Source organism: Lactuca serriola, chromosome 2, assembly GCF_051521515.1.
Source record: "Lactuca serriola cultivar US96UC23 chromosome 2, Lser_US96UC23_V15, whole genome shotgun sequence".
In the NCBI taxonomy this organism is placed as follows: domain Eukaryota; kingdom Viridiplantae; phylum Streptophyta; class Magnoliopsida; order Asterales; family Asteraceae; genus Lactuca; species Lactuca serriola.
Window position 1 is genome coordinate 176193708 of NC_136409.1, and position 72089 is coordinate 176265796.

General features: G+C 33.5%; 3 protein-coding genes and 1 long non-coding RNA gene across 8 annotated transcripts; 1 reads left to right on the forward strand and 3 right to left on the reverse strand.

Annotated features, from left to right (window-relative positions):
- Positions 1-6171: 6171 nt before the first annotated feature.
- On the reverse strand, positions 6172-10079 carry LOC145087480 (casein kinase II subunit alpha-like). 3 transcript variants are annotated; one of them, XM_079025434.1, is made up of 11 exons: positions 9605-10079; positions 9389-9518; positions 8784-8978; positions 7417-7574; positions 7246-7336; positions 7122-7187; positions 6971-7053; positions 6779-6842; positions 6630-6698; positions 6470-6553; positions 6172-6269 (listed from the first exon to the last, which is right to left on the reverse strand). In XM_079025434.1, the coding sequence occupies exons 1-10, from the start codon at positions 10000-10002 to the stop codon at positions 6497-6499; spliced, it is 1311 nt and encodes a 436-aa protein (XP_078881560.1). In that variant the 5' UTR covers positions 10003-10079; the 3' UTR covers positions 6172-6269; positions 6470-6496. The 3 variants fall into 3 exon arrangements, with proteins under 3 accessions (XP_078881560.1, XP_078881559.1, XP_078881558.1); XM_079025433.1 differs by lacking the exon at positions 6172-6269 and adding an exon at positions 6302-6362; XM_079025432.1 differs by lacking the exon at positions 6172-6269 and having other exon boundaries at positions 6302-6553.
- A 1161-nt stretch (positions 10080-11240) lies between these two features.
- Positions 11241-14462, reverse strand: LOC145087481 (uncharacterized). Of its 2 annotated transcripts, XR_013700819.1 has the most exons (5): positions 14204-14462; positions 12720-12823; positions 12547-12634; positions 11699-11767; positions 11241-11576 (listed from the first exon to the last, which is right to left on the reverse strand). It is a non-coding gene; the product is annotated as an uncharacterized LOC145087481 (long non-coding RNA). The 2 variants fall into 2 exon arrangements; XR_013700818.1 differs by having other exon boundaries at positions 12720-14462.
- A 23544-nt stretch (positions 14463-38006) lies between these two features.
- On the reverse strand, positions 38007-40516 carry LOC145087482 (uncharacterized). Of its 2 annotated transcripts, none has more exons than XM_079025436.1 (6): positions 40128-40516; positions 39133-39561; positions 38823-39058; positions 38508-38751; positions 38328-38435; positions 38007-38235 (listed from the first exon to the last, which is right to left on the reverse strand). In XM_079025436.1, exons 1-6 carry the CDS (start codon positions 40344-40346, stop codon positions 38113-38115), a joined length of 1359 nt encoding a protein of 452 aa, XP_078881562.1. In that variant the 5' UTR covers positions 40347-40516; the 3' UTR covers positions 38007-38112. The 2 variants fall into 2 exon arrangements, with proteins under 2 accessions (XP_078881562.1, XP_078881563.1); XM_079025437.1 differs by lacking the exon at positions 40128-40516 and adding an exon at positions 39696-40060.
- Positions 40517-70805: 30289 nt separating this feature from the next.
- LOC145087483 (LOB domain-containing protein 37-like) lies at positions 70806-72075 on the forward strand. Its single transcript, XM_079025438.1, has 2 exons — positions 70806-71136; positions 71319-72075. Exons 1-2 carry the CDS (start codon positions 70953-70955, stop codon positions 71825-71827), a joined length of 693 nt encoding a protein of 230 aa, XP_078881564.1. The 5' UTR covers positions 70806-70952; the 3' UTR covers positions 71828-72075.
- The last annotated feature ends 14 nt before the right edge of the window (positions 72076-72089 follow it).

Here is a 72089-nt window from a genome sequence, read left to right on the forward strand (position 1 = left end):
TATTGGACCGTTTAAAGTTCTTCAGAGGATTGGGAACCAAGCTTACATGCTCGAACTACCAGAAGAACTGAATGGAATTCATAACACTTTTCATGTGTGTTATTTGAGAAAGTTCACGGGAGAAGTTCCCGACATAATTCCAATTTCTGAATTGAGAATCGATGAGAACAAAAGGTTGATTGAGGAACCAGAGGCAATTGTTGACCGAAAGACTAAGAAATTGCGACGCAAGAAGGTTGGGTTAGTGCTTGTCCGATGGAAACACACGAATGGGCCGAATCTCACCTGGGAGACGGAGAGTGACATGATGGGTCGCTATCCGCAGTTGTTTGTTGATGTGTGATTCCGGGGACGGAATCATTCTAAGGTGGAGAGAATTGTAACGCCTGTGTTTCTGGGCCTGTCATTAATGTTGATATAATAGTCTAGGTTAACCTTTGTAACCCGTTTTGAAATAATAGAAGTGTATTATTTGAGTATTATGTGTTTTGTGCTTAATAGCTTAATTATGTGGTTGGATTAATTAAGAATAAAAATAAGCGTCAAAATTTAAGTGTAAAATAAACTTGATATCTTTGGTTAATGTTGTAGTAGTTGAAATGAGGTTTCCGAATATATATATAGAACGCCCAAATCTGACTTCGTATGAGGAAGTTATGATTTATCGAAGTTTCGGCTTAGCGGTATGCAGCCTGAAATACTCGATCTGAGATCGAGCGGTTTTTAGCCGAAACAATCTAAACGAGAATCGAAGATCTCGTTGTTGGTATCGAAGCGATAAAAAGTTAGGCGAGAACGGACGTCAAACGAAGAAGTTATGAATTTATAACGAAGTTTTTCTGTCCCGACTTATTAAAAATAAATAATAAAAATAAAGTCAAAATTAGCCGACGGAGTCTAAGCGAAAGTTGTAGAGCGTAGTCTCACCTACGCATGGATATAAAGAACGTCGAAAACGGAGTTCGTATGAAGAAGATATGAATTTTCGAAGTTTATTAAATAATTAATAATTAAATTTAATTATTAAATCCGGCATTATCCGAAGAGGAGTCATCGGACTCATCCGAAGTACGCCCAGCGTACTAGCGTACGCCCCGTGTACAGCGAAGCATGACACGCCTCGCACTCGAGTTCTTCGGATACGTAAGCAATGACGATTCTGAGGCAGTACGCCCCGCGTACTCCGAGGCTCCAGCCTCCTATAAATTGGGTGCGAGGGCAGCCGACTCAATTGCTATTTTTCTCTCTTCTCTCTCCCGTTTTGCATCGATTTGCGTGCCAGAAATACCCCGAAGCCCCGGTAATATTCTCGAGCCCCGAAGCAAGTCCCGAGATCCCGAAGATCCCGAGAAGTGAGGTTCCCGAGCCGAAGCTCTGCCCGCGAGAAGTTCGATTTTTGTGAAGATCTTCCAGATCTACTGAGGAATACTACTTCTACAAGTCGTAGTGCTGTTCGATCATCTTCTGATCAAGTGAGTGTATACTACCTTTCATAAACACGATAATAATACAAGTATGGTTTGAGTGTATTAAGTATATTGTTGTTTATGTGTATAATTTTGTTGTTATAAGTGTGAATGTATATTCATTCTCTTCTATCTCATAGATCTGATTTACTTTCTATGAAATACGTGTTATGTGGGTGTGCCTCATCTGTTATGTGAAATATGTATTGAATGAAAATGATATACAGGTTTTAAACTATGTATGAAAATATATATTTTTATCTACTAATATGTTGGGTAGAACATGGGTAGATAGTTGGTGTGTAATAAACAGATGAGAGGCCTCGATGTTGTTGTTGTTGTTGATCTAGTTATTCAGCGGAGTATGGATAACGACCACAGACTCTTTCTAGACAGTCCTGTGGAACGCTAGCAGGTTCATAACCTGTAGGTGTTGTGAACGATGTGTTCACCGGTGTACTCTATCCCCCTCATGGTTGCCTTTAGGATATCTATTGTTGAGGAAACCCCTTAGCAGTAATGTCCGTCCCGATGAAAATCCTAGATTAGGTCCCTTGAGATAGATGTTATTTTAGGGACGTAAAGTGAGGATAACGGGAATGGGTAATCGGGATAGTGATTGGTTGGTGAAATTAAATATAATTTATTTATTGTGGGTTGAAAACCCTATATGCTCACCAGGCTCCCAAGCCTGACCCACTCAATTTTATTTGTATTACAGGAAGTAGCGTAAGGGCGTAAGATGGATGAATCATCGAGTTGTTTTGTTTACAAGTCTGTATATGTATATATTTGTTGAATGACTTGTAATGTTATCGTTTATGCTTTATGGTCTGTATCGGAACATGACATCTCGAGTTTTGATTATATAATGAAAATGCATCTCTTGATGAAATGCTTTGATAAATATTATTTTATCATGTTTTGTTTTGGGAACAAATTCTGCAACACTTTTAAATCAAAACGATTTACTCTGAAATTATTTTAAAAAGCATAAATGAAATCGGTCTTTTCTGGTCGTGATTTTGGGGATGTCACAATTCAAAATTATTGTGCTTTAATGGATAACATTAATATGTATTGTAAATGAATGAAAGCAGCCTTCTTTGGTCAATGAACACATGATTTTTTGTGACACGATTGTCTACAAATGTTGCATTTTGTAAAACCCATATCTTGTTAATAGTATGCATTCCTTCTTTTTCTGAAGCATCCTTCCTCCTATTGACAGTAAGTCTGCCTGGAAATCTTCTACATTTCAGGGGAAAGATAGTATGACAATCACTGGATGGATACATTTCACTTAGATTTAAGGGTTTGATTATATACTTGTAGCAATTTCTAAACATTTTGTGTGTGAACCAAATTGCCATATACTCCTCCATATTCTCATTCAAATAGCTAATAATAGATATTGCATGTAGACATGGTACTTTTTCCTAGCACCCATAACTACAACATTAAATGATTCTGGAATATCATTCTCAACGGCATCACAGCACCTGTCCAATAGAAAAAATCCCTAGACCAGGTTAGTGGTCATATGCTTGTGTATGAATCGTCCTAATCCCTTTCATTGTACATTCAAACCTTTGGGCAGTTATGGCCTTTGCAGCCCTCCAAAAAAGCTTCCTATATTCAACACCTGTAAAAAAAATCTTGAAATTAGCATGGATGTGCCTAGCACATTGCCTATGCTCAACATCTGGTACTCTTTCTTTAACAACCTTATTAAGACCCTAAACATAAAATAATAATATAAAAAGTTAAATTAAAATGTAAGATTAAAAAATAATACAACAATGTGACAATAGAAGATACCTTGTGTTGTTTAGAAATTAGGGTTAAGCCTGCTTTATTTCCCATGTTAATGTCATCAAGAAGTAATTCTAGAAACCATTTCCAAGTTTTTTTGTTCCCAGCTGCAACTACTGCCCAAGTAATGGGGTAGATATGGTTTTTAGCGTCTCTTCCAACTTCTGATAGAAGCTCACCTCTGCAAATACCTTTTAGAAAACACCCATATACACCTATAGCCCTCCTATATCCTTCAATCCAACCATCATTTACACCTTTGATACAAATATACATCTTTGAAAAATAAAGTATGGAATCAAGCATTATATTCGTGTCAATTTTCATTGTTGACCCTTGAATTGCTCTCAGTATCTTAGCACCATAACTCCATAGTTTTTCATAATATGAGTTCAAATTGCCTTAAATCTCATTAAGTGCAAACTTCTTATCATTTTTACACTATCTAACACCGACATTGGTATTAAAATTTTCCCCAACTTTAGTCCTCATTTCTCTATAACTTATTTTCGGATTTTCTAAAATATGATTAACAAAATTTTTCCCAATCCATGAGTATGTCACAACTGGCCTATACTTGAAGGTTCTAGTACAATTATGCTCATTACCTAAGGACTTAATTTGGAATATTTTTCACTGCTTATCCAAGTAGCTCATAGTCTAAAAGGACATTTTGTCTTTCCTTCATTAGTTTTACAACACCTAACTAGCAACCAATTTTTATCATTTTTTCCGTACCAGTGGTTATAGTCATTTGCTACTACATAGTTGGATACAAGTTGCTTAAGTTCTTGAGGGTTACAAAATCTCATACCTAGGATGGGTTGCATTGTATCCCATTTATGATTTAGGTCATAAAAAGGAAAAGTTAGGACTTGTTTGGTTCCATTATCTAAATCATCATCCTCATCAACATCATCTCTAGGGATAACACTAATATGGGTGGGAAAAGGATCACCAGACAGAGTCAACGGTATTACCTCTTCATCGGGTTCATGATCAACAAATAAGGCATCGGATATAACTGAGTCTATATCTTCATCAGAGCTTTCACTATCAACACCTTCTTCTGCTTTTTATTCCTCAATCCAGTCAAATACAAGTACATTATAGTTATCAAAATATACACTAATCTTTCCCTCATTACCATTTGCAGCATCAATAAACCTAGTGTAATCATCATCATTTGTCAGTGGTCTCAACTCATCTCTCAATGACTTATGCCAAAGATAGTAGTAGACATCAAAAAAGTTGCTTCATTTTTATTAGACATCCTCAATTTCTTAGAGTAAAAGCTACAACTGTGTATTGTGTTTGATAAACCCTAACTTCCACTGAGCATTGAGTTTGAGAGTATTTACTCTCATTCAATTGGGTAAAGTCATCTAATAGTGGGAGACGGGTATAATATCCACGTAATCTTACGTAATTAGGTGTAATAGCCATGTAATCATACATAATTTCCACATCACCCGTTTTATTTTTTTAATTATAAAAATTGTATCTGGTTACCTATGGTATGATATGTACAATGTTAAAAAAAATATTGGTAGAATTTTACTTGCAAAACATATTAATGGTATTTTTGTACAAAGAAAAATAATGGTATTTTTATACATGCACCAAATATGATTACCCTTACAAATCATTTTTCCAATTTATAACTAAAAGTGTTCGTAAAAAACGTTGCACTTTTATGAGATAGTGTATAGTGCTAGGAAGATATTTAGAGAAAATGAATGGTTCAATTTTAGATTTATATTTGATTTGTAAGACTAGAAAGAGTGGTAACACTCTTGACACGTAGGATTTTTTTCATCTTTTGAAACGACCTAAACTTGGCATGTCTGTCACAAAAAATGTATGGAGTGGTACGGTGTCAATTTAATAAGTTCAATTTTGGGAGAAATTTAAAAGAAAAAAAATCAACTAATCATATCGGTTTTTATAGTTATTTCCAAGGTTTTAAATAGCGTAAGGTGTGACTTGATGGCAATGTTAAGCCTCAAGCTTTTTTGAGTCGTAGCGAGTCACGTCGTTTGTAATGCGTAACTTAAGGCTGCAATTTTATATTTAATTAATAATTTTATATATTTTTCCTATTATTATTATTCATTTTTATATACATATTTTACTTAAAATGGCATTTTATCAAAATTTAACGGCAAATACAATCTTTAGAGTCATGACAAACTTTTTAGAACATTGATTACTTCTAAATAAAAATATATCAAATTGTTTACAATTATTTTTTATGTTTTTAATGTGTTGTTATTTACATTATATAAACAATATATAAAGGTGAAAACAACTTTTGTTTTTGGGAAAACCATTTTGGTTTTAAAAAAAGCATTATAGATTTTGAGAATACCAAATCAATATCAGTTTGAGATATATTTTTATTTTATTTTATTTCTTAATATAAAGTTTTTTATTATATTTTTATATTATTTAATTTTAATAAAAAAATTATTTTAAGTATGTCTATTATTTATATAATTCTCTTGCTGAAAACTTTTTTATAGTAAAAGCAAAATTCGTAAGAACTTATTTCTTTATCAATAATCTTTACAATGTATATTTTTAATCATTTAATATCATAACTTACATTTTATAATTGTGTAAACATAAGTTTTTACTAAATATCTTATAGTAGCGTATAATTTAAGATATCACAAAACACGTGAACATAGTCTAATCATCTCTTTTTGAATTCGTTTTGGTTACAATCGATCTAGGTATGTTTGGAGAAGACAAACAAAAGGGGTGATGCAAGGTGGATTTTTCATATTTTTTTAATAATAAATATTAATAATAGATTCTATGAATGCGTATTTAAATAGAAAAAGCCTCGTAGACACTATAATGAAATGTCAATTGAGTAAATGACTTACAAAATTACTTTTTTTTTATTTTACTAATGTCAGTTATCGTACAACGATCAAAGAACCATAAGAAAATGTGTCGAACCTAGACTGAAATGCCCCCCTACAACAAGTGTACAGTTTTCACATACTAGATTCAAAGTAAAACCGAACTTAAAAAATACACTTATGCAAACACACACAAACAATATTATCCCTTCAAAGTAAAAAAAAAAACAAAATAAACAACGGAAACATTCATTAAAAAAAAAAAATAGAAATATTAGTGAGTCATAACATTGAATGGAGGGAAGGTCAAAATACCAATTGCTTAGTTTTCATTCTTCCACACTATGCACGTGTCCTACTGGTTTCTGCATTCCTTATTGGGTAGAAATACGGATGTGCCTGTAAAATTTATATTAAAAATGTAATAAATCCATTTCCATTATTTTTAATAAATGACTAAAAAGTAAACACTTACCATTGCTTCTTTAGCAGTCGGCCTTTCTTGATGATCATACCGAAGCAACTTGTCAAGGAAGTCAACCGCCTACTCAAAAAATTAAAAAAAAAAATGAAGAATATTTAATTTGAAATAATATTAGAGTATATATATATATAGATAGTTACCTCGGGAAGAGCTAAATGTTGGTTATCAGAATTAATGAACTTTGTCCATGGTTTCCTACTATGCCTGCACCCATAGAAAAAAAAAAGGAAAAGAATTATTATTAGTAAAGTATAGATATAGATATAGATAGGTAGAATAAGTGAATAAGCAAAAGCATATGATAATATGATATGTTAAAAAACAAAACCTACCTTCCAACAAGGGCAGTAAGATGTGGATCTAGCTCTAAGCGATACCTCTGTAGATAAGTATTTAATTCATCTGTCCCCAACACCTATCCAACAAAATTTAAAATTTATACAAGTAATAAAATATGTTACGTACACATAAAATAAAGCATACCTTGGCAATTTTCACGAGTTGATCATAATTGTCGTGCCCATAGAAGAATGGTTCCTTGCGGAAAATCTGTAGGATAAAATATGAGGAATGAATTAAGAAAACGATTTAATATAATATTAATTACCATTCCAGCGAACATGCAGCCGAGGCTCCATAAGTCTAATGAGTAATCATAATCTTGCAAATCGACTAGGAGTTCAGGACCTTTGAAATATCTGCGGTTATGAGGAGATTATTTAATTAATTTTAAGGAATGGAGAGAGAGAGAGAGAGAGAGAGAGAGAGAGAGAGAGACCTAGATGCTACACGAACGTTGTATTCTTTTCCTGGATGATAAAACTCAGCAAGGCCCCAATCAATGAGACGAAGCTTGCGTTTTTCATGATCAATCATCACATTGTGGGGCTTCACGTCTCGATGCATGATTCCTTGAGAGTGGCAGTAATCTAATGCCTACACATAATCATCGCATATATATTTATTATAACATATTCTCAACATATACTCATATAGGATTTAATACTTATAAAAACAATAATAATAACCTATAATCAAAGCATAAAAAGGAAAAATAATCTAGTGTATTGTAACCTATAATACTCTTTTCCAAGTCTACTAATATTGTATTTGTATGCCAAATCTACTTTCTGCAATTCATAATATACATACATCAAGCTTCTAAGTACTAAAGTAGATTCCATTTGAGCTTCACTATCAACTTCATTCTTTTCTTTCTGAAAGAAGGCAAATTTATTAAAAAAAATAAATTGCACAACCTAAAGAAACAAAAATAATAGAAGATATAAAAAATAAAAAAATAAAATCCTCCCTATTTTGAATATGTCATTGAATGAGGTCAAATGTATTAGCTACTAAACCTCAATAAATACTCAAGTTCCACCAAATACAACATGAACCATACTAAAATATTCCCCAATGTGAGACAAAACAAATAAAAATCTAAATCAACAGCTCAGCCAAATAATTGAATAGAATGAGAGAATACTAAACTCTAAGCTTTTGACACTATCTTTTGAAATTCTAGCTTTTGAATTTTGACAATCCATTATCCATCTTCAGCTCAAAGCTTTTAACAGTATTTTTTTTACCTCAACTTGTTGCCTTAAACAATGTAAATACTCCCTATTTCAATATGCCATTGATTGAGGTCAAATGGCTCTAACCCCTCTTACAAACCTAAGTCATTCCCTAATGGCTTCCACTATCCAACCTGCAAAACCAAAAATCCAACTTTCTGAATCTTCAAATACAATTTCTCATGATCAGAAACCAAGACTGTCTTTCTAGTCTTACTAAACATGACAATAAGGTTTTAGTAGACTACTATAACATGGTCATTACTAAAAAGCTGATTAGAAAAACTTATGAAGTGTACTTGGTGCATTGGTTACACTAAAATGCAAAAGTAAGTAGTCATTATGGAAAGCCTTGTAAGAACTAAGAAGACCCACAACACCACTTTGAAATATTAAAAGCATGAAAATTGAAATAAATAAATAATAGACGTGTAACACAAATAACAAAAACATGGAATATTATGCATGTAATGTAAGAAATATCAAAAAAGTTGCAAAATGAGAGCTCACATGTATCCCACTTACCAAATCATTAACAAAAGAAGCAAATTCTTGAGATGATTACCTTCAAAAGTTCATATATATAATAGCGGATATCAACATCAGAAAGTGTTGGATAGAGTGCTTTGAAATCAGTGTTGTTCACATATTCAAATATTAGACTAGGTGTCTTTGATTGCTGATCTCTAACAATATCCAGCAATTTCACAATATTTGGCCCACCACAAAGGTTTTGTAGGATTTTGATCTCCCTCTTGATCTGCACTCACAAAAGTATGAATCATCAAGTTAAAGATAAAACAGAATGTATATTTGGTAGATACTGCATTATGGAAAGAGGAAAAGTGAAAGGAACATCACACGTAGAAGTAATGAATCACTTGATCTCATCTATGAAGATGTTCAGCAGAATTTCAAATTAGTATTATCAGCAAAAGAGACCTACTTGCAGTACACAGTCAAGTTCCTTAAATAAATGCTATGAAAACACTGTTCAACTTTATCAGGTGACATCGATCTTAGGTGAGCAAGAGTACAGGTTTCACAGTCTCCTTGTGGATAAAGTTTATCTATGTTCGGCGTTATTAATGTGTAAAAATTACGCATGCAGTAGTCGAAGAAGAATATATAAACTTGAATGACAAGCATACAATCAAGAAATTGTCTAACCTTCTTCTTCTTAACAGGTTTGAGTATTTTGATAATACACTTCTCGTCATTAGTACAATGAAATCCCTCAAAAACCTCACTGTATTTCCCCCTCCCAACCTTCCTCACCACCTCATAATTGTCCTGTTCCCTGTAAGATAATCAAAATCACACGAAATTATACAACAAAAAGAATAAAACATAGAAATGACAGGTGAAGCCATAGAGAGCACTAACCCCCACTGAACGGTCAACGACTCATAGTCCCAATACTCCTTAGGCCGGATAACATTAACATCGGTATAAACCCTAGCCTTGGAGGGGGCGCCGGGACGGCGGATAGCTTTTCCGATCTTTTGCGCCAGGGTTTCCTGCAGAGAAACCTTCGGCCGGAGGCTGTAAGATCGAGATGGAGGTAGAGGTGGAAGTGGAAGTGACGTAGGCAGCTGACGGAGGGGGTTTTGATGAGGATACTTGTGTTTGTGCTTTTGCTTTCGGTGGTGTTGTTGAGGTGGAGCCGCGGATGCGATGTGACGGAGGAGTAGTGTCGTTGACGATGGTGAAATGGAAGAAAGGGGGAATTTGGCGATGTTGATTGAGGAGGCGATGAAGTGCAGAGAAGGCCTTACGGCCATCAAACGGGTGTTATAATCAAGAACACGACCTCAGAATCAGATCGCAACCCTTTCTTTTGATTTTCCTGTATACACTTTTTTTTTCCTTTTCCTTTTCCTTTTATCTTCTTTTTGACTTCTTTGTTTATTTTTACTACATTTTTTTTTCTCAAAATATATTTAGGGAGAGAATTTGGCCCAAAATTTGAACCGAATTAAACCCGAATAAACAATTTGATTCAGGTGTCGGTTATCTATATTATGTTTACTAGGTTAAAACCCGTGGAAACCACGGGTCAAAAAGAAAAATAATATTATAAATCAAAATAGTTATGAAACATCAAACATTTATTAAATTTTATTAAATTAAAAAGATATAAATTTTGTTTTGAATATTATATTGATTATTTAAAATAAAATAACATAAAGACTATAAATTACAAACATTCATTTACATACAAAATAAAATCATATTTTATTTGTTTATGTATTTAAATTCAAATCGGTTAACATGAAAGTCCAACATTTAACAAAATATAAGTATAATTTGAAAGTAGCTCGTATACTTTCCAAAGTATCATTAGTCTTTTAACAATCAAATTGCCAACCACTTTTGACCAAAAGCAAACTAATATTAATTAATGATTTGACCATTTTACTGTAAAGATCATCCATTCAAATATCAAATTATGTTATGATATAATAACTAAGTTAACTAATTTATTTGTAAACCATCCACAATATATGACATTGATCCTAAATGAATATAATGATTTCAGTAAAAGAAAATTGTATTTTGAAAAAATGCATGTAGTATTAGCTAAACTATGTAAAATTTTCATAAGTATAACGGACTAATAAGAAATAAACTATATGGTAGAATGCTACGATTGGATATATTATCCAAAATACGATGCTATATATTGAAGAAAAAAATATTAAAGTACAATGTTAGATAAAGACATGGATGAAATCATATGAATAACTTCTAAAATTCCATTTGTTTTTAAATAATATATTATCTTCAATCACCAAATTTGTTACCTAAAATATTGTAGGATTATCCCAAAAGATAACTTAAGGAGTAACTCTACAGATGAACATGTTAACCATGATCCCTTTCTCTATTTTATGCTTGTTCAATCTTAACACGAAATCCAAGATTTATTTCTTAAAAAAAATAAAGTCATTTGTTAGTTTAGGTACTTTAAAGATGAAATTGATGATCAAAGAAATAAGATTCAAAGCATATTCCGCAAACCACCTTCAAATGATAAATAAATAGGAGGCAAATATTAGGCTTTACACTTCAAGTACACAAGTAATCATCATTCTTTCCATAATTCCACATATATACATAAATTAGCAAATACACCAACTCTTTTGTACCAAAATGAGTTTTAAAGAAAAATTTGGTACAGATGCACTTACACCATATTTAATCGCAATAATAGACTAAAATGCCCTTATGTTCCATAACCTATAAAGTATCTTGTAGGGCTGCAAATTTTTCCTTGTGTATATCTAGTGAGAATATGAAGAGCTCAAAAGTAATATCCCATGCTTGGAATCTAAGCGCTCCCGTTTGGAAGAATCTTAAAAAAATAAGATGCATTATTTAACTGTCATGAACATTATATATATATATATATATATATATATATATATATATATATATATATATATATATATATTAAAATGACTATTAAGTACTAACCTTTTATTCTTTCTTATTCTTGTTGCATCTGCTACTGTTTTCAACCAAACCAATAGGAATAGAAAAGCTCTATAAACGGCAATATTAAAAGTCAAAAACATTGTTTGATTTTTCTTTATACAAAAGCATGAGTAAACTGCAAAAATTGTCCTTGTGGTTTATAATGTTCTTTTGATTTGGGTTTAAAAATGAATTTGATTTCATTTTGGTCCTTATTTCAAGTTTTTGGTCCCTGACTTTAACTCTATGGATTAGAAACTGGTGAGTACAGATAAAGTGACCGATTTACCCTCTATTTTATATTTCTATTTGGAGTAAATGACACTTTGGTCCGTGAGTTATGAATATAGTTGATTTTTGTATTTTTTTGGTCCCAATAGGTTTTCTCTTGTAATGTTGATCTTTATTATTTGAGTTTTTGATCAATGTTCCAAGTAAAATGATTATTTGTGGTCCTTGAATATAGCTGACTTTTAAAATTTGGTCCCAAAAATATAGTCATATTATTTTATATTATTTTGAACAGGGACAAAATAAATAATTACAAAATGGTCATTTTACAAAAAATGCAAGAGAAACTTTTTGGGACAAAAATAGCAAAAATCGGCTAACCCCAGGACAAAAAAACATAATTTACTCTTTTATTTATGATTATTACCATTAACAATTGTTATTATTATTACTTTACAATATCATTAACCCAAATATATAAACGGGGTAAAATGGTCATTCTCCCGCCTATTATTATATCCAACATAAACATATTCAAATTAATCATTTTTTTTCTTTTACTTTTCAAAGCTGCTTTTTGCATTGCCAAATAAATAAATAAAATAAAGATAAATAACCTGATTGACATTAAGAGTCTGAAAAACAGACTTTATTTGTTCAATCATTTGTTCCATTTCTTTCTCTATGAATTCAGCCTGCTCATACCTGAAATTTAGCAAATGAAAACAATAAGAAGCGCCTTGTTTGTAATGTGCAAAAGACATAAATGCCCTCAACTCCAAAAACTTACATTGCATCTCTGGTTGAAGCTGCTTCATCATCAAGAAGTAAGCCATGTTCATCTTTGTATATTCACTCAGCTTCTTCTTCCACACATTGTAAAGACTTGTCAAACTAACAACAACAATTTAATTAATTATTATTATTATATACCAATTTACAACAACTACCACCCACTGAATCAGTATCATAATATTCAAAATAGCTCTTGCTGATGAGTCTCGATAAGTTCAAGCTGGCGCTCAAGGTTTGATTGGGTCTCAACAACTTTAGCAACTTCTGACTGTTTGTTTTGTTTATAAACAAAATTTAAAATCAAAAAATAAATAAAAAAAGATGGATGGCGAAACATAATTTGTGGTGTCACAGGTTTAAAGATGAACGCAGGTTGATTAATAAAAAAGTGTGGCAATACAAAACATAAAATATATAATTAATTCTTTTAGTGTATTTGTGGAATTTTTCTCATGTATTCCAAGTAGGACCCAAGAGTATCCGCTGGAAAAAGTGGAATTAATATGCAACTACAACTTTGTGGTCGTAGTTTGTTGACTTGAGTAGCTGCAAATTTGTCAAACACTGTTGGAAATTTAAAGTTTCCAAGAAATTGCAATTGAATTTTGTATATTTCTAACACATGCAAGCAAAATTACATACACACACAATCACACACACATATAGACCAATAAACAAATTTTGATACATAACTCAGCTGAAAATATAAAGATATCAGATATAGAAGGAAATTGCTACCCTTGACTAAATACACATTAAGATGATGAATCTCCATAAGATCTTTAAAAAATGGTACTTTAGGAACATCATAAACTTCATAATGTACAAATTTGAAATCAGATTCTATTTGTTGGCCAATTAAGAAAAACAGAGAAATGAATTTTTGATGGAATGAGGAGTACTCTGGGCATCCTACATCAGTTATGCTATATTTAGTTTAGTAATCAAACAAACTATTTTCAATTTTGAAATTGGTATTTACATATTATTTTTCAATTAAAAATCCTATAACTGCTTCAAAAGTTCCAATAAATATTATATATACAAAAAGAAAACAATATCAAAACCCTAAAATAATGAATATTAACTAAAATTGAAGTAATTCTAAGTTTGACATTGAAAGTTAGAGGAGGAAGTATTGTGTATCAACAGTTTTAGGTTATAAACAATCATACAGAATATCTCCTTGTATACGTTCTACATTCCCATGACACAAGGAAAAAATATGCTAAACTCAGCAAAAATCAGTGCCAATTTCAGCAAAAAAAAAACGATTACAATTTTAGCAATAAGAAGTTTTACAAGGTTGTTCTATTTCCGAAGGCCATTCAAAGCAATCTCATAATCCAAGTATTCAGATAGATTGAAGATGAAATTTGAAATTGTACTCAATAAACCTAATCAAGTTGGAATCGAAGATAAAGCTTGAAAAATCAAACATGCAAAGTCAAAAATCGAAGTTGAAATCAGAAATCAAACCCTGTAGCCGGAGGTAGAACGTCGTCGTCGGTGTGTCTGGCTGGATCAAGATGTGGGAGTAACAGCTTAACCTAGATGAGTAAAGTTGCGCAAAGAAGATCGATGTTTACCCGAACGGAAATTGTGGCGCCGGAGGGCATTTGGGCTTCCTCTTCACCATTGATGAGGGAGTAATCGCAATTCAACATAAGCCCTAGTATACATGAGAAGAAGAAACATCGGAGAAGTATCAGAGGTAAAATCGAGTATCAGAGGTAAAATCGAGTTTATCAACGTAAGGATAAGGGCTAAGGAGAAGGGCAGTGTTGGTATTTGACTTACAGAGTCAAGCGGGAAAAAACGATTAGGAGGGGCTTAGAAATTGCCACGTGGCAAGAATAGCTCTTATTTATTAGGATAGTAGATTCGGTTCTCAGGTTATTCGGTCTGAATTATCCAAATAAAAGTTTATTCGGTTCTAAATATTCGACCCAAATAAGCATTACTCGTCCCCTTTTTCTAATCGACAGAAATCAAAATCACAATTCACACTTCTGTCATCGTTGTTAATAACAAAAAAACACATACGCACACAAAAAGCATACACTCGTTCTTGTCATTTCAAAATCGGCTAATCTTCTCAACTATTTGCAAACTCAAAATCATTTTTGACGATCCTTCCTCATGTTTCATACTTTCAATGATCGGTCATTCCTATTGTCTCTAAGGATTCAGAAATTCTTACTTTGTCTAATAACGGGAAATTAGGCTCCAACTCAAGAAACTTAGGTATGAAATTAATTCTCATTATGTTAATCTACTATGTAAATGTTATTCTTGATGGGTTTTGAGCAAAAGAACATTCATATGTGCACATGCAAAACCCTAAAGCTTTGGATCTAGGTTTCTCTATTGTACATGCAAATTTATCCAAAGCTTGTAAACCTAAACTAGCATACAACAAAACAATTGAGTATCAAATAGACAAGTTAGATAAATACCTTGATTGTTGATTGTAGATCTTGAAGCTTTGAGAACCTTAGCACCCCAAATGTTGTGCCTCTAATGAATCACAATCACCAAAAGCAATTGGATGAAACAAGAGAGAGAGGGGAGAGGGAAAAATCGGCTCCAAGACTTCTAGGGTTAAGGTGTAGCTGAATTCTCATGCCCAATAGATCTTTATATAGGTGTGGAAATTAGGGTTTCAGTCATCATCCTTATCTGGTTACTTAGCCACTAAGCAGCCCATAAGATAATTCTAGAACCCCCTTTGGACGAATTCCTTAAGGCCTTATCCTTAGAATTCGTCCACCCTATACTCTAGGGTTTCCTTACCCAACTTTGCAGCTATCACATAATTACAAATTCAGTCCCCTTAATTCAATTAACCTCTTTTGACCACAAAATTAATTCTTAATTAATTCTTAATCGATGTTAATTAAATAAATATGATTTCTCTTTTAATATTATTATTCTTATAATATATTAATAAACCATAATTACCTCTTTCTCTATTATTCATCCAGTCAAGTTGCTTTGGTGAAGACAACCCAAAAGGACCATGCTAAAACCGGGTCAAGTACATACCAAATATAGTTATCGACTTAGATGTTTATCCAACAATTCTTTCAATGTGTTATTGTGTTATGTTAGTAGTTGAATGTTTTATGTTGATGTATAAAAGTACAATATTATTCTATTATTCGGGTTATTCATGTTATAAAATTCTAATACGGTTTATTCGAGTTTTTTTTCCAGTTATACTAGGTCCTTAAGCATCTTGCACATGTTATTCGGGTAATAACTGAACCGAACCGCATAATACCCGAACCGAACCAAACCCGTATTGGTTAATCAGTTCGGTTTTTTGTTCATGCAATTACCCTTAATCGGTTTTCGGGTTATTCGAGTTCAGATCGGTCCGGTCCGATTGCGACCCGAATAACATCCCTAAATACATTCATCATCTGTTTGGTATTGATTGAGAGTTAAGTATTTGAAATGTAATATATAAATTTAAAAATAGAATAGTTGATGTAAGTTGTTCTAAAAAAATGATATAAGTTAATGATTCAATCATCTCGTTTGCTATCTATAATTATATATTTAAATGAATCTAAACTGATATAATTTTTTTTTAAATCATATAAATATACTATTAGATAAATTAACTATAATTATATTTTAATGTTCATCAAAAATATATTGTATATGTTATAAGAAAATAAACTTTTAGTTTCAAAATTATTCGTTGAAATAAATTATTAAATTCATTAAAGTGCTATGAAATCTATAAATACAATTAAAATAAAATAAAATAATATCTTTAGTTTTTATTTAAAAAATGAGATGATAATAAATATATATTTATAATTATAATATATTAGTAATTAATAATCATAAATAAAACATAAAAATCTTATAGTGTTTGTCGTTCAAAAAAATAAAAATCATTTACAGAAAAGTATAATGATCCTTCTAAAATGTTTACAATCCATAGCACCCGTGAATATCGATGCAAACGAGCCAAGCCCGAAGCTCGGACTCGTTTAAAATCAGTTTTAAGTCGAGCTTTTAGAGAGCCGATCCCAAGTATCTTGACTCGTTTCCTACCCATTAAACATTTTTTCGAATTTTTCAAATCAAAATTCTTTTGAAAATTAGAAAAACTAATGGATTTTCTTTCAAAGATCATGTTAATTAATAAACTTTTGTTATTAATTTTTTTTTGAATAAGTAGATGAATCATTTATGTTTTCAACATAATCAACTGTAAACAAATAATTTATACAATTTATTGAATGGAAAAAACAAGATTATTTGATCTAATAAATAAACAAATTGAATAAGTTTTTTAATAATAAAAATAAAAATAAAAAGTTTTATTTAATTGTTTGGTTTTTTTTTTGTCATGAAAAATAAAAACTCCACACAAAAAAGTTGCTCCAAACGATAAACTTTTAATCTATCCTAATGCTTTATTTTATTCTGATGAATCTCCCTACCTAATAAAAGAGTAGAACATTTGTCACATGTCAATCAATTAGAGTTTCACATTAATTATTTGCCACTTGTCATTCTAAGGTTTTTCCTCATTAATTAAAATTTCTACTAATTCACTCCTCCATTTTACACATATCAAACATGTCAACAAAAAAATTATTTATAATATATATTGCCTAATTTATTAAATTTTTTTTTTTATCATAGCTCAATAATTACCTTATAATTTAATTAAAATTATTTTTACCTATCTAATCTGTGGTGCCCACGGGTTATAAACTAGTATTATAAATCAAACACAATATACAAACAAGTAGCATGAAATATCATTAAATACTTAGGCCCCGTTTGATATTCGTCTGACCGAGTCAAGTCAGACGTTTTTGGCTGACTCGGTCAGCAAAATGTTGTTTGATAATGAGAAAGAAAGCAAGACTTTACAATAATACCCTTAGCCTTGGATAAAAACAAAGGAAATTGGAGGTTACAAGAATTGAACTCAGGTCTCCTCTATACATAAAATGGCATTTACCAGCAAGCTAAAGGGTTTTTTGTGTTTTAATCTCTAAAATAGTATATTTAATGTCTATTATGCTGGAAGTTTTTGTATACATTATTATTATTATTATTATTATTATTATTATTATTATTATTACTATTATTACTAGTTTTATTATTATTATTATTATTATTATTATTATTATTATTATTATTATTATTACTTTTATTATTATTATTATTATTATTATTATTAGTATTATTATTACTATTATTATTAGTTTTATTATTATTATTATTATTATTATTATTACTTTTATTATTATTATTATTATTATTATTATTATTATTATTATTACTATTATTATTATTATTATTACTACTACTACTACTACTATTATTATTATTATTATTATTATTATTATTATTATTATTATTATTATTATTAAGAGCATCAGGGTAAAATGGTCATTTTGCATCAGTCAGCACATTCACTCAGATGTATAATCAAACAACATGGTTTCTTACTCAGTCAGAACTTATTACTCAGACAGACTTTTCTCAATCAGCACTTTCTCAGTCAGCAACTATCAAACGACCCCTTAATATCTATATTGGGAGGTTGAAGTGAGAGTGATCATATATTCATGCGTCCCACGAAAGGCAAACTCTAGTTTCTTCCATGTCAAAGAACCTATCCAAGGTCGCCAACCATGAAAATATTATACATCTCCTTTTGCATTTTAAATGTATTAGCTACACTATGATTTAATAAGATTATATATATCCGCCGCCTACTTCCACCTCCACCGCCACCACCACCTCTGCAACGAAACACCACCAATTACCGTCACCTTCGCCACCACCCACCGCCATTATATTCATATATGAATAACTAGTTCAGTTATACTTATTCATATATGAATATGACCTGTTTTGTCGGCCCAGTATATTGGAGCGTTTAAACGGCATATTTGAAATTAGTGGCCCAAATTTATTCTCTTATTCTCAACCTTTTTTTCTCAAGCAAACCATATGGTTTGCTTGAGAAAAAAAGGTTGAGAATAAGAAAATGAATATGGACCACTAATTTCAAATATGCCGTTTAAACGCTCCAATAAGTGACCATTCAAAAATAAGTGAGAACTGTGAAAACAAATATTTGCCACATGATTGAAAAAATAAAAGATAGAGATTTGATTTGATTTTATTTATCATCAATATCTCGTAAGATGATATGACTTTTTTGTAATTATGTGTAAAATTTTGACATTTTCCGACAAAGATTCCTTCCTCATACACCCCCTCCCTCCTTCTTTTATCTCTTTGTCAAATATCAATTCCTTATTTGGTGAGTTTTTTTTTTTTCATCATCATCGTTTTTTAGCCATAAGTTTTTTCTTTGAAAAAAATCTGAAAAAACCAAAATTCTTAAAATTTAATTCTCTACGAAATGAGCACAATCATGAAAATTTGAAAAAAAAAATTGTAAATAACACAGAAAAAAATCTTCAAAAATCATAAAATTTAAGAGATACTTCTACTCAATATACTGGTGACTTCGTAAATAGAATTTTTTTTAAAATAAGCTTTTGAAGTATTTATTTTTAATTTTAAGAAATATTAATTTTTTAAAATAAAAAAATATATATATTGAACATAATATGATCCAAAATGTGATGAATCAAAATATTTATGATTCAAAAAAAAAAATTAATTTAACTTGTTTATGAGCCTTAATTTTTTATGATCTAAGAATATTTAGACTCAAATATTTTTTAATCATTAATTATATCTTTTATGATTCAAAATTAAATGATTTAAAATATATAATGATCCATAATTTTTTTTTAACAAAAACTATATTTAATTGAATATATTATTGATGCAAATTCATGTGATTCAAATATGATTTGATTCAAAATACTACGATTCAAAATAATTTGATTTAAAATTTTATGATCCAAAAATAATATGATTAAAAAAATATGAACGGAAAATATTATGATCATTAATATTCTTCTTATTTAAAATTTTGTAATTGTTAAACATTAAAAACTCAAACTGATATTTAGTTTAAAAAATAATAAAAAATCAAAAATAAACAAAAATATATCAAAAAGTAAAAACAAAATAATATTATTCTTATTTTTATGGTATTTAATAAATTGCATATATTATTTTTGCTTCATTTGCGTACAAATATTACCCATAATGATTACCAAGATGACATAGTAGGATCAATGTTACTTGGTTGACAAGCACTTAAGGTGGCTAAAAAGCTGATGGATGGTGTCGACTTTGCTTTCTATCACAAAGTGATTCCTGGAGTCATGTTTGAAATTAGAATTAGTAATGAGTGTGTTGTTTTAGTTCATTCACCACAATCTCCTTATTTCTTTCTTGACGAAGATGCTCTTCCTATTGGTGCAACTATACACATAGTTGGTGTAGAGATCTCAATCAACATCAAACCTCTTTCACTATGTAAAAAGGTATATAATTTTAATTTTGACTCGAACTCAAAACTCCATTGTTAGTTGCGTTATGCATTTTTTCTTTAAAACGTGTTGTTATAAAAAGGACTTGGTTTAACTTCAAATATAGTGACATTCAACTTTTATTGGAATAATTATCGGCTTGTGTTATCTGTCATGGAAGCAATCTTTAGCAAAAAAAAACAACTCATAATTGATATATTTTATTACAGCTTCTGATATCTCACGAGGATACGGTCACGCTTTCACGTTGCCACGATCCACTGAAGTACCTGAAACCATAAACCAAAATTGTAAGCACGAAGCTTAGTGAGTTCCCCAAAAGTACCAACACCCAAACAGATAACATATACAAATAACAACATGTATTGATAGATGATTTTTATGCACCTATTTTGCTTGTTTATTTCCGTCCTTTCATAGCATTCTACTTCATAATCCTTGCATTTAGTTAATTATATGGGCAATTGCATATTTCTTTAACAATGTTTGACACTTCACCATTTTTGATCTATTTTGCAGGCAACATGGAGTATGGAGCATGGAGCTTGGAGCTTGGAGCTTGGATGCTTGGAGCATGGAGTATGGATCTTTGGAGCATGAAAAGAATATGTACCGGTCATGCTATGGAAGAGAACATGAAGACATAACCCAAGTCATTGTTGCATTATCATCATAGAAAAGGACTACGTTTGAAACACGGTTCATGTCACCCTAACATGGGTCGTGTTTGTCCTTTCTCATCTTATATTTGAGCAACATGAATCGTGGTGAAGCTAGACTGAAGATGGATCCAACAATGAAGACTTATTGGACTTTTAGCAAAAAGCATGGGCTATGCCAAAAACACATGGGCAGAAGGCATGACCATGCTAAAAACGCATGGTTTTGTGGCAAGCACATTAGCATTAATAAAACAAAGGGAAGACGTTTATTTATGGGGCAGAGACGGTTTTGGAGCAGTTCTGGCGATCTCGGAAAACTTTTGGAGATTAATTGGAGCTTTTGAGAAGACCAAATCATTGCAAACACTTTTGATTTAATTTTAGTAAGCATTAAACATTTCAATTCCATCTTTATTCTTGTTTTATTTGTTCTTAGCCATGTGTGGCTAAGAAACCCTAATTTATAGTTCTTGTTCAAAACATATTGATTGCTTGACTTGAAGCATATGATTTGATGTTTGATTTGTGATTCTATTCTAGTGATTATGTTTTTGCTTAAACTAGAATCCTTGATTTTGATGTGTGTTTAATTGGCCACTTTAATGAATTGAATTATTGTGTAGTTAATTAACTTTTAGGGCACCTAATCGTTCTATTAAGTTAATAATTGGTAACAAACAATAAGTTTTCTTATTGTAAAACATACATCCATGTTTTCACACTTTCGAGCACATGAGAAAAAATGACATTATTGGGAAGCTTGTACAAAACTTAATGTAGTTTTTCAATACAATCTAAGAGCGTGTTTAGGTTGAATCAGTAAAGCTAGGTCTAGTCAAATAGCGTGTTTTGGTTAGATAATTTGACAAGCGAGAGGTATTAGAGCGTGTTAATTTCTTTCAGTACCAACTTAGAATTAGGGGTGGCAAATCGTGTTATCGTTTCGTGTTTCTGTCTGACACGAAACGACACGACAAGGTTTTATCTAACACAAACACGACACGACACGATGTCATGTTTTTTTTAACTAACACGAAAACGAACGAACTAGAAAACGACAAACACGACACGACACAAAAATATAACATATACTAAAAACTAGTTTATTTAATGAATACTTTATAAAATATAACACGAAAAACACGATAAAGAACTACTAAATCGTGTCAAATTTTGAACATGAACACGACACGATACGACATCATGTTTTTTACAGTTAACACGAACACGAATTCAAATTTCATTTTTGTCCCAATTTCTTTTCGTGTCGTGTATTTTCGTCGTGTCGTGTCATAAATTGTCACCCTACTTAGAATAGTGTAACGTCCCAAATTTCGAGTCCAAAAATTTCATTTTAATTAACTGAGTATAAAAACATTAATAAGAAAACTACGTAGAAATATATCATTTCGTAAATCAACATATCATGTCTGAAAACCCAAATCATAAAATAGCAACATGTCAAAGTACAATCCCAAAATATCTCAAGTTCGGAAAATCAATGCGTGTGTGTATGATGTGTTGCTACCGCGCCAGCTCTTTCCCCTTCGCTGAAGAGGTACCTGAAACCAAAACTATAAACTGTAAGCACGAAGCTTAGTGAGTTCCCCCATTGTACCACATACCATGCAATCACATAGCATACATACTGCCGGACAATTATGGGGCGCCCGACATACCCGATACGACCATTATGGGGTGCCGACCTACCCGGTACAGCCATTATGGGGTGCTAACCTGTTGGATTAGTGTCTAAGTCCATAACTATTTTGGTATGTACTTGACCCGATGGTGCATGGTCCTTTTGGGTTGCCTTCACCAAAGCAAGTTGATAGGATGAATTATGGAGAGAAAGGATTAAATATGATTTATTAATATATTATGGGAGTAATATATTAAAGGAGAAATCATATTGTTTAATTAATATTAGTCAATAATTAATTGGTAATTAGTTTTGTGACTAAAAGAGATTAATTAAACTTAAGGGACTGGAATTGTAATTATAAGATAATTGCAATTTGGGCCATGGATTGCCTTTTATTATAAGGTGGACGAATTCTATGGGGGAAGCCCATATGAAATCGTCCAAGGCCTTAAGGAAAGGGCTCCATGGGTTGCTTAGGGCTTAAGCATCCAAATTAGGGTTTCCTTGTTAGATAACCCTAATTGCCTCCTATATAAAGAGATCCCTTATGACCAAAAACATGGCTAAGACTTCTCTAGGGTTTGTAGACGTTTTTGGGGAGCCTCCATCCTCTCTCCTCTTCATCCTCTTGCTTATGGTGCTTGTGAACCATTAGAGGAGTGACACTTGTGACTCTAAGCCTTCCAAAGTCAATACAAGGAGATTTGGGATTGTTATTGCTACATAACAATCAAGGTAACATCTTAAACCTATTCTCATGTTAATATGATTACTTGTATGTTAGAATTAGGGTTTATAGTCTTGGATAACTTGCATGTACAATAGAGAAACCTAGATCCAAGCATTAGGGTTTGTATAAGCACATAGGATGTTCTTAGGACCAAAACCCATCAGTGGTATTAGAGCCTAGACCGGTTTCTATTGTATTGATGCTTGATATGGTTGAAAATTAAATATGGATAATTATGTGATTAAATGTTAATTTAGATTATTTGTTATTTGATACTTGTGCTTTGAAAAGTTTCATATTTTCCCTTTTAGGTTTTATAGTTTAAATTAGAACTCAAAAGTTTAGTTTTGAAATTTAAATAGTTGAAACCCTAATGTTTTGAAAAGGTTTCAAAACCTGCCCTCAAGTTTTGGAATTTAAATTTTGATTAATAGTTTAATTTTGATTTATATTTAAATTCTAAACCCTAAGTTTTTGAAATGTTTCAAAACTTGCCCTCAAGTTTTGGAATTTAAAAGTTGATTAAAAGTTTAATTTAGGAATGTTAAATTCTAAAACTCTAGTATTGTTTTGAAAAAGTTCAAATCACACCCTTATGGTTTTATTAATTAATTAAGGTGTATAATTAAAAGAGGTTTAATAAATCCATAAAGTTTTTGGTTTAAAATTTAATTGAATTAAAAGTATAATTGTTAAATTAAACCACCTAGTATTTTAAAAGTGTAAAATACACCCTATATATATATATATATATATATATATATATATATATATATATATATATATATATATATATATAACATTAAAAGTCTAACATTATATATATGTATGAGTAAAAGTCAGTCTTGCCGTTAGTAGGCCTCATTCACGAAGCTGGTCTATAAGGGGTGTTTAAGGAAATTGCCTATAAAATGGCGATTGAATGGGTATCCACTCTTACCCACCGCACTCTTGACTAGTGGAGGGTCGTTAGCCGAACGGGTAGGATAGGACGAAACCTTCCATTATAAGTATAATGAATTACTAAAGTAACTAAATGTTTTTTCAAATTCCCAATCTTAGTTACTTAGGCAAAGTGAATTGATGCAATTCCATGAAATTACACTTTGTGCCCTTGCGAAGACGTTAGTGGAGTGTGTGTGGTTTACCGGCACACTAAATGGTTCTAAGCAAAGGTAGCAAAGGGTGACTCAATGTTTGTCATAGTTCGATGGAGTGTGTGTGGTTTACCGACACATCGAATAGGTGACTATAACATGTGAGGGCACCATGTAAGTTTGCATGGTTATTCACACCCGCTTTGTGATCCTCGGCATCCTAGTCACTAACAAGAGGGGCATATCGAGATTTAAACATGCCATTGAAATGTTCAATGAATCTCAAAGGATCTAGGAGTTTTCATAGATTTAAAACTTAAATTCCTTTTCGTTTTTCGTGGTGGAAATTAGTGAATCGTCATTCACTTACCTTCAAATGTTCTGCAATTTGGTTACGACATCCCTCTCCCGAGTTGTAGAATATTGTGTTGGGTCCTAGCCTTAGTATCTCATTTGGGTGATTTACTAAGGACTTAATCAATCAACTAACTTGAATTCGTTTTCTCCCGTTTTGTAGATGTCAAAGTTTAACAACTATGGTCTTCTCAAATCCCGTGGAACAAGCATTCCACATGAAGATGATATTCCACGATTCGATCGAGGAACAAGAAATCATGCTTCACTTCCTCCACCTCCTCCAATTATTCTCCCTAACCAACAAGCTCAAAGGCTTGAAAAGTTCAAGATCACTCAAGCCCTTTTGGCAAGTAAACATAAATAAGGAAAGTCGGTTTGTGAACACGTCCTAGGGATGAAGTCACACATTGATAGGTTAAGAATGTTGGGATCCGTTGTCTGTGAGGAAATAACTGTTGATTGGGTTCTTCAGTCACTTCCTAACTCATATAGTGAGTTCGTAAGAGAGTACTATATGATGAACCACGACGTGAACCTTATAGATCTCACCTATATGCTTATTGCTGTTGAATCAACAATGGTTTGGCGCAATAGAAAAGCAAAGTTGATTGGTGAATCTGCCTTCAAGACCTCAATGGATATAGACGATGGCAACAAAATACATGCTATGATCGAAAGGTTTGATCATAAGAGAAAGGCAATGTCTAAAGTAGTTTCATGTCCTGTTCCAAGAGAGTCAATCTGCTTTTATTGCCAAGAGAAAGGGCATTGGAGACGAAGCTGCCCCATTTACCTAAGAGATCTAAGAGATAGGAGAGTCGAAACGTATGGCTCTAATATAGGTAAAATCCATTAACTAACTCTTTTAAGCTTCTATTCTAGATTCTTAATACATAATGTGATAAGATTACAATTAATGTTTTGTAGGATCGAAGAAAAGAAAGGAAGCTTAAGGGAAGAAGTGAGCAAAATCTAACCGTGAAGGAATGGATTTCGATCGCATTTCTTGAAGATTAGATTATTGAGCTACTACTTGGAGTTAGAATAGGATTGCTAAGAAAAATGTATTAGCATAGTTTTTCAATGAATTGCATTGTAAGGACAAATTTTTTTCCGCAATAAAATAAATCTTGATTTTATATTATTTATTTATCCTTGCAATGGCGTATATGAAAAATTGATGTTTGAATGTTTCTATTATTAGCAATAATGGATTTGGTTCTTATTATGTTATGGAAATGTCAAGAATTTACCAAATAGGGAGAGTTTCTCATCGCCCAAGTTTCAATTGGACAGAAACTTGGAATCATGCAACTTGGTTGCGTGATGAATGAGAAATTTCATATTTGGAAATTAGACTAATTCATTGACAAAGTGTTAAGTGAGGGACTAGGAGATTGAGTACACAAAGTTGTGTGTTGATCAAGTCCACTATAAGAGTAACAAAGATATTCGTCATGATTTACTAAAGGTTTAGTAAATGTGATTATACTTACAAGATTAAGTGTAATTCTAGATTGATTGAAAAAGGTTTAAATCAATGGTAGAACGAATAAGAAGAATCGAGTAGGCAGAAAGATAAAAGTTTCTCTATTCTAAGAAGAAGGGAGAGTACCTTTTATGCTTTATGATGGGTCTTAATGATTAAGAACCATATCTCAATTGATCCTCTAAGTGAGTCTTAGTACAATTGTATGTCTAAGAATTGAAGAGATGGTTAAATCAAGAAGTCAATCATACTTCGTTCCAAAAACAAGTCTTAGAGTTAAGATTGTGAAATTGAGTGATAAGTATTAAGAAGGTTTATAACATTCATCAAATGTGGAAAGTTGTGATGTCTTGAATAAGACAAAGATAAACTAGGACCAATTTATGAAGTGTTTTTATAAAAGCTACACTAACTCTTGAATATTTGGTTGTCAAGAAATGTTCATTGACAAAAGAATCTTATATGTCAAGGAGTCAGTGGGAGCCTTAATGGTCTTGAAAGGTTTCAAGAACAAATCAAATAAACCTTATCGATAATCACTAGCACACGAGTTGAGGTTTACAATCTATCGTGTTGACATTATTTTGTTTCTATGCCGTTCCAATTGAGTTAATTATGCATATGAGTTCTATGAGTTCTCGTTCGAATGCATAAAAGGCAAGGACCTTGATCAATGAAGAGTACATTGATAGGAAAGGGTGAGCTGCTTAGCTACTTGGAAGACATGGTGGGCAGCTGTGCTACCATAAGGCAAGAAATAAAGATTAAGAAAGTTCGGTCCATATGAGATTGAATTTGTCGTGAACTTTGGTTTTAACAAATTCACATGGATAGGAACAAATACACCATTTTAAATCCAAGTGTCATAAGATTTCCTCCTTCATGAAAATTATTGTGAGGAAATGCTTTCACTAAGAAAGATTTTAAGAAGATAGTGATTGTAAAATTGCATTCTCGAATTCAATTATGGTTACGGTATCCCTTTCCATGATTTGAATTGTGAGGTTTGGCAATTAGTCTTAATTGTTTAGACACACATATGAACTATCTAAGGCAAAAGTGTATAAGAAGCCTTGATAAAAGATTATCAAAGCACTAAGTATTAGAAACATGAACTTAAGAAATTCAATAAGTATTGTTTTTTCTGAAAGTTAAGATGTTTTTGATGACGTGTCAAAGCTAGTGGGAGCATAAGTGTTATGTTTATAATAATCATCATGATAGTGGGAGTATAAATGTTATGATTGTATGATTATTAAGGCACGTATTGCAAGTTGGAAATATTAATTATAGAAAACAAGAGTTATACCTTGCAAAGTCGTAAGGGTTGTAAAGTTGTTTTGCTATAATTAAGGGAGAGAATATTATGCTTCATTTCAAATCTAAAGGCTTAGGTTGTGGAATGTTAATAAAATTTAGTCAAAGGTACATAGTGTGTTCTTAAAATTTCGATTATGATTACTGCATTCCTCTTCGCAATTCGAATTTTGAGAACATAGCAAATAAAACATTATGCATCGTGTCCCATACGCTTCGGGTATAGGATCGATTGCAAATGCTTTAATATTTGACCATTCTAAAATTTTCCAAATGTCTAGCGCATTTAGAGGGAAAAGGGACTAGAATCGGTTTTGACTAAAATAATTAAACAACTATCAAAGAACAATCCAAAGTTCGACGAGGATTGGTTGCTTGTGAGTAGTTGGAAGCATGATATTGGATGGACCATATCGACATCATTACGAATAGATAAGATTCTATTAAGAATGAGTTGTCATATGGAAAATATGGAAGCGTGTCCATATTGGGAATTGAATATTGAAAATCTATGTCTAGATTAGAAACTTTTATGCAAAAGGATGTTCAAAGGAATGTACTTTGAGTGAGAGACATCATATCTAAGGAATTATCTTGTAACAATCTCCGATAAAGGACTTTGTAATATCATTGGCAATAGTCTTTGTGACTTTGGTGCAGTGACATTACGAAAGGATCATTGCATAGAATGTTAGAATCTAGCATATTTTATAAGTAACTAGAATTTGATATTCTCACACTTATGAAAAAGGATTTGGAGTTGTGAAATGAGAATGATTGGAAATGTGTTCAATTTGATCTATTTCACGAAAGTAAGAACCATAGGTAAACATTGTATGCATGCTAAGAGCATGGGACAAGGGTAATAATTCAAGTAAGAAGTTGATTACCCGAAACGACAAATAATGAGTAATCGATATGGTGATAAATAAAAGGAGTTTTATTTATACTCAAAGGTTTGAGGCCATATGAGATTAGTATTATTCTTGTGTTTCACATTTGCATGTTTTGACTTCCAGAATAATTGAATTTATTTAGAATAATCGAATTATTCGAACGGGCCACAGTCGTTCATATGTTGGAAGTAGGTATGAATGAAGACTGTCGTGAATTGGTGTGTGGAATGTCTAAAAAAGTATTAGACATAAGCAAATGTTAGTTGCAACGTTCATGAGTGCTTATGAATATGAATTTGAGCATTGGATTAAACCCACACGCACTTGGATCACTCCATGAATTGTATCACGAGTGATTGGTGAGACGATAACATCTTATATTCTTGAAACCGAGATGTGTGAGTTGTATCTTGCAAATCGGTTGCACATTGATAATATGTAAACGCACTAGTAACTTGGTGTTATAAAACATATTATTGTGTGTAATTCGGTGAGTGAGTGCAAGCAAGCATTGTATCAAAGTTTATCCGTTCCTTTTATCCAAAGTAGGATAAAAGCGATATCTTTGGGCCCCTCGATGATTTAGTGATGACAAAACGTAAATGCTCGGCCGGGATAGGGCTAATTTGATTTGTTCAATTAGTCAGTCGTCATAAATCGGGAATCGAGATATAGTACAAAGAGAATGATTTGAAATCATATCTTATATGATATCTAGAATGGAGGAATATATGATCCCTTATCTAAGGACACGCGTATCTGATAGGATCAGAGTTGACAACGGCTTTGGAAAGCTACGATTGCAGATCAGGATCGGAAGTCATACGCATAATAGTTATTAGACTTATCCAAGTGGGAGACTGTTGGATTAGTGTCTAAGTCCATAACTATTTTGGTATGTACTTGACCCGATGGTGCATGGTCCTTTTGGGTTGCCTTCACCAAAGCAAGTTGATAGGATGAATTATGGAGAGAAAGGATTAAATATGATTTATTAATATATTATGGGAGTAATATATTAAAGGAGAAATCATATTGTTTAATTAATATTAGTCAATAATTAATTGGTAATTAGTTTTGTGACTAAAAGAGATTAATTAAACTTAAGGGACTGGAATTGTAATTATAAGATAATTGCAATTTGGGCCATGGATTGCCTTTTATTATAAGGTGGACGAATTCTATGGGGGAAGCCCATATGAAATCGTCCAAGGCCTTAAGGAAAGGGCTCCATGGGTTGCTTAGGGCTTAAGCATCCAAATTAGGGTTTCCTTGTTAGATAACCCTAATTGCCTCCTATATAAAGAGATCCCTTATGACCAAAAACGTGGCTAAGACTTCTCTAGGGTTTGTAGACGTTTTTGGGGAGCCTCCATCCTCTCTCCTCTTCATCCTCTTGCTTATGGTGTTTGTGAACCATTAGAGGAGTGACACTTGTGACTCTAAGCCTTCCAAAGTCAATACAAGGAGATTTGGGATTGTTATTGCTACATAACAATCAAGGTAACATCTTAAACCTATTCTCATGTTAATATGATTACTTGTATGTTAGAATTAGGGTTTATAGTCTTGGATAACTTGCATGTACAATAGAGAAACCTAGATCCAAGCATTAGGGTTTGTATGAGCACATAGGATGTTCTTAGGACCAAAACCCATCATGACCTACCTGTGTCAAGCCATTTTGGGGTGCTGACCTACCCGTCGGTCCTAACAACCGACCCTCGGGGACTATTCCACCCCCTACTGCTACTATCACATATATCATAACATAAACATACTATCAGACATATCTGGGGTGTCCAAACTACCCTTCGGTCCTAACAACTGAACTTGGGGACTATTCTCCTCCTACTACCACTATCACATATAACATATCATGCCAACATATATAGATATCATCACGTATTGTCAGACATATCTGGGGTGTCTGACCTACCCTTCGGTCCTAACAACCGAACTCTACTACTATCACATATAACATATCATGCCAGCATATAACATATCAGGTAGTAGCAAACCTAGATGATATCACAAAGACAATCATCCAACATACAACTCCTACTGGTGGGCCGACATTGTGGCCGTTGACCCACCGCTACTAGAAGGTAACTCACCTCATACGAGTAGCTGCTAATAATTTGTGCGGGAAATCTTTGTCTACTGCTGCTCTGGAAATCCTCCGGTTATAATCCCCACAAAACACTCAATCAGAATCTGATATATACTCTTAGGGTAAAATGACTATTTTACCCCTGACAAAGTCCAAGTCAAAGTCAAAGTCAACTTCCGGTTGACCCGACTCGCCGAGTTGGGCCGCCAACTCGTCGAGTCCCTATCCTTTCATATGTCCTTCTTCACGCCTCTACTCGTCGAGTTTGGCAACGACTCGATAAATTCTCCTTCTAAAACAACCTCGAATGAACCTTCATCCGACTCGCCGAGTTGTATGAACAACTCGTCGAGTTCATCTTCAAGAGTTGGGAGATTGCCTTGGACTCGCCGAGTCTGCTCATGCACTCGGCGAGTCCTATGAACTCGATGACTATGGCTTATCCCAATACATTGGTTCACTCCCCCGTACCCTCTAAAACCTTTCCAGCACTCCATTGGGTCTCTTTGACCCATAACAAAAAAGGGGAGTCTAACCTCGGACTCGCCGAGTCCCAAGAACGACTCGTCGATTCGATACTGTCCAAGTCTATTTCTTCGATTTCTGGTGTACAACTCTTGTCAAAATGATATATTTGGGTCCCTAAACTCGATATAGCATGTAAAGTTACGAACTTTACGTGCATGCATGGGACTTTGAGCCTAAAGGCTGTAAAAGAAACTCTTAAGTTGCTTGGAGGCTTCCATGGGTGCAAAAGCAGCCCTTTTCTGCCTTGTAACTCCTTCATGGACCTAGATCCGAAGCCTCAACCCCAACCATGCTTGCAATCATGTTTGGTTACCAAGAATGGCTTATAAAAGTCCTAAATATCCCCAAAAAGGGATCTAGCAAATGAACAAGCAAGGTATCGACTTTATACCTTATAGGAACTGTAAATGATGCACAAACTTGAACTCCTTTGGTCTTTTCTTGATTCCTCTAGGCTTTTCCTTCTTCTTTGAGATAAAAAATCACCAAAAAGCACCACAAATGCCTTAGCTCTTTACACAACGGTTAGGGTTTGCTATGGGGGTTTCTGGAAGCAATAGGGGCGAAGGGTGGCTGGATGAGATGCTTAAATAGGGTGCAAACCCTTAGATTAGGGTTTTGTCCAGTTAGAGTCTACTCGTTGAGTCCGGAAGCCGGCTCGACGAGTCCGTCGTTTAAATCCCGCATCAAATCCGCTTCTACTCGACAAGTTGGGCCTTTAACTCGCCGAGTCCCAGGCCAAAAATGCAAAATACTTAAATAAAATACATACCAGGAACCAGGTGCTACAAATAGCAATCATGAAACGCATCAAGTCATATTCAAGTTGAACAACAACATTGATAACTAGAACTAGAACCATTCAATCAAATTGTTTACAAGTTTATTTCATTTTGTGCATGCTTTTAAAGTATATTGTTATTTTATTATTTTACTTTTGCAAACAAAACTCCCTTGTGACCAAAGTACCTTGCGCAAAGAGGTATAGACTTTTATCTTGTGTCTCTGTGGTTCGACCCTGCCTGCACAGTACTACTTTTAGTGCATTAAAACAGTGTATTTGGAGTCCATTGTACCCCTATTATTTATTGGGTTTGTCAGCCTTCAGTATGTCTGGACCGCCTCACCGAGCCTATAGCTTGTCTGGACGTTCTTCGGGCCTTCGGCATGACTGGTTCGCCTCGCAGGCCTTCAGTCTATCCGGACTGCCCTGGGTTTGTTAGCCTTCAGTTCAGAGCATGACCGCCTCAACCCAACCACACACACATGTCGACATATACATAACAATTAATATATAACCAGTCAACAGACAAATCTTACAAATCACTAGGCATAGCATCATCCTATCTACCAGGATACTGATCTAACAGATCACCACAACATAGCAACATCCTATCTACTAGGATACCGATCTAACAGATCACTACAACATACAAGCATACGATAAACCAAGATAACAATCCAAAAGGGTGGGCATTGGTGCCTTCGACCCATAAGCACAGTGATGAAGACTCACCTCGAATGTAGAAGCTCCCCGAAAGAAATCCCTAGTTGCTGCCCTGCCGGCTTCCCGAGCTATCAATACCAACAACCCACCCAATTAGCAATTGGGTTCCACACTAAAATCCATAATCCTTACTTTGGGTAAACTAACCATTTTACCCCTGACCCAAAATGAACCAAAATTGAGGCCCAAAACCAAAAGATTCACAAAGAGCCACAAATGGCCCAATTTTCCGAATTGGGCCCAAACCCATATGGGTCTTATCCTAAGCCCATATTTTCCTTAAATCCAAATCAGGTTACCACAAACACCCCTTGGGACAAACTTGGTCACCTACATAAGTCAAAAGTCAAAGTCAACAGTCCAAGTTAACCCAACTCGCCGAGTTGTCCTTCAACTCGTCGAGTTTCTCCATCAATTTGCACAAATCGGGAAAAACCAAGTCAACTCGCCGAGTTGACCCACCAATTTGCCAAGTTCCTCTATCAATCTGAAAATGTCGGGGAAAACCTAGCCAACTCGTCGAGTTTATCCAACAAACTCGCCGAGTTCGTCAGAAACCCACCACTTAACACATTAAGCACTTAATCCATGAGGTCATGACTCCAAAACATAGATCTGACTTCCTTGAGCTGGAAAACCACGTAAAGTTGCCAACTTTACGTTCATGCAAGTGTAAATGAAGCTCTTAATCTTGGAATGGACTTAATAATTGACTTAATGCATGCATGACACCAAAATCCTCATAAAGTTTGCACCTTTAAGCTCAATGGTACCTAAACCAACCCAAATATGGAAGAACAACACCTAAAATGACTTTACTCCATCATATACCCCCAAAAGAGGCCAAAACACCATAAAACCCAAAATAAGGAGATCTAATCAAATATTAGGCAAGGTTAAGACTTTATACCCGAAATGTGTTGGAAATGAAGCAAAGAACCCAAATCTGAAAGCTCCTACTCGAAACACCACTTTGCATCAAGCTTTTCTTCTTTCAATAATCTTCAAATACACCAAAACACACCAACAATGAGCTCACAACACTTAAGGAGGCTCTAGGGTTTCGAGATTAGGGTTAGGGGCTATGGAGGCTGGAAATGAGGCCAACACCTGGGACTTAAGTTATTCAAATAGGGTGCAACACCCTAAAATTTGGGTTTCCTTCTGAGTGGCCAACTCGTCGAGTTGAGGCTCCTCAACTCGTCGAGTTGTCTCATTAAACTCCGCGGTTAAGCCAACTTTTACTCATCGAGTTGAGGCTCCTCAACTCGTTGAGTAGACCCATTAAATCCATGATTCTTCATCTTTAACTCGCCGAGTTGGCTCCCCCAACTCGCCGAGTTCAACTTGAAATTGGCATAATTCCACAATTAACCTTCTAGATTCCGGGTGTTACATCTTTATTTTTTTATTAATCAATAATCAATTCCACTAATTAATAAATCTACTATTATATATGTAAAGTATTTATTCTATTTAAATGTTCATTAATTTACAAACATATTTGAATTCAATGACTGCTCCAACGACACAATTAATGTCGTGTATTTAATTATATATTTGATATCAAAACATAACTTTAATTTTCTGGACTTTTAATTTGAATTCCAACAAATGTATTATTTATTCAAATTTTATAAATAAATATATGTGTATAATACATCTTTATCTCTACCATAATAAATGAAAAAAAACACCATATTCAAAGAAGTATTTGAAAATTTTGATTCATAACAACTATTTACAATATGTCAATAATTTTTTTATTAGTATAGATTCAATAATTACTTATTCATCATTTCGTTTGTATTTATTTCGAAAGTCAATTTAAAAAATATTTAATGTTTACACCTTAATTTTCAACATCATTATTTAAAATATGTCAATAGTTTTTTGTTAGTATGGATTGAATTACTTACTTATTTATTATATCATTCATATTTATGTAAAAGCATTTTTTTAAAAATTATTTAATATTTATACATTGATATTAAACTTTTATTTTTAATAAAACCGTATAATACACATGTCTCACACCTAGTATACCATTAAATTAAAAAAATGTCATCCAAGGCTAACAAACTTGATAAATTGTATGTAAAACACCCCTGTAACCGGGAGTAGCCGGTTTCCCAGGCCAAGAAGCCATTTTATCATGCTGATGTGTCCAAAAAGATGCCACATCGATACCTACTTTATCTAAATCAAACACCAACATTAAATTACCCATTGTATCAAAATCACTGAATTGTAAAAAATGCTAACACCTACAACTTGAAGAGATGTCAATCAAGCTTCTCCCCTCCCAATACCAAGTAAGTTTTTCTTCAATTTCAAGTTTGAATCCCGTAAAATCCTAGTCGACAATCACCAAAATTGTTTTTTTAGTGACAATGAAGACTACGAATTTTGTTAACCCGTTTTTGAGCAAACTTTGTGTTGGTGATGAAATTAACAGTGAAGATGAGGCGATGTTCCCTAACCATGATTCGTCCTTTGATTGGAAAGATATGGTCCTGGTATAGCAACATACTTTTTTTTTGCTAAAATGTGAAAAAAGTATGTTGCCATTTAGTCCTTTTAACTGTTATCTGTTTCCTCTATATTTTGTTTTCTTTTTTTCCTTTTTTTCCTGTTTTTGCATTTAAATTAGTACATGCCATTTTTTTGCTTTAATTAGTGCACATTGGTAAAAGTAATTATATAATTCAAAACTTACATGGCCTTTTAGCAGGAACCATGTAACGTCTTTATTAGTTTATTTGGTTATATTTTTTATTTTTCTTATTTTTTAACAGTAACCATGAAACTATTTTGGTGATTTTGACAAAATTTGACCATTTTGGTGATTTTGACAAAATTTGACCATTTTGGTAATTTTGTTAAATTTTGACTATGTTGGTCATTCCTGGGACCACTTTACCCTGTAATTTATAAAGATAATTATATTTAATTGTTTGGGAATTTTGACAGATTTTAGGATATCAGGCCAAGTGGTTTCCATGAGTTTGAAGCAATTTACGGACCTCATGCTTATGTAGTCAATATAGACTCTAAGGTTCCGTTTGTTTTTTCGAAGCGAAAATGCTTAAAGCCTGCGGACCACCTCTGTAACCCTCTATAGTAAAAGAGGGGACCTAACGGCTGCAACATGTAATAAAAAGTCTGTTTGTTTTTTAACATCTGCAGAATGCTACAATAAGTTAAAGTAAAGTATGAAGAAGTTTGAAGCAGATGGTTAAGTGTTGCGTCACGAAGCACAAACGCACCAGTTTTTAAGTCAGAAGTCTTCTGAAAAATAAACAGCTGTGAAGGACCAAGTATTTCTCGTGTGCTGCGCGGCGCAACAATAAGTGGTCAGAAGTGGTTTTTGAGAAAAAAACAAACAACACCTAAGACATACACGTGTAGGAAGTATACCATGTGTATATGGAATTGGTGCATTTTTTTATTTGAACCACAATGTGAATGAATATGTAGCTACAATGAATATGTTTTTAAATGCATGCAGGTAGTGCAAATAATAGACATGTACTTCCATGTTGGTCATTTAAATGCAATTAATAAGCTTGTATATACATGTTGTAGCTATGGATTGAAGCCAATGAATGGCATTTGATGTGGTTTACTACTTCATACATTCCACCTTTACCTCCGAAAAGCATACATTAAAAGGAAAAGACATCCATCTAATTAGAAAGACAAAACTACACAAATGGTCCCTGTGGTTAGCTGAAAATTGCCACTTTGGTCCAAAAAATTTGGACTAGCACCAGAAGTCCAAACTTTTCATTTTGTTGCTAGTTTAGTCCAATTTTTTTGAAACTTTTTATAATGACGAAATTACCCCTTATTATTTTATTTTATATTTTTCTTTTATTACAACAATTAAAAATAAACACAAAAGTAACTCTCTCTCTCTCTCTCTCTCTCCCCCCCAAAAAAAAACCCATCTTGATCATTATGATTTTCAGAAAAATGTAACATCACCACCACCATATGATGAAGATTTGAACTAGATTCATATTATCTCTATCTCTCTCTCCCTGATTCATACACATACAAACAAGGCTGGACAAGATGAATATTTAGGAACCAGATGAAGATGAGGAAATCAAGAGAAATATGAAGATGAAGATCTTGTGTTCATCTCATAGCTAATACACAAATGCAAGAATTTAGGGGAAAGAAATCGATTTCTTTCCTTGAAACACGAACAAACATATACATTCCAGAAATCGATACCGTGCCTTCAAATCTGGTTTCGGCTTCAAATCTCGATTGTAGAGATGAATTTTGATTAGGGTTAGAGATAGATTCGACGACATCACCGTTTGAAACCCTAGCGTTCGTCAGAATGCCGACGGCTGTTGATTGCTAGAGTTTTCTAGGCAGTGATGACTAATTGCTAATCCAGATCTTGAACAAAAACCCTAATTGACAGCTTGACTCAGAAAACGAAAATGGGGAAGGTGGCAATCAGGTTTCGACCGAGAATCTGGGGATCTTTTTGTCGATTATGTGTCATTTTCAGATCGGAGGATTTCTTTGTCTTCGCCTGAAAATCAAGGGTATTCAGATTAGAAGTTTCTAGGAGACTGGTTCCTGATGGTAGTGCTTGTGGTGCTCTTATATTTTGGTGGTTTTCTTTTCTGGTGAAGACGAACACTCTTTCATTCCTTTCTCCCTTCTATTGAAATCGAAGACTTAAGTATACACCATTTTATTATGCTTAAACTGAAGTCCAATTTTGAGAAGTTCATTCAAAACATTGATTATCTTCAGAAATCAACAGCCCTTTCATTCATCCATTCATACAAGATCGAGAGAGAGAGAGAGAGAGAGAGAGAGAGAGAGAGAGAGAGAGAGAGAGAGAGAGAGAGATTTTCTATTATAAAAATAAAATATAAAGGAAAATTTTTCTTTTTTATTTTTCTTTTAATTAGAAAAGCATTTAAATAAATTAAAAATAATGAAAAAGAAAAAAGTAAGGGTAAAATCGTCATTATAAAAAAGTTCAAAGCAAAATGTACCAAACTCGCAACAAAATGAAAAGTTTGGACTTTTGGTGCTAGTCCAAACTTTTTGGATCAAAATGACAATTTTCAGCTAACCACAGGGACCATTTGTGCAGTTTTGTCAATTAGAAAATAGGCCAAAGATTACCAAGAATGAGTGCTTATGACCTGTAGCATTTGCAAAGCCGGGGGTCATAACAAATCAAAATGTCCAAAAAAGGAAAATGACCTATCCTACTCGTTAATCCCGCTGAAAAATATTAGTTAATGCAAGTTTTTCATATTTAGGTACTTCAAATGTCAAGACCAAAAAGAAGCTTAAACCTAATCCCGCTGAAAAATATTAATTAATGCAAGTTTTTCATATTTAGGTACTTCAAATGTCAAGACCAAAAAGAAGGTTAAAGCCTTAAACCTAGAAAGAAGAAGATTATGCAAGTTTTTCATATTTAGGCCAAAGTTTTTCATATTTACCTTTTGATAGCATTAATTTAGTTTAATGGTATTTTTAAAACAGTTTCCATAGTTTGTTCATTTTCCCAACATCGAAATACATCATGTCCCATTCAACCTGTTGCACCAGGATTTTTTGTTATGGGTAAATCCCCATCGTAACTGCATCTCGGAATATCTGGATTTCTCACCACCCGTGGCCCTACTGGCACCTTCTTAGTCTTCGGACGAATATCCTGCAACAAATTCAAAGAAGATCACTTCCTGATTATGTCATTTCTACATGATTATTATCAGGTATGTCGAAGTTCAGATGCAAGTAAAGTACCTGATCAAAAATAGCAGTTGGAATCGCAAGAGTAGCAACAGCATTTGGAGCGTCCACAATTCCCGAAATCCTTCCTTCGCATGGACAACACGACAGTAGAAGATAAACCTAAAATCCACCATGAATTCAAATCATATCATCACAGTGTTTGCGATTATCTTCAAGGAATTTGAATTTCACCTGTTCTTTCGAGTACCCAAATTTGGAGAGATAATCGATCGCGTTCAGAACTGCACGCTTATAAGCAACACTCGCATCCAGGTAATGTTGTCTTCCACTTTCATCAACGCTTATTCCTTCAAATACAAGCCATTCTGAGAATCTAGGCTCCATTGGTCCGATCTCGAAAATAGGGTTTACATGAAGAGGAGTAGGTCCCATTGGAGTTAGGTATTCTTTCATCCCCCCTCGTATTATCTCACACCTAATAACCAGTTAAAATTAGAACAAAGTTTATCAATGGCGGTTTATGAGATTTGAGATAGATGATTGTACTTGAGCTCAAGGAATCCACTCATCTCAATCGCCCCACAAAACGAAACTTCACCATCGCCTTGTGAGAAGTGCATATCACCTGTACTAAAGTTAGCACCTTCAACAAACACTGGAAGGTAAATTTTTGAACCTCTACTAAGATTCTTAATGTCACAGTTTCCTCCATTTTCTCTTCCTGGAATCGTTCTTGCAGCTTCATTGGCAATCTTCTCCCATTCTTGAGTTCCTTCTGGAATCTATACAGGTCTCAATTAGTAAACATTTTCTCTACTCGTAGTAGTGATTACATTACATTACACTATTCCAGTACCTTGCCAAGAAGACAGCCTTTTGTTAATGGGAGATTCGCCAATGGCCTTGAATGTAAAACTTCACATAACTTTAATGATTTTAGACCATTTTCTTCAAGCTCTCTCTCCCTTTCGTTCCATATATTAAGAAGTTCCATTGAAGGCGCAGTTCCAATTATTCCAGGGTGTGTTATACCCGGAAAACGTACACCAGGTATATGAGGAGAGTAAGCATATATTCCTTCAAAATACCAAATTGCTTTCGTGGCACAAGGGAAATGATCAGTGAGAAACCCGCCACCGTTTTCTCTGTCAAAAATCGCCGTAAACCCCCATTCATCGCCGGGAAGAGGACCTAAATTGCATATCTCAACCACAAGAAGATCCCCTGGTTTAGCCGCTTCTCCTTCCTCATCAACAACCCTAATCGGCCCACTCAGATAATGCACCTGAAAATCGATTTTATTTATCAAATCATATTTACATACAGAATCTATGAAACTAATAAATTATTATGATTCATACAGTTCCCGAGAGTTGACTTATCTTATAAATTAATTCCATACAAATTCTCTACACTTACAGTCGAAAGGTCTAAGTGTTTAACATCACTAGCGGAATTGTCATCTTTTATAGCACCTGCGGTCCAGTCCACCATCTCCACCCTGAAAACTTCTCCGGTCTTAACGGCGGCAACCGGTGGTATCTCAGGGTGCCAACGATTATGTAATGGTAGCTTTTGCTCCCATGGCTTCTTTTTTAGGTCAATAGGTACCACTAGTTTTGGTGTTCTAGGAGCCATAGATGAATTTTTTGTGAATTGTGACTATGTGTAATGTGTCTGTGTGTAAGTAAGAAACTAAAGAACTAAGAAGATATGATAATGATAATATGATAATATGATAATCGTTTTCAGGGAGACGTTGACTCCATTTTGGGCTTAATTGTTAATTGGGTTATTGGGCCTAATTGTGATTGGTTGAAATTGAACGGATTTAAAAGCATGATGACTCACAACAGACTGATCGGAGTATTTGATGTCTTCGGCTGTGTATTCTTTGGTGATACCACCACCGGAAAAGTCCACCATTTCTACCCGGAAAACCTCCCCGACAGTGACCTGAGCCACCGGTGGTATGTCGGGGTGCCACCGGTTGTGAAGGGGGAGCTTCTGTTGTCGTGGTTTCTTGGTGACGTCAATTGGCACCACGAGTCTTGAACCATGTTGAGCCATTTGATGATTAAACCTCTAGTCTAGTCTGGTGATAATGGTTGTCAATGTTTATTTGAGAGAAAGAAGACATCTTGGAGTTGAAAACTGTTTTGGACATCGTTTTCAATTGGGGAAATTGGTTGGCTGCCGTTAATTGGTTGTGGTAGGAGTGGATGAATAGGAGAATTGATTGAGATGATGGACCATCTAATTATACATGAAGATAATCTCAAATCAATAGTAGGAAAGTGGAAGCTAGACTTGGAAATAGTACTCTCTTAGTTTTACCTTTAGAAATGTAAGGTTGGATCAGTAAATATAGTTTAAGGAATGTATGTATTTGATTACTAGTGTAATGGTGATTTTTATTTTTACTTTTGATATCGGCGGTTATCTTATTGTAATTGGAATTTATATGAATGACAAAATTGATCAAGTTGTGATGTAATAAAAGTTGGGTGTTGTGGCGTGCATATTTGCATATGTGAATTTAATATCGAACACAACAAAAGGCAAAGGTCCAGAAGGTCACACCTTTACAGGGTTGAGGAGTTGATACTAAGTGCTCGCTTGTTTTTTTGTCAAAAAGACTTTTCAGGGCTTACATCTACGGACGGGTAAATGTTTACTAAAAAGACTGTTTGATTTTTGGAAGACAAAAGAAGTTAAAAAGACTTTTTCATATCTTTTCTGGAAAGACCTAAAAACGCCTCTTCTAATTGGTGAATACATTTATCTTTTTTCTCATCGTCTCCATACGCTTTTCCCCTTTCACTTGAAATTACACCCTCCCACCGGCGATCTCTACGTACCATCCATACCTCCGGCCAACGCCAGTCCTTGCTCTGCCTACGGCGCTCCTCGCTCGTCCTCCATCGCTCCACATCGTCATCGCCACCGCCGACTCATCAGGTATGTTCCATTCTGTCCCTTTTCGTTCTCCTCTCTCGTTTATCTTATCTCCTTCTCATCTTGTATTGTTAGTTTAGACTCCATTAATGGTGAAATCCCATCCACGATTTTGTCAATTAAAAACCTTCTATGTTGTTGATTTCTCGGATAACTTTTATTTATCTCTTTGATTTTGTTCCGTTTTGTACTATAATCAAACTACTTTTTGTTCATCTAAGCTTTATCTATTCCTCTCTTGTGATTTTTTTTAGTTTAAGATGTAACTTAGTTCTTCATTTTTCTTGTTTTCAGTTCTGTTTTCTGACAGTGGGTGTCGATTTGTAACATTATTTCTTGGGAATTTTGTACATGCTTGAGTTTAATCTGTTTAGTCACTCTTCATTCTCGTTTCTCTTTTCTTATCTCCCTCTCAACTTGTATTATTACTTTAAACTCCATTAATGGTGAAACTCATCAACCATTTTGTCGAATAACTTCTTGTTGTTGATTTCTCAAATAACTTCTTGTTAATCTGTTTGATTTTGTTTTGTTTTCTACCTGATCTAATTGATTATGCTTTTCTTAAGATGTAATTTTCATGTTGTTTACTGCTCTTATACCAGACAATTATTAGTTGTTTCTTGTTTGAACAAGTAATTTTCCTGTTTCTTGTTTGAAATCCATTTGACACCAAATTTGGCCATCAGGGGTATTGTTGTCCAAAATATGTAGTGTCCTTTTTGTAATTCAGTTGATGATTTATGTTTGATTCTTTGTTAATTTTGATAAAACTGGTTATACCATCATAAATGGTTTTTACTTTCATTCAATAATTTGTTATATATTTTTTTGGATTCATTGTCTATAGCAACACTTCATAGAGGATATAAACAATAATTGAACAAGTAATCTGCAAAAACTCAAAAGGGTAGCTTTGTGTTTTTTGAAAAGTTAATGTGATTGTGAGACAACTTGCATTTTTTTTTAAAGAGAAGGAAAAACTCACAGACTTTAGAGTTTCTCTTTAAACTGCTTAGTTTCAAACTACATGTTTCTAGTTTGAAACTCTTTAGTATAATGCTTTTATTCATTACATGCTTTTAGTGTAGTGTTTTTGTTCAATTTTGTTTCTTGATCAACATCATGTTATTTGTCATCAGCTTTAGATTCACTTGAATCAGATGTTTCTATTTTATGTTGTTTGTCTAACATGTAATCTATAGATATGAATCATGAAGTTTTTAGTTTTTTAAGTCTATTCTTTCATGGACTTAATTTATAAAGTTATTATATATAGCTTGTCTAAATGGGAGACAAACTACAATGGTTGAACGAGCAAGTAAAATGTTTATTAGATACGTGTATCGATGAGGTCAACAGAATTGGTAGAAAATGAGGTAGCATGCACAAGGAGTCTTGGGTTACGTTAGGGAACACTCTAAAAGAAAAGTTTGATATGGATACTTCACAAAAACAATTGAAAAATGCTTTTGATAATCTAAAAGCTAAATACGTAGGGTGGAAATATTTGAGAAACAAGTCGGGGAATTTATACAATGCTCAAACAAATTCATGTGCCTTAGTGAACACAGAATGGGAAGAATTCAAGAAGGTGTGTCTATATAATTTAATTTTTTTAGTTTATGTCCAATTTTAATAATGCTGTCAAATACTTATAATTACTATTAATCTTGGTTTAGGGTCATCCAAAGGCAGGATCATTGAGGACACACCCATTGCCTTATCCCAACCTTTGTGCATCTTTGTTTGATGGAAGTAGTGCCAACGGTAGCATTAAATGGACCTCTACTCAAACTACACCCGCAGATACATCATCTTCTTCTCATTGTCAAAAGACTTCTGATTGATGACAACCCTTTTAATGGCCTAGAAGATGATGATGATGATGATGATGACACTTCCAATGACACTAGTGCTCGAGCTCCCAGTGATAAAGCTCATGGTGGTGAATAGTAAGGAAGGGCCAACATTAGAAGAATGTTATGAAAGGTTGAAGCTAGTTGGATTAGACCCAATGGATCCTATATTTTTGGCAGCCTTTCACCTTTTTGGAATGTCCATGAATATGAGAGAGGCATGGATGACATTGTCACCGATACTTAAGGTCTTAAAAAGGTGGATAAAGATGACTGGCACCACATTAGGGATGTTTAAGTAGTCTTTATGCTTATGTTTTTTCTTTCAATTTGAACAATTATGTGTTTCTTGAACTTATGTTTGACGTTATGTTTTTTGCTATCATTTGAATGATTGTGTACTTATTTGACACAAATATTGCTAGTTTTGAGATTATATGCTTATTTGAAACAAAATATGTGCTTTGAATATGATACAAATGCTTATGTTTTTTGCTTTAGCATATTGGGATTTAACAAGTGTTGATGGTTTAACAGGTTCACAATGGATTACGATAAAAAGTTGCGCCTCCTAATTGTTATGAATTTGTATCTTCGCTTTTTTGGAGAAGAGGTTAGAAAAGAATGCGAGATAATACCTCAAAAACGTCTGGGCATCAATTCACATTAGAGTTATTACAAGTAACTAATAATCAATGCATTGAGCTATTACGTATGTCACGTGATTCTTATGTTCGACTTTGCACACATTTTAGAGTAAAAAGTTGGTTAACGGATAGTAAACATATATTGGTTGAAGAGAAGATGGTGATGTTCTTGATGATGACTGGTCACAATCAACGTTATGTAATCATCAAACGTAGATTTCAACACTCAACACAAACGATTCATAAGTTTTTTATGAAGTATTGGATAAAATGATGGTGTTCGCAAATGATATAATAGTACAAACTTCCTTTAATCCAAATCCAAACGTTCCGGGACATAATAGGAGGTTACGAAGGATTTTCAAAGGAGCGGTTGGTGCACTTGATGGAACTTTGGTACATGTTATTGTCCCTCTTGACAAACAACATTTGTATAGAGGAAGGGGAAAAGACAATTGTTATCAAAACATATTGGCAATATGCGACTCCAACATGATTTTTACATTTGTCATGGCTGGTTGGGAAGGGATAGCACATGATTCAAGAATATTATTTGAAGCTTTAACTGATCGAGATGCACCATTCCTATTTCCACCGCCAGGTTTGTTTACATTTTCATTTTAATATTTCTACTTTTATAAAAAAATTATTTCCTTATAATACAAATAAGTATTATCTTTGTGATGTTGCATATACACACACCCAAGGATTTATGGCTCCTTATCGTAACGTGCGGTATTGGCTTGGAGATTTTCATCGAAGACGTGCATTAACTAACAAAGAAAAATTTAATCACTCACATGCAAAACTTCGAACTGTCATTGAGCGTGCTTTTGGTGTCTTGAAAGCACGTTTCCATATATTGAAGAGAATGACTCCATTTCCATTGGTTATACAAAGAAACATCGTCATTGCATGTTTTGCGCTTCATAATTATATAAGAAAAGAGGGATTAAGTGATGAATATTTTTCTCAATATAATCAAGTCGATATATCACTTCAAAGAAAGAATGTACAAGATGATGATGATGATGATGATGATGATGATGATGATGAGGAGGAGGAGGAGGAGGATGACGTGGATGAGGTACAACCACATAGAAGTGCAAGAGACCGGGAATATATGGTTCATCTACGAGATCAAATTGCTGACCAGTTAATGCGAAATGTAGAATGAATGATTTCACAAAAAGTATGTTAGTTTGTGAATTTAGTTTTAATAATGTAAGACAATCATCAAAACAATCCTTTATGTTTTTTAAAATATCAACTTTAATATGTAAGTGACCTTCCGGTTTGAATGAAATATATATAGTTTATCTAATGTTTTAAAAAGTATTATATGTTTGAAACTGTATGAAATTGTTATTGGCAAAGTTTGAATCAAATATAAATTTTAATAGATTAGTAATGTATGAGATGCTGAGTTTTTAGCATTTGGGCTTTTGGTTGTTTCAACATTAATTTCAAAGATCGGTTTTGTTGTTGTACAATGGAAATTAATGCAAATCGGATGGCAATGTGTAAGTATACAATTCTTATTAAGAAAAAATCTAATGTGTTTTTTTATGTTGCCTTTTCATTTATCTAATATTTTCTTACAAAAAACTATAAATCTATTAAATTGTTCGTAAATATTATTAAATGGATAAGTTTTTCAATTTATTAAAAACCAACGTGAATTATTCTCCTTTATTACAAGATCTCTTAAGTTTTAGTTCATTTTAAACATTTTACCACTTTAAAAACAAACAACCTCTAAACCTCTACAAGATTTTAGATCAAAAGTACAGTGAAAACCCATGATCATAATGAAAGAACAAAAGAAAAAACTAACAATTATTGGAGCTTGACAAACACAACTCGAGTTGCCATGTTACGCGGCCTTGGATAATCATTATAATCATTTTTTTTGGACAGAGCGTGTTGTCATACAGTTATTTTGAATCAATTTTCTATATGTCAAAACCGTTATATCTTTAATGTTATCCATTGTATGAAATTCATTAATATATATACATATCATATTCCAAGTGAGCATAACCTTTTTGGAATTAGGTTTCATAAATTATTTGCGCTATTTGAAATTTTAATGATTATAAATACTGCTCTCTAGCATTGTGTAACACCCATAAAATTCATGCCAAATTTAAACTTTTAAAAACAATTCAAATACCAATAGTTATTACAAAAAGGTTTCCAAAATAGTTTCATATAAGAGTATCCCAGAAATCCAAATCAAAATATGAGGAAGTGTACGGTCATGCCTTCGCCTTCCCGCGGTCATCCGTTGAGGTTCCTGAAACAATAAACAGAAACTGTAAATCCGAGAGCTTAGTGAGTTCCCCCCAAAATACCAACCTCATACAACCATAAACATATCATATAACAAACACAGAACAACCATGCATCTCGAGTCTACAGTGTGACTGGTCCGCCCGTGCCGGGCCTTCAGTCCACCTGGTCCACTCTCTGAGTCTACAGTATGACTGGACCGCCCACACCGGGCCTTCAGTCCATCTAGCCTACTCTCTGAGCCTTGGCACGTTTGGACCGCCCTCTCGGGGCCTTCATCCTATCCGGACTGCTCGCTGGGCCTTCGGCCTGACTATGTGCCCTCCTGGGCCTGCAGTCTATCCGGTTCCCCTGGGTATGTTGGCCTACAGCATGAAGCAGAACCCACCTCAACCCAACCCCCGTACCAAATCAAACAATCATATGCACATAAATATCATACGCTAGCATGTATATAACAGATAACTATACCGATCTAACAAATCACTAACACAACAACCATCCTATAACCAGGATTTCGACCTAACCGGTCACTAACATACATCATCTTATATACCAGGATACCGACCTAAACCAGGTACTAACATAATACCATACTAACTACCAGGATGCCGACCTAAACCAGGTCACTAACATAATACCATCCTCATTACCAAGATGTAGATCTAGCAAATCAATAAACATATCAAGCAAATACCCAGATACAAATTCGATAAAGGGCCGGCCTTGGTGCCTTAGACCATGTTGATAAAGTGAGGATAACTCACCTTGCACTGCCGATCTGAATTGAAGAATCGAACTCCCAAATCGTTGCCTCAACAAAATTCCCGAACAACTGATCTCTCGACTCCCAAAGCTATCAATACCAAAATATCACTTAGTGTGACATCCCCAAAATCTCGGCCAGAAAAGACCGATTTCATTTATGCTTTTTAAAACATTTTCAGAGTAAATCCGTTTGATTTTAAAAGAGATGCATAATTTTGTCCCCAAAAACAAAACATGATAAAATAGATATTTATCAAAACATTTCGTAAAGAAATATGATTTCATTTCATAATCAAAAGTCGGGATGTCATGTTCCGATACAGATCACAAAGCATAAACGATAACATTACAAGTCATTCAACAAATATATACATATACAGACTTGTAAACAAAAACAACTTGATGATTCGCCCATCTTAAGCTCTTGCGCCACTTCCTGTAATACAATTAAACTGAGTGGGTCAGGCTTGGGAGCCTGGTGAGCATATAGGGTTTACAAACCCACAATAATTATATTTAATTACAACAATCAACAATAAATCCGATTACCCATTCCCGTTATCCTCACCTTACGTTCCTAAAAATAACGTCTATTATAAGGAACTTATTTCAGGATTTTCATCGGGACGGACATTACTGCAGAGGGGCTTCCTCAACAATAAGTGTCCTAAAGGCAACCATGTGGGGGATAGAGTACACCGGTGAACACGTCGTTCACAACACCTACAGGTAATGAGCCTGCTAGTGTTCCACAGGACAGTCTAGAATAGTCCGTGGTCGTCATCCATACTCTGCTGAATGACTAGAATAACACCAATAACACCGAGGCCTCTCATCTGTTTATTTCACACCAATTATCTACCCATGTTCTACCCAACATATTAGTAGATAAAAATATTTTTATACATTGTTTAAAAACCTGTATAGCATGCTTTAATCAATACATATTCCACATAACAGATGAGGCACACACACATAACACGTATTTCATAGAGAATATACATTCACACATATAACCACAAAATATATACACGTAGCACATATTTTATATAAATACTTCATAATATTGCGTTGGAAAGAAAATAACTACACACTCACTTGATCAGAAGATGATCCGACAGCACTACGGCTTGCAGAAGTAGCGTCTCTTCGTAGATCTGGAAGATCTTCACAAAAACCGGGCTCCTCGCGGGCAGGGCTTCGGCTCGGGAATAACGCTCTTCGGGATTCTCGGGGCTTCGGATCTCGCTTCGGGGCTCGGGAATAATACCGGGGCTTCGGGGTACAAACGGCACGCAAAACGAGGCAAAGGACTAGATAGAAGGAAGAAATTGTGAATGAAACCCGACTGCCTTCGGATCCCCTTTTATAGTTGTTGAACCTCGAGGCTACGCGGGGCGTACGCCTCAGTTCGTAAGCGCTTGCGTCATCGGAGGTACTCGAGTGCTGACTTCGTCATCCTTCGCTGTACGCGGGGCGTACTTCGGATAGACCGGCTGACCCCTCTTCGGATAATATCAGAGTTTTAATTAAAAATAAATATTAAATATTTATTAAACTTCAAAAATTCATATCTCCTTCATACGAACTCCGTTTTCGACGTTCTTTATATCCACGCGAAGGTGAGACTACGCTCTACAACTTTCGTTTAGACTCCGTCGGCTAATTTTGACTTTTATTTTTATTAATTATTTTTAGGAGGCCTGGACAGGAAAACTTCGTTATAAAATCATAACTTCTTCGTCCGACGTCCGTTCTTGCCTATCTTTTCATCGCTTCGCTACTAATAACGAGATCTTCGATTCATTTAGATTGTTTTGGCTAAAAACCGCTCGATCTCAAATCGAGTTTTCGGGTTGCATACTGCTAAGTCGAAACTTAGAAAAATCACAACTTCCTCATACGAAGTCAGATTTGGGCGTTCCTTTTATGCGCGTTCTCGGTTTAACGAAATCTACGACTTTCATTTAGATCGCTAAGGCTAAATATCGCTCTATCTTAAATTCATATTTTACGTCACTCGGCGTCGTGCCGGTTCTGTCGCGAAACTTCGACAGGTCATAACTTCTTCGTTATAACTCGGATTTTGGCATTCCTTATATCTCCGGAATCCTTGTTTCAACCACTACAACTTTATGCAAAGATATCGGGCATATCTAACACATAAATTTTGACGCTTATTTTATTCTTAATTTAATTATATCACATAATTAAGCAAATAAACACATAACTCACATAATTCACAAATTCACAAATAATACATTTTATTATTTCAAATTGGGGTTACAAAGGTTAATCTAGACTATTACATTGCTAAAAATGGCAAGCCCAGAAACACGAGCGTTACACTTAGTTCAAACAATATTCCTCCTTAGGGTAAAATGACCATTTTACCCCTAGCCCAACTTGTTCCATATCCAAGGTTCAAAATCATAATATGAAAAGCCTAACGTTGGATGGGCTTCCCAAACCCACTAGTGGCCCACTAATGTCCCAATTTACTAAATTGGGCCCAATTCCTCTTATGGGCCTTACCCTAAGCCCAAACATCTTCTTGACCCACATTATCTGACTCTTGATGGCCCACTAAGGCCCAAAGGACCAAAATTCCCCCGCATAGCCCAAATCGAGGCCTAAAATCCATAAGGCCCATAACTGATGAGTATGTTGGGCGTACTCCTATGTACGCTAAGTGTACTAGCTAAATGGTGCGTACACTGGGCATACCTGCTTATACGCTCAACGTACTCCCTGTTAAGTCATTTTCCCATTAAGTGCTTAATACTCAGATTCAGAAGCTACAATCACAGATCCAAGTCCTTTCCAACGTCTTAATCCATAAAGTAACTGACTTGGTGACTTTGCATACCCCAAACAAGTCCAAACTCCAAAAAATGATATTCTACTTTCATGAAAGTGGTCTTAACTCTTGCATGAACCCATTAAGACCACCAAGATGACAACTTTATGTCCTAGGGAGTCATTTAGCATTAAGGGTGACAACTCTTAGCCTAAAAGGCGGATTTGGACTAAGAAGCTTCAACCTTTGGACCAAAATGACTTCAAAACTAAATCACACTAGATCTAACTTAGATAAAGTTTATAGCTTTGTACCTCTAAGTGATCTGAAATAGAACCCCAAACTTGGATCTACTGTTTCCCCTTTGATCCACCACCTTGCTATACTCTTCACTTGCTTGGAAATGGCTTCATAATCACAAAAATGCTCTCTAAATAGGTGTTACACATTGATTAAAATAGTATATTGACAAGAGCATGGAGAGACGATCCCATTTGACTTTATTTCAGGCTATTTACTATATAGACTTACACATACTCGTAATATTTATTCAGAGATCTTAAACTCCACATTGTCACCACCATTATCCTTCTACCATATATTGTTTAAAAGCTTCAATACCAATTGACTCGAAAAGTAGAAATGGTAACTAGGGTTCGTAACCGAAGGAGATGAAAAGAATGGGGATGAAAAATTAAGTGTCAACTGATTAATAAGGTTGATCAATTCAAAGGCATGTGAGAGTGCTAGTTTTGTGATGATAAGAATAAAGCATGAGAGAGATGATACGTGAAAAGACAAGATTGTCCTATATAAAGGACACATGTTTCGGCTAACGACAAATGAGAGTTAAATACAGAAAACTAAATCATAACGAAACATGAGATAATTGTATTCTATGTGAAATTTGAACATTAAGGAACACCAAATTTTTAACAAGCACACACCAAATTTGCAGTTTTCTCTAAAAACAAAGTTATACCAAATCAAAGAGATTTGCTTTATTATGGTCAAAAAATAATTTCATGCGATTAAGTTTATTTTGTAAACTATTTGAGAACCTTAAAATAGGTGAGAAAAATAATTTTACATTTTTTTTTGAAATATATAATTGTCTCATGTAAATATCAAAAGATAGTTATAGTTATTTTTTTTTGATAGGACACCTTCCAAATTTTCTTATATATTATTATGATTATTGATTATTCCAAAATATGGTCATGGACCAATTGTCCAATTCTTTTCATGGTGATTACAACAGATGGTTGAATGGTATGTGGTGGGCTTGGCTTAAGAATCACAAAATAAAAAATAATGAAAAAGAGGACTCAAATAATGACAAAGTTTGCTTCATGGGATGTATAAAGTTACAATAATACCCCTATAAGACGTCATGACGTTTTGAGCGAGTGGAGGAAGAAGCAATGAGCAAAGGACAGGCGTGTGCCAAAATCTTTGATTGTAGATTTATGAAAGCAGCTGGAAACCAACACCTTTGTAGTTTGTAGGGTTCGGGATCTATGAAAATCACAAAAGTGGGACCCACAGATCGGAATGTACAGGATATTATATTTGATTTGCTACCATCTCATAAAACAATCTTTCAGCCAAATTGACTTCGGATCGGATTCGGATCCAGATCAGATAACCGAATTTGAATCGGATTCAAAATTAAATTTGGAAATAGGCTTGAGTTGGGTCCAACGTGTTATGAACAATGTTTTAAAAATTGGTTTGAACCGGCCGGTCGAACCGGTTGGATTGGGAACCGGGAGAGTGAACGGTTCAACCATTACCGGTTTTACATTGATTTTTGAACCGGATTGAACCGGTCAAAATAAATAAAAACACATGAAAAACAACTATTCACATAATAAACGTTGGTGATTTTTTTTTTTCAAATCTATTAAATTTTTTCTAAATAAAAACATATGGTAAATGTTATAATTTTTTTTTGATGTGTTTGTATTCATTAAAAACTATATTTCATTTCGGTATTATATATATTTTTTTGACGTATATGGATTGATTTAAAACAATAAAACTTATGGTTATGTGTTATTTTAATGTATTTGGATTTATCTACAACTTATTTTTATGTGTATTTTTAATGTTTGAACTTGTAAACATCAAATTCATAATTTCTATATGTATGTATATGTAGAAAAATAGAAAAAAAAACATGGAAAATATAGAAACCGGTTCACCCGGCGGTCGAACCGGTTAAACCAATTGAACCGGAAACCGATCACCATACCGGTTCAACTGAAAAACCGGTTTTTAAAATATTGGTTATGAACATCTCCAACTCATCATCAAATTATATTGTGTGTACCAATTTGGGTACAATGTTTGATTCAAATTTAATATCATTTGTTTCACAAAAATTATGTTATTAAATAGTAAAACAGTAAATATTATGTTATATTTTTGGTAAGATCAAATTTGGTGTTGAAAATTTGCTTTATATAAATTAATTCTTCAAAATTCAGTCATTGTTAATCGGCTCAATTCGATCCAATTTTCTAGCACAAAAAAGCTATTATTATAACTATGTGGTGGGTTATGTGAAATTTTGGAAAGAACATTCACTTTGGTTTAAAGTGTAGTAGAAAGGATTCCTTGAAAGATTGGATCGTTTATTTTTTTAATTGCTTTAAGTAGGAATCGGAATATTAAAATTAGTCGGATGTTGTTGTTACAAAACTCTTGCAAATCTATTTTACTGTAAGTTTTGTTTTCTCCATTAGCTCTTTGTGTAGGAATCGGAATATTAAAATTAGTCGGATGTTGTTGTTACAAAACTCTTGCAAATCTATTTCACTGGAAGTTTTGTTTTTTCCGTTAGCTCTTTGTTAACATGAATATATAAAATTTCAGTTGTTAAAAAAAACATTAAAAAAAATATTTTTGATGGTATCGTGTTTTTGAGAAAATAAAACAACTAATGGAGAAAACAAAAACATATATTCATGTTAACAAAACTCTTACAAAATATCTTTTCTGGCACCATTTCCGACATTTCTTACCTCTAGCCGTCTTCTCCGGCCACTATGTTTTTGAGTTATTGTGTTTCTAAAATGGAGTTGTTTGAACATCTTGTTATGAAGCCTGAAAACAAAAACGAATTCTTGATTTCATTTAACCAAAAACTCCAAATTTGTCATCGTTTAACAGAAAATTCGAGTTTTGAAAGATAAATTGTTTGCAGTTGTGTTCAAAACTCGATTTTGAAAGATGAAATCGTCTGCAGTAGGGTTTTGAAGCTAGGGTTTTTGTATGTTCATGTTTATCTACATCTGAGTTCATCAGGAACGCAAATCTGAAAGAGGAAATCGATTTTAAGAACCAAATCTGAAGGAGGAAATTGTGGGTTCATCTTTATCTACATCAGTTTTGGTTTCAAGAACACAACTGCAAAATTAACGTTTGAAGCTAGGGTTTTTGTATGTTCATGTTTATCTTCATATGTGTTCGTTTTCTGTAAATCTGAAGGAGGAAATTGCTTGCAGGAACACAAATCTAAAGGAGGAAATCGTGGGTTCTGTGACATCCCCAAAATCTCGGCCAGAAAATACCGATTTTCATTTATGCTTTTAAAATAATTTCAGAGTAAATCCTTTTGATTTGAAAGAGTTGCGGAATTTGTTCCCAAAAACAAAGTATGATAAAATAATATTTACCAAAGCATTTCATCAAGAAATGTATTTTCATTATATAATCAAAACTCGGGATGTCATGGTCCGATACAGACCATAAAGCATAAACGATAACATTACAAGTCATTCAACAAATATATACATATACAAACTTGTAAACAAAACAACTTGATGATTCATCCATCTTATGTCCTTGCGCCACTTCCTGTAATACAAATAAACTGAGTGGGTCAGGCTTGGGAGCATGGTGAGCATATAGGGTTTTCAACCCACAATAAATAATTATATTTAATTCCAGCAACCAACAATAACCCAATTACCCATTCCAGTTATTCTCACTTTACGTCCCTAAAACAACTAACACAAGGGACCAAGTCTTAGAATATTTCATCGGGGCGACAACACATGCATTCGGGGGTTTCCCGGCAATATATGTCAAATAAGGCAACCATGAGGGGATGGAGTACCGCGAATGAACACCCAAGTTCATTAACACCTACAGGTGGCGAACCTGCTAGCGTTCCATAGGACTGTCTAGAAAAGTCTGTGGTCGTCATCTAAAATCCGCTAGATGACTGAATCAAAAACAACATCGAGGCCTCTCATATGTTTATCACACAACTATCTACCCATGTTCTACCCGACGTATTAGTAGATAAAAATATATATTTTTATACATAGTTTAAAACCTGTATAGCATTCTCATTCAATACATATTCCAAACAACAGATGAGACACATACACATAACACGTATTTCATAGAGAATAAATCATATCTATGAGATAGAAGAAAGTGAATATACATTCATGCATATAACAACAAAATATACACATAACACGTATTTCGTATAAAATACTTCATAATTAAGCGTTAGAAGAAAGTAACTACACACTCACTTGATCAGAAGAAGATCGGACAACACTACGACTTATAGAAGTAGTATTCTTCGGCAAATCTGGAAGATCTTCACAAAAACCGGACTTCTCGCGGGCAGATCTTCGGCTCGGGAATTGCACTTCTCGGGATCTTCGGGGCTCGGGAATGATACCGGGGCTTCGGGATAATTCTTGCACGAAAAACGATGCAAAAACGCGAGAGAAGGGGAAGAAATGAGCAAAGAACTCGGCTGCCCTCGACATCCTTTTATAGGGGCTGGAACTTCGATTTACGCTGGGCGTAATGAGGATAGGATCGCTGACTCCCCCCCCCCTTCGGATAATATCGGTATTTTATATTTAAATTAAATATCGAAAATATTTAATAAACTTCAAAAATTCATATCTTCCTCATACGAACTCCGTTTTCGACGTTCTTTATATCCCCGCGTAGGTGAGACTACGCTCTACAACTTTCATTTAGACACCGTCAGCTAATTTTGACTTTCTTTTTATTATTTATTTTTAGTAGGCCGTGACAGGAAAACTCCGTTATAAAATCATAACTTCTTCATCCGACGTCCGTTTTCACCTATCTTTTCATCATTTCACTACAATTAATGAGATCTTCAATTCTCGTTTAGATTTTTTCGGCTAAAAACCGCTCGATCTCAAATCGAGTATTCGGACTGCATACTGCTAAGTCGAAACTTCGAAAATCATAACTTCCTCATACAAAGTCAGATTTGGGCGTTCTTTTTATGCACACTCTCGGTTTAACGAACTCTACGACTTTTGTTTAGATCACTAAGGCTAAATATCGCTCTAACGTAAATTTCACTTTTTACGTCATTCAACGTTGCCGGTTCTGTCGCGAAACTTCGACAGGTCATAACTTCTTCGTTATAACTCGGATTTCGGCATTCTTTATATCTTCGGAATCCTTGTTTCGACCACTACATCTTTATGCAAAGATATCGGGCTTATCTCATACTTTAATTTTGACGCTTATGTTATTCTTAATTCATTAAATTATAATAATTAAGAAAATAAACACATAATTCACATAATACTCAAATATTTCATCATTAATACTTCAAAAAGAGTTACAAGGATTAACCTAGACTATTACATCAATGATAATGCCTAGTCTGGAAACACGGGTGTTACAGGTTCATCATTGTTCATCATCCCCATTGACGAACTTGCAACACCTTTGAATAACATCACAACCATCAGAAATCATCACCACTACCGCCATTGAGAATCGTCACATCTCCACTTATTTCTTCGTTTACCATTAGTCAAACACCCATGGCAGATTTTGAGTTCATCCATGGTAGATTTTTCGAGTTTAAACCCTTCATCCATGGCAGATTTCGATTTTGTTTCTAGAACACTTCATCTTCCTCGAGTTCGAACCCTAACTCATTTATGATATGAACAAACTCTAATAAGAATCAAATATTTGAACCATTTTGTGTGTGTGTATGTTCTTCAACCATGAACACATACAAAAACCCACGAATCTAGAGACAAAAGATAAGAAAGAGAGAAATAAGAAATCCGAAAAAAATATATCAAAAATTCATCTCATCAGAAAATCTATTTTGGTCGGAAAAGATGACTGACAAATCATATTTGGCTGGAAAAGTCATCAGAAACCGGAGAAACCCTGTTTTAAACAAAAAAACAAGTTTAAGAGTTAACAGTACGCCAAAAAAATTTAAGTGACCAAATTTATACAAAAGGTATAGTTGGTTACCCTCTCAAACCATTATCCCTATTATTAAATATAACACATGATTAAAATGCTTCAAATAAATTTCTAGAACTTAAGAATAGGATAAACCAAAGTTTGCACCAGCCGCGTTGCAACGAAAATCATGTGTTCGTTTGAAAAACATAATCCAACATTCATGAAAGCAAATATGTAACAATTTTCTTTTACAAAAATCTTAATATGTAAAGTGATTTAAAAAATTCATGTATAATAAAAAGATGTAAAAATGGTAAAATCTTAAATGCATATAAAAAACAAAGATATCGCCTAGCTGCTAAAGTACTTGGTGAATTAATAAAACCAGTGATGCGGTAAAATAGTTATAAAAAATCAATTATGTAAAAACGAATTCTTCAAAAACAAAGATGTAGAAAAAAATATAGAATAAGTTAGTAAATAAAATTTCTTAAAAAATATTGTTTTTAAAATATATAAAACAAAATTAAAAAAAAAAGCTTGGGAAAATTTATAAAAAAGAATTAGACCAAATTCGTAAAAAGAAAAATGAAAGTTTTGACTAATTTGTTAATAGAGTAGAGTTGGATGGTTGAGAATTGGTCATACTCCGAAGTAAAAAGACAGTTGATCCATATCCAATTTAGATTTATGTAAAAAGATAAAAGACAATCAAAATAAAATGAGAACCTCCCTTACAGAAAAATCACTCTCAAATAAGGATCAAATTCGAACCTCCTCTATAGCAAAAACACTCTCAAACCACTAAAAAAACACAAAGTTGCAATTCATTTGCATTCAAATATTTCAATCATTAAATATAAGTAATAATATTGTAAAGGTTATATAATTATATATCATGGGCCTTGACAATGACCGTTATCGTAACCGGGCTCAACTGAACCGGATACAAATAGTAGCACTGATAAATCCATGTCAAAAATATCTGTTCCCTTTGTAGACGATCACTGTTTTTTTGAAAAGGCAGAAGTTTTATTTATATTCTATATTTGTCTTAATCAAGTTTCCTTCGATACACCAAATTAGCAAATAGTTGGTATGTTTGGATGACATGCCACCCATTAGAAAAAAAAAACCATTTATTTAATAATTGTGATCCTGAATATCAAACTTTTCTGTAATATAATTATCGTTGTATATTATTTTCTTCTGCTTTGCCACCAATATTTCAAGTGGCAATGATGGATTAGTGACACTTTTTTTACTACCAATTATTGTTTTTCCTCATAATATTTTATATTCATTGAATTTCATGTATTGTGTTTTAGTCTATATAATATTATCTTGAAGGCCATGAGTTCAAAAAGCACTTAAAAGAATCTGCTAGAAAACAAAAAGATACATTCGTAACTATACGGAAGTTACCAATAAAAGACAAATAAGTGTATTTTATTGACCGTGTTATTTTATGTTTTTATGTAATTTTCTAGGGTTATGTACGGTTAATGTTATTATAAACATGTAGCAACTTATTCATGTTTTACAAACATTGTCAATTCAAAAACATGTTATTAGAAGGTAAACTATGGAAACTTTGTGTTAATAAAATATTATTGAAAACATATTATTATTTTAATAATATTTTATGTATGAAAATAAATAGTTTGTTATTCAATATCTTTTGGAACACTTGTGATAAGAAAAAGTGAAAAACAAATAGTTCCTTATCTCTTTATGTCATAACATGAGCTTTTTGGAAATGTAAAAACAAACCCCAAAGAATGCTTTTTATCATTGGACTAAATTATTTTTAGATTTTGAGTCTATAATATAAAACATTTATATTCTATTAAATGCGTTCTTGTTGTATTAAAAAAAATTAGGTTAGGTTTGTTTGTTTGTGGCATATTTTGTCTATAAAATGATATATTCTAACATTTTACTCTCGATTATTAGATATTAAATTTGTAATGTCTCCTTATTATCGCATGTGTATTTTGTATGAATATAAGCAAGACATGTATTGTAATATATTGTTTATATTTAATGTAATTGTTAAGTATTTTTTTAGTTTATAAATATTAGATATGCTTCAAAATAGCAAATTAGATAGAAGGTGAATTATGTGTTGTTTGTTTTTTTGAAGCCAAAATGTTTGCAATCTGCAAACCATATCTACAAGCCTCTGCATCAGAAAAGATAGACCAAACGTCTGCAGTTTGCAATAAAAAATCTGTTTGTTTTATATCGTCTGTAGGCTGCTCAAATAAACTTATTTTTAAATAAATAGATTTTACAAACTTTGTTTTTCAACACATATGCATCTTGATTTCATGTCATAAACATAAACAAACATCATTTTCACCAAAAAAAAAACAAGACATACATCATGATTTTACACTTTCAGCAAAAAAAAAAACATAAAAAACACCATTAATTCGTAATTTCAGCAATAAAAAAAGCATATAAACATCTTTATTTCACATTTTCAACAAAAGAAACAACATATGAACATCATTATTTGTCTTTTTTAGCACAAAACAATAGATAAATGGGATGGACAGTACACTTTTTCATGCAGTATCGCTGGGATGGGAGCCATTTTCTCTTCATGAACGGGATGGACGTGTTAATCCATCGTTCTGCTCTCTGCATACATAGCTTGTACAAATTGTTTTAGTTCTAGTACATTTTGTTGGGATGGTAGGAATAAGAAAAATGGTTGACCATATGATAAAAATGTTTGATCAATAGTTAATTTGGCATTGATATGAAAGAGAGAGGATACTAGAAATGAGAAGGATAAGAATGAGACCATATTTTTCACCCTAATTTAACCATACTTTGTAATGGAAGAAACAATTTGAAGAGGTTCACTTTTATCCGGATGAAGTATTATATTGCCTCAATTCCACAAAACGTGTTCCAGTCATGAATGGTGGTGTTTTCTATTAGCTATATATTCCTTTAAATGTATGTTAATTATTCTTTGTTCCAGATCTTGACAATAATTTGTTCCATTGTTATTTTGCTCACGTTATTAATTTTAGTTGTATTCAGATTACTAATAACCTCAAACTTGTTTAACAAACTACTAATATCTATAATAAGTTAATAACGATTATTTTTCTTATCCTAAAAAAAAACTTAAATAAAAAGGTTAATCAACACTTACTAATGTCTATAATAAGTTAATAACGATTATTTTTCTTATCCTAAAAAAACTTAAATAAAAAGGTTAATCAACACAATTTTGATGTGATGAGTTGGGTGGGTTCGTTTGAGTGAAAGATATACAGACACAACATGCAACATAATAATGCAAATCACATCTTGGCGGGTCTAATTTTATTATGAAAATAGTCATTATCATTTGTTAAATGGTCATATCATGACCCCTCGTTGAATACATGATGTTTGAGCCAATCAAACTCTTCATTTTTTTGAACTAACATCAATATATTAAAACCAAAATTAAAGCTACCTAGAAGTTAGCAACAACAAAATTAAGGTAGGGCTAGATTTTACAACCACATAATCCAATTAACACATAATCCAATTAAGCATAGACTTATTGTTTCGTAAAGAAAACCAACAAAAAAAATGCTTAATATTATTAAAAATAAATCAATTTCTATATTAAGACGACCGAAATAAAACAAAATTACGGTATGTCCAAAGCACTCATATCACAGTCATAAACACCGACTCTACTATCACTATTTCCATTATGACTACCAATCGAGCGTCGAGCCAAGCTATCATATCTCTCACCAAAGAGTGTTATGACAAAAGTAATCAAACACGAATTTGAACAGATAGAAACATAAATAAATCAAATTTATATGCAAAGATTTACAATACAGGAAAGATACTTGTATGTTGATGTTTACAACAGATTTACAAAACTCGAAAATAAGAAGAGTGTTATGACAAAAGTAATCAAACACGAATTTGAACAGATAGAAACATAAATAAATCAAATTTATATGCAAAGATTTACAATACAGGAAAGATACTTGTATGTTGATGTTTACAACAGATTCACAAAACTCGAAAATAAGAAGATCGAGGCTTGCAATTTGCAGTGTCCTAAAACATAAATTGTTCTGGTAAATGTCTGTCTTGAGGGTACAACAATCGATTCAAGAACAAATATTGAATATGTTGAAAATCACTATGTTTCCTTCATCTTTCAGAAAACGAATTTGTAAGAGTTTTGTGGTGTAATGTGAATTATGTAACCTTTAACAAATCATTGAAAACAAGTATTTATAGGCTTTAACTAACAGCTGAAAACTGTCACAACCGAATTTAACCACCAAAATACCTGTCAAATCAATTATGACAAATTTCATATTAAAGATTAATTAATTTCGTAATTAAAAAATATTTAATTAATCATAAAGACCCTAAGGGCTCTCGAGACCCATATTTTGACCATTAAATATTCTTTTAATATAAGCATAAGTTTTGTGGTGTAATGTGAATTATGTAACCCTTCACAAATGAAGGAAAACAAATATTTATAGGCTTTAATTTTTAATATAAGCATAAGTTTTGTGGTGTAATGTGAATTATGTAACCCTTCACAAATGAAGGAAAACAAATATTTATAGGCTTTAATTTTTAATATAAGCATAAGTTTTGTGGTGTAATGTGAATTATGTAACCCTTCACAAATGAAGGAAAACAAATATTTATAGGCTTTAATTAACTCATGCCTAATTCGACTAATCCAACATCAAATCCCAATCTCATCCTCCTTAGCCCAATGTTTAATCCATATTGATACACTAGTGAGGCTTAGGCTTATAAGAAAGAGCTCTTTCTTTCTTGCTTCCAATGTGGGATAAGTCTCATGATGCGTAATTGTTAAAGAAAGTTCTAACAAAGAGAAGCTTGGTATCTGCAAGTCGAGCCACATAGCTATCTGTCACTAAATTTTAGGACCGTTTAAGTGAGCTTCGGTAAAAAACCAATATATATATATATATATATATATATATATATATATATATATATATATATATATATATATATATATATATTGGTTTTTTTACAGAAACTCACTTAAATGGTCATAAAACGGGCTAGGGTTAGCATTTTTTTAACATAACCATACAAAATATTTTTCATAGCACATTTTTTACTCCAATGAGATACTTTTTGTATTTGATTATTTAATACGAGACAAAATTGTAAGAATGGTCATTGTGGTATGTCAAAACTCGCATGTTTGGGCCAAAAACGTTCGGACTAGAACTAGTGGTCCAAAAGTTTCATTTTCTTGCGAGTTTGGTCAAATTTGGTTTGAACTTTTTTTTAAAGACGATTTTGCCCTTATTATTTAATTTTTCACTTTTTTTTGTTACCAACAATCAAAAAAATTAAAATAAAACGAAAATAAAAATTCTCTCTCTCTCTCTCTCTCTCTCTCTCTCTCTCTGTTTGTGTTTGATAAACACCAAAAACATATTCATAGATTCAAGAACTATCAAGAACATCTTCTGCCAGCATTACCGTTCGAACACCTTCTGCCACCACCGTTCGACCACCGTCTGCCACCTACACCGCCGACAATAAATCATCCATAAACGAAAACAATACACAAAATATGGGTTTGTTCTTGAGTTCGTCCATATTTGAGGAATACACTGTAACACCTATTTTCTTGGAAGAATCGAATTAGGGTTTCAAGGAGTCAAAATGTTGGATTTTTGGAGAAAAAGGGGCCTCACGACGTGAGGAGCGATGTAGCCCAAACCCTTGATCTTTTAGGGCTTCCTTCGTATTTAAGCATCTTTAACCTCATTTTAGGGTATCTTATCAGCCCCAAACCCTCTTTCACCTCAAAAAAAACCCTAGTGGCAATCCTTACTTGATCTTTGGTGGTTTTGGAGTTTTTCTTGGATTGGAAGAATGAGGAAAGAAGAAGAAGAAGAAGAAGGTGGTGGTCTTGTGTTGTGGCTTGCAAGGAATCATCATCAACATCACCTTACATTGTTTTGGACCAATGTAAGTAATAAAGCTCCTACATTTATGGTTATATAAGGCTAGATCTAAGTTTTGTCCCATTTTTCTTCTTTGATTGAGCATGTTGAATGAATCGAAACCATAAAGTTGGCAACTTTATGGGTTATAAGGGCCTTAAGAGTCTCTAGGAGTTCAGATCTGGGGAATGGTTGAGTTTTGGAGCATTGCATGAAAGTTGGGTGTCTTTTCTTCAACTTTGGACCTAAATGAGATCTAGACATGTATTGGACGTATATGTCTTAAAATCATCGACTTTCTTGTGTATTAAGTCATTATAAGACACTATGGAAAGTTGGAGTGCAAGGATTAATGGATTAAGGACTTAAAAGATGGACTTTTTACTTCAGACTGTTCTCATGACGTGGGACTTAGGGGTCTCAGGACGTGAGGGATGAGTGACCTTGTTTCTGGTTATTTTCTTGGAACTCACAACGTGAAAGGAGGGTTCTCACGACGTGAGGGCATCTCCATTGACTTTTCTTAACTGAGTTGGCCAGGGTGAGTAGTGATGAGTTGGAATCAGACTGAGTGAGATCTCACGACGTGACCAAGGATTGGTCATGACGTGAGAATAGGCAAGTTGACTTTGGGATGTTGACTTTGACTTTGATCGTTTACTTTTGACTTGGTTTGACTTTTGGGTCAAGATTTTATTTTTAGAAGGTATACTTAGGGTTTACCTTGTGTGGATTGATAGAAGGTGCCGAGCACCCGTCTTTTAGCAGGAGAGCAGTTAGTTGAAGTCGGCTTTATGATTCAGGTGAGTCTCCTCACCATACCATGGGTCGAAGGCACCAATGTCGGCTCATTAGCTTCTGTTATATAGATTAACTAGGGGGTGGCTCTTGACATTTGTATGAAAGACCCGGAGGTGGCTTCTGACAAATTTTATGCAAGACTAGGGATCGGACCCTGGCAGATAGATAAGTAGTTATATATATATATATATATATATATATATATATATATATATATATATATATATATATATATATAGTATGCTAGTTGTCTATGTGATACTTGCATAGGAGAACAAGAGGTGACTCCTGACATTTGTCTGTAAGACCTAGGGTACTGGCCCCTGACCTGACAAGGAAAGACCATGATACAACTCTTGGTATAATGTCAAGACTATGGTCGGCACATAGTAACCTCTATCGTATGTATGGTATGTGGTAATAAAACAAAAATGAAAAATTAAATAATTAGGGCACAATCGTCTTTACAAAAAAGCTCAAATCAAACTAGACCAAACTCACAAGAAAATAAAACTTTTGGACCACTGGTGCTAGTCAAACCTTTTTTGGCCTAAACATACGAGTTTTGACATACCGAACAGACCATTCTTGCAATTTTGACTTAATACAAAGAATAACTTATGAAAATTAATATTGTCTAAATATACAATACTAGCTTTCGTATTGATCCTCTTGGTCTTTGATTTTAAAAAACGTGTCTCCCTCTTCGATAATGTAATTGTCTTTGTGTTCCTCTAAATCAGTATACGAGGCATTGATAAACCATTAAACCTTCTATAATTTCTTCTTCTACTATATCATCTTTGAAGTTATCAAGATCAAATGATAGGAGGTGTTGTATGCATTCCACTCCATCCAAGTGAACTTTTATGCCTAGTTCCCGAGTTTTAGTAAAAAAAGAAAAGAAAGTAAAGAGAGAAAAAAAAAAGATAGGAAAGGAAAAGAAAGTAAGGAGAGAAAAAGAAGAAAAAAGAAAAAAAAATAAATTTTGTATTTTTTGTTCCTGAGTTACGTGAGAGCAAAATTAAACTTTTTGTTCTTTCTCTCCAAATCGGAAAGAAAGTAAGGTGAGAAAATAATATTTCCACTTTATTTCACTTCCCTCCTCCAATGAAACTCAAAAACAACAATTTCTTGTACTTTCTTCCTATTTTCATTCATTTCCCTTACTTTCTTTTGTTAAGTTGAACTTGGGAATAAGGTGTTAAGCAAATCAAACATTCACGGATTACGGTGTTGGTTTTGTTCTTTATGTCGATATAAACACGCAACAAACATTTTAAACAAAATTTGAAGTCGTAGTAAAATTTTGGATGATTAGTTGTAATTCATGTGTTACGGCGACAACCAAATTCACAAATTCTTTGTTCTTTTTCTTTCTACAATGCCAAAATACCTACGATTTCTCAAATTCCCAATACAAATTAATAAACTTTTTTTTAATCTCATATTGTTTCCTAACTCGATATTAGAGTTGTTGGATTGTACTCGTTTGCTAGCTTCATTTTGGAGGATATCATAAAGTTGTATAATATTAGTATTTTAATAAAAGAGGAACTACTACTTGATGCTCTTGACCCCCCATGGTCGTGTATATTGGTAGTGATTCCATAATTGTGAGTATACATACGCTAAATAAGTTTATAAACATATTCTTAAATTTTATTATTTGTTTTTTTATGGAAATGTATATGGGGTCCTCCTCGGTTAGGTCTATGACATCAATTATATCGTTATTAAAGCTTTGACACCATTAACACTTATTATTGGACTCAAAACAAAAATACATGTAAATAAGTGGGACGACTATTTGAAATGTTTTATAAATTTGGTATTAGTTCTGACACAATACTAATGATTTTTCAATTGAAAATATAGTTTTTTTTTCTGAATTTTTTGTAAATGGAAACAAAATAAACAGGAGGTTAAAATGTCCACGTAGGCATAGCATACAGAAGTATATATAGAACTATAGAAGGAAACTGCGCTTTCCTAAAGTAGATAGGAAAAATATTGGTTGAGGTTGAGCGAATAATCCGACAAGTGTGCTCGTGGTTTATGAACAGTTCCTAGGTCCCATCTGAGTTAACACAAAAGGGGAATGAGTTCCTTCTACCACTTCCTTTTTTATGTTTATTTTGGGTTCTTTAATTCTTTTGACATTTTTTTAGAGTTATCTAGAATTTTATAACATGTTCTTAAACATTAAAAAAACATCATTACATTGATCATGTTTTCAGTTTTAACATTTGTTTTTAGAAAAGCACAATTTTCGATAAGTCCTCAATAAACTTTTCAAAGCATAATCATTTTTGTGTATCGTTTTAGCAGTCTAGATAATTTGTTAGGGTTGATTTTGAGGATTCAAATACCTTAAATGTTCGAAAAAAAAGACCTTTACTTTTACTAATTAGGTACATCTATATCGTTATTATTAAACCACTTGAATAATGGTCTATTGGTAAAATACTTCGGAAGAATGATATTCCATTTATTTGAGTTCTAATTCAGTTCGGTTGTATGTTGTTCTTATAGGTATGAAAATTCATTTGCAGTGACTTCAAGTCATGACACATAATCTCATATTTACACAGAGATTAATCGTAGTAAGTAGGCATGAGCAAATGGACCAAACCGGTCCGACCCAGACCCGAACTGGCTTCGGCCAAAATCAAGAACCAAACCGGCCCGGCGGTTCTACCGGTTCTGGTTCCGGGTCCATTTTTTGCCGAGTTTTCGATTTTGGAACCAGTTTGATTTGACACGCTTCCTTGCGGGGCTTGTAACTTATTCAATTTTTAATCAAATCAATCATTTTTATAGTCTAAACTTAACTACAAAACCTAAACTAAGTGTAGGAAAAAGATTCAAGTCAAAAAAACTTAAATTGAGTGAGTTATGCACATTTGAACAACAAAGTCAGATTACATTTAATTGCTGTAACATAAAAAAATTCTGATTTGACACCCTTCCTTGCGGGCTTGTAACTCATTCAATTTTTAGCCAAATCAAGCGTTTTAATAGTCTAAACTTAACTAAAAACCATAATCTACATGTAGGAAAAGAATTAAGGTCAAAACAAGTTAAATTGAGTGAGTTATGCATATTTGAACAACAGAGTCAGATTACATTTAATTGTTGAAACTTAAAAAAATTCTGATTTGACACGCTTTCTTGCGGGTCTTTTAACTCATTAAATTTTTAACAAAATCGAACGTTTTTATAGTCTAAAATTAACTACAAATCCTAATCTACATGTAGGAAAAAGATTCAGATCAAAACAAGTTAAATTGAGTGAGTTAGACACATTTGAAGAACAAAGTCAGATTACATTTAATTGCTGAAACATAAAAAAAAATTCTGATTTGACACCCTTCCTTGCGGGGCTTGTAACTCATTCAATTTTTAACCAAATTAAGCGTTTTTATAGTCTAAACTTAACTACAAATCATAATCTACATGTAGGAAAACGATTCAGATAAAAAAAAAGTTAAATTGAGTGAGCTATGCAACTTTCAAAATTTGAGTGAGTTATCCAGTCCGGTTCCCGGTTTTGGGCTGGTTCCAACGACCGGTTCTTATCGGGTCCCGAGTCCAAAAATTGACAAAATTATAGTATCGGTTCCGGCCCGACTAGTTCCGGCCGGTTCCCCGATACATATTTTCATCCCTAATAGTATCATATGTTCTGATTAGAAAGACATTTCTTTCGAAAAAAGATATTAATAAAATTATAAGATACAAATAAATAATAATAGTAAGAACGTGGCATCCTTATCCATCAATTGGCACCCGCCAAACTCCAACAAGAAAAACCCCATTGGTTCGTCCCCACCATCCCATGGCTTTTCCATAAATATAATCGATCAAAGATTGTATTATATATTTATATTGTTGGTAGTAACGAATTAAAAGAGAGGTTAGTAAGTCGTTTATTTAATTATATATTGGTGATCATAATTTGAATCTAATGGGATCATATTTAAAATAAAACCATGAAGACTAAAGTAAACGAGAATAAAAAATTATGCCAAAATAAATGGACCGTATGAGTCAAAGTAATATGTTGAATTGGATTCGGATCAAACCCAATCGTTTTTCGTAAGGGTCCAATTAATAACATAAACTAAATATAATTATATAATACATGTATATAATATTTGGAATAAACCAATTCAAGAGTTTGCATGCATAAAATTATATTCTAGTATCTTTGATATACTTATTTTATTAATTTTCCATATTACATATTTGAATAATAAAAGATGATTCAAAACGACTCTTTAATAAATACACTAGTCGACATTATCTTCGCCACAATGTACTAAACTATGTAATTAAGTTGTTCTCAGCCTGAGTCCAAAGTCTATGCTAATTATACACCACATCATATAAGATTACTAGTGATTTATGAATATTTTAAGCTATAAAGTATGATACCATATATTCTCTCACCTTTTGAATGCCCACTAGCTCCATATTATTTCTGCCTGGTCTCTTTTCGCTTATTCTCATCTAAGAAATTGTCTCTCTTAGGGTCAAGAGAGTTCATATTTATCTGCTACATCATTGTCATATCAGTTTTTATGTCTGTTTATCACTTTCACTTCTCTCATCCTACACCACATGTACTTTCATTTTGTTTGCCATGTATTGTGGAGTATCAACTTCTACTTGTCAAATTTTGTTTTCATCTTAGCCACATATCATATTTTCTTCGTCTTTTAAAATCATATTATGAATATTATGCATACATACACTACAATAACTCTTCTAATCGCTAAGAATATTTTTGAGACTTTCTACTCATCCGAATTGTTCAGGACAATTCCAAACTGTTACAAAGCTTCAAAATACTTTGGAATGTTTTTGTACTAAACACACTTCTCCATTAAACTCAACGTCTCGACATTAGCTATATTACTTCAATTTGAATAGATATTGACGGAAGCTATATTACTTGCAAATTATAAATAATTCTAGCAAATTAAAAACTTGAGGGAAGTTTTAATGTTTTATTACTTGCACGTTAATTTGACTTGTTATATAATAAAAACCAATATAAAACATGGCTTGACAACTTAAAACAACAAAAATAATACATAGTAAATGATTTAATGTAAAAGTAAATTCATATATATATATATATATATATATATATATATATATATATATATATATATATATATATATATAATAATAATAATAAAATTAGATTGTAAATTGTTATTTTAGTGAGAAATCCGACTACCAACCATTAAAATTTGATAGATTCAAGATAACAACCACAATCACACACGATAGTTCATCTACTAAGACATGTACAATTACATCACAAACAATATCATAATAAACATAAACGTATTTTAAATAGCAAGATTAAAGTACATATGCACATAGTTTCTATCAGCGATTAGTTTTATTATGTCTGAGGTCAAACCCATGATCTTTTGTTAGAGACGTCTTGTTAGACATCATATTAACAAAGTGAGTTAGCCCCAACTTATGGTAAATTAATATAAAAAACAAAGGTATGGGTGAAGAGACACGATTTCGAAACTATATATCATTTAAGAATTTAAATTATAAATGAAAAATAAAATAAAATATTTGATTATTAAAAATTCAAATTGATGTTTTATCTATAATTAAATTCCACAATGTATTATAATTTCCAAATTTTTACATTATAATTAAATAACATGTTTTATCCTTGTTTTTACAATAAATTCAAAAAATATTATATTGTTGGAGATGGTGGAGTCCTTGAATGGGATCCATGCATTTTCTTTGACTTTATGACTACGAATATGAGTGACATTTGCAGCTTGTATGTTTTTTTCCTTGCAACTTGCAATCTTTTATTATATACATTTATTACATTTTACGACGTCGGTACCTTTTTATACTCTATTTTGTTTTTAACAAATTCAACAAAGTTCTTTCTTTCTTTCTTTCTTTCTTTTTTTTTTTTTTTTTTTTTTTTTTTTTTTAAATATACAACGATTTCTGTTTTATTTTTGTGTATCTAAATCTATGCATACATACTTTATCAATTAATTTGAGATGTTATTCCTAATATTTAACTAAAATAATATAAGTATTTATTGTATATAATCGGGAAGCATTATCATTATATTATACAAAGTAGTAGAATGTAGGATAAATTACACGGATAGTCCCTATGGTTTGAGATAATTTGTACGCTTGGTCTCTAACAAACTTTTTAACTAAGATCATCCCTATTATTTTTTTTGTTGCGCACTTAGTCTCTCATCGACTTAGAAAGACAATTATACACTTTCTGATTTTATTTTTACTTTTCTTTTTGTTATTTTTAATATAATGTGAAATTAGGCCCACCACTACCATTTATTTCTTCCCATTCTTCTTTTTCTTACCAGATTCTCCATCACCCTCTTACCCCATCAGAAATTTTAAAACATTCACCCAACGCCTAAAACACACACTATCGATTTACTCATCTATTCCCCATCGATTTCCTTGATGGTCATGAGATAAGTGATGGCCAGTAATCATCGTCCAGGTTGCAGCGACGTTGACGGGCGGGTTGTGGTGATGGAAGTTTGATGACGATAAAAGAGAGAAAAGAGGCATCTTCTGTTTGATTCAGTGGGTTCTTCAAAGCTAAAGTAGAGAGAGGCAAAAGAAGGCGAAGGGCAGGGCTGGACGCAGGGAGTGCACAGGAAAGTTAGGGGTTGCAAGATAGTAGAAAAAATAAAAATTTTAAAAATTTTCGAAAAATTTTCCACTACGGCCGGAAAAGTTAGTGGTTGTCGGTGCCATCGGTGAACCCCCTAAATCCGCCCATGGCGAAGGGTACTTATAAAAATCTATATTGCAATGGACGATGTTTTTAGGTTTTGATATCGATTTAAGATTTGCAAAAATCAAGAAACAATTTTAGCCCGAACATCCTTCTAATGTATGGTTTATTTTTTCTCACTCTATCTCCTGGTTTGTCGGAGAATGGTCTGAGAGTCACCGCCACTCCACCGCCGACCATACTCCCCACCTTAGAGCTTAATATGCTCTCTTTCACCGTCTGATTCCACCCGCCATATATGACCTAAATCTGCCATCTTTGACTCCATATGTTATGGGTAAACCACTTTAATTGCTATGGTTTGTTCCTTTCAGAGAATCTCAGAAGTTGCAACTCTAATTTAAAGAGACATGAGTTTTCGTTTGTGATACACATGTGAGATCAGACAATTTAGCAAGGGGGTAGAATTTGAGGTAGTTACGACTATTTAACTTTTGGTTCAAGAATTCCTCGATGTTCTTAGCGTACATTTTGATTTAAGGATTTTTAACTAGGTTTGATTTCATCCTAGGCTTATTGTATTGATTTTTTTTATAATCTTGATGGATTGGAGAAGGTGAAGCTAGAGAAGATTGATGGGTTCCTTTGATATTTGATTCTGATTTTGGGTGTTTTTGTTAGTAGATTGTATTTGTGTTTTCGGTTAATCGATTATATATGGGTTCTTTTTGTAATTAGATTGTATATGAGTTTCATTGATTTAATGTTTACTTGTTCATTAATTGCTCAGGTAAGATAAAGAACTGATGAGTTGCAGTTGAAACATTGGATGGAAGATAGTCTTACCGGAGAAGCATTGAGGTTGAGGGGTGGGATGGTGAGGTCCGATGAGGTGTTTCCGATAAAGATATAGGAAAGAGTTGGGAAGAGAGTAGTTGCGGGACCCATCTATGTTTAGTAATAAATATTAATAACTATTTAAATAACAAAAAATAAAAAAAAAATAGAAAAGGGCATTATAGTCTTTTGAAGTATGGTGAAGACTAAGCGTGCAACAAAAAGAAACAATAAGGACGATCCGAGTTAAAAAAAAATTTAGAGACCAAAAATACAAATTCCTCGAAACCATAGGGACCATTCGGATAAGTCACCCTAGAATGTAATTTGATTGAAAAGTAAAGTAAAAGTGAATAATAAGTGATATCTGAAAGTGAAAGGGCATCAAAATATTATCCAATAAGCAGCCAAAGATAGAAGCGGAGGTAAATCTCCGCGAAAACACGGAGCCGCTCTCGCCCAATACTTTGGAATCCACCCACTTTCTTAACCCAACCATGGTTAACTTAACCCTAACACCCTTCCTTTACAAATTCCCTTCTCCCCTCAATTTTCCCCATCTCTCCTCTCGGTTTCATTTCTCCACCTCCAAACCTCATCCTCTCCCTCTCTCTCTCTCTGTATATTTGTCGGCAAACACCACGCACACACACACACAAACACAGAGAGTAAATCTGAAGTACCTGGCGTTTCAACCATGAGTTGCAATGGATGCCGAGTCCTCCGAAAAGGGTGCAGCGATAGCTGTATTCTCCGCCCCTGTTTGCAGTGGATTGATACTCCTGAAGCTCAAGGTCACGCCACCGTATTCGTTGCCAAATTCTTCGGCCGCGCCGGTCTCATGTCCTTCATCTCCGCCGTTCCTGAAACCCAACGTCCATGTAAACCACCTCACCTCGCTCAAAAACTTGCTTAATTTTAGATTCCAAACAACTGTTTGTGTGTGTGTGTGTGTTTGTTTCGGTAATTTAAAGTAGATAGTGCATGACAAATTCAATGCTAGGGTTTGGAAATTGGAGTCGTTTTACTTTTTGACTTACCTAAGTTTATTTTGCATCTACAGCTCTTTTTCAATCGCTATTATTTGAAGCTGCCGGTCGGACGGTGAATCCAGTCAACGGAGCAGTCGGACTTTTGTGGACAGGGAACTGGCACCTGTGTCAAGCATCGGTGGATACAGTTCTCCGAGGCGGCACTTTACGCCCGATCCCGGAGCTTAGCGACGGATTCCCGGCGATGCCAAAACTCGGTGATTCCTCGGAAATAGATGTAACTCGCTTTGACTTGCTCGAACCTCAGGATCCGGTCACACATCCGCGGTCGAAAGTGCAGAAGCGTCGGCGAGCCGGTGAGTCGCCATCAAACATGACACAATCGCACGATCTTGAACTCAATATAAATCAGAGCTTTACAGCTGTTAAAGGCTTCCCTGAGAAACGGCGGCAGGGAAGTCCGTCGATGAATTCTGAAGACTCCGTGACTACAACGTGTTTGGGCGGCGCCGGTGGGCTTGGAGAGTATAGTTTTACTCAAGGAGGAAGAGAAGTGCATCTGCTGAATCTGTTCAAATGATGAGTTGTAGCGTAAATTTTGATCTGGAAGGAAATATGTTTGGTCGGATTTTAGATTCCGGCGACTTTTTGTAGTTCACGGGCACAGGATTTCCCTCCGTCTGAGATTTTGTTTTTTGTAAGGAGGGGAAAATGAAAGTTCGCCGGTGATTCCCATTTACATCTTCTGTTAAATCTCATTGTAGCAAACTTGAGACTTGTAACCGGAAAATAAATTATTTGTTTTAAAACAAAAACGTTTTCCTTAAATTTTCACTTTTCAG

What these genes read in the sequence shown, in the direction of transcription:
- LOC145087480 (XM_079025434.1), bottom strand. Translation starts at nt 10,002, where the DNA reads ATGGCCGTAAGGCCTTCTCTGCACTTCATCGCCTCCTCAATCAACATC. An exon ending in AACGTTCGTGTAGCATCTAG is followed by an intron (nt 7,337 to 7,416) that starts GTCTCTCTCTCT and finishes TCATAACCGCAG; the next exon opens with ATATTTCAAAGGTCCTGAAC. An exon ending in AACTCGTGAAAATTGCCAAG is followed by an intron (nt 7,054 to 7,121) that starts GTATGCTTTATT and finishes TTTGTTGGATAG; the next exon opens with GTGTTGGGGACAGATGAATT.
- LOC145087482 (XM_079025436.1), bottom strand. Translation starts at nt 40,346, where the DNA reads ATGGCTCAACATGGTTCAAGACTCGTGGTGCCAATTGACGTCACCAAG. An exon ending in AGTGGATTCCTTGAGCTCAA is followed by an intron (nt 38,752 to 38,822) that starts GTACAATCATCT and finishes ACTGGTTATTAG; the next exon opens with GTGTGAGATAATACGAGGGG. An exon ending in CAACTGCTATTTTTGATCAG is followed by an intron (nt 38,236 to 38,327) that starts GTACTTTACTTG and finishes AATTTGTTGCAG; the next exon opens with GATATTCGTCCGAAGACTAA.
- LOC145087483 (XM_079025438.1), top strand. Translation starts at nt 70,953, where the DNA reads ATGAGTTGCAATGGATGCCGAGTCCTCCGAAAAGGGTGCAGCGATAGC. An exon ending in TCCTGAAACCCAACGTCCAT is followed by an intron (nt 71,137 to 71,318) that starts GTAAACCACCTC and finishes TTGCATCTACAG; the next exon opens with CTCTTTTTCAATCGCTATTA.